The sequence below is a fragment of the Desmodus rotundus genome, chromosome X, assembly GCF_022682495.2.
Source record: "Desmodus rotundus isolate HL8 chromosome X, HLdesRot8A.1, whole genome shotgun sequence".
Taxonomy (NCBI): Eukaryota; Metazoa; Chordata; class Mammalia; order Chiroptera; family Phyllostomidae; genus Desmodus; species Desmodus rotundus.
Genome location: NC_071400.1, coordinates 29,935,938 through 29,998,672, shown reverse-complemented (window position 1 = coordinate 29,998,672; position 62,735 = coordinate 29,935,938). Strand labels below are relative to the sequence as shown.

The 62,735-nt window shown below is 40.8% G+C and overlaps 1 protein-coding gene and 1 non-coding gene across 2 annotated transcripts; one reads left to right on the top strand and one right to left on the bottom strand.

Moving 5' to 3' along the window:
* Positions 1-4,961: 4,961 nt before the first annotated feature.
* On the bottom strand, positions 4,962-58,649 carry LOC112310538 (eukaryotic peptide chain release factor subunit 1). Its single transcript, XM_053916903.1, is given in 12 exon segments — positions 4,962-5,070; positions 5,465-5,596; positions 5,598-5,661; positions 5,664-5,699; positions 5,702-5,882; positions 5,884-6,014; positions 6,017-6,078; positions 6,283-6,427; positions 6,430-6,468; positions 6,471-6,616; positions 6,618-6,805; positions 58,593-58,649. Coding segments are annotated over 12 exon segments (1,290 nt in total).
* On the top strand, positions 50,778-50,908 carry LOC128780041 (small Cajal body-specific RNA 20). The gene has a single exon (XR_008426040.1). It is a non-coding gene; the product is annotated as a small Cajal body-specific RNA 20 (non-coding RNA).
* Positions 58,650-62,735: the final 4,086 nt, after the last annotated feature.

Below are 62,735 nucleotides of genomic sequence, written 5' to 3'. Positions count from 1 at the left end.
AATAAATGTCATTTATCATGTTGAGGAACTTCCCCTCTACTCCTAGTTTGCAACAAGTTTTTCACGTGAATTAGTGTTGGATTTTGTCAAATTATTTTTCTACACCTGTTGATATGCTCGTATGATTTTTCTTCTTTAGCCTGTTGATGTGATAGATTACATTACTTGACTTTTGAGTGTGAACCAGCCTTGCACACTTGGGACAAATTCCAGTTGGTCATTATGTATAATTCTTTCATACACTGTTGGATTCGATCTGCTAGTATTTTGTTGAGGATTTTTGTATCTTTGGTCATGAGAGATATTGGTCTTTAGTTTTACTTTCTTGAAAGTGTTGTCTGGTTTTGGTGTGAGTTTAATGTTGACCTCATAGTATTAATTCGGAACTGTTCCCTCTGCTTCTATTTTCTAAAAGATTGTAAAGAATTGGTGTCATTTCTGCCCTGGCTGGTGTGGCTCAGTGGATTGAGCACCAGCCTGCAAACCAAAGGGCCGCCGGTTGGATTCCCAGTCAGGGCGCATGCCTGGGTTGTGGGCCAGGTCCCTGGTTGGGGGTACACAGGAGGCAACCACACGTTGATGTTTCTCTCCCTTTCTTTATTCCTCCTTTCCCCTGTCTAAAAATTAATTAATTAATTAATTAGAAAAAAGAATTGGTGCATTTGTTTTTTAAATGTTTGGTAGAATTCCCCAGTGAACCCATCTATGCCTTGTGCTTTCTGTTTTGGAAGATTATTAATTATTGACCCAATTTTAAATATAGACATAGGCTTATTCAGATAGTTCATTTCTCTTTGCATGAGTACTGGTAGATTATGTCTGTCAAGGAATTCCTTAGAAGGAATTGCTTCTAAGTTATCAAAATTGTGTCCATAGAGTTGTTCATGGTATTTTATTATTCTTTTAGTATCCATGGGATTAATAGTGATGGCTCCTATTTCATTTCTGATATTAGCAATTTATGTCTTCTCTATTTTTATCTTGGTTACTCTGGAGAGGGATTTCTCACTTTTACTGATATTTTCAAAGAACCAGCTTTTGGTTTCTTGTAGACAACATATAGTTGGGTATTATTTTTTAAAAATCCACACTGACCATCTGAGTCTTTTAATTGACATATTCAGACAATTCACATTTAAAATAATTACTGATATAGTTAGATTCATATCTAACATTTTTGTAACTGTTTTCTATTCAATGTCATTGTTCTTGGTTTCTATATTGTCTTCCATTACTTTTCTGTATTCCCTGGTTTTAATTGAGCTTTTTACAATGATTCAATTTTTCTCCTCTCTTAACATATCAGTTGTACTTAAAATTTTTTTACTCGTTGCCCTAGAGTTTGCAATATATATTTACAATAAATCTAAGTCCACTTTCAAATAACACTATCACTTTATTGGTAATGCAAATACCTTATACACAGTTTTCCCAATTCATCTCTCCTGTCCTTTATAATATTGCTGTCATTCATTCCACTTACCCATATGCTATAATCACTGGATACATTTTTGCTATTATGTTGAACAAACTGCTATCTGCAAGATCAATTAAGAATATTAAAAATAAAATATTTCATTTTACCTTCATTTGTTATTTCCCTAATGTCCTTCCTTTCTTTATGTAGATCTGAATTTCTGATCTATATCATTTTCCTTCTTCCCTAAAGCACATCTTTTAACATTTCTTGCAAGTCAGGTGTCCTGGTGATAAATTACCTCACTTTTTGTTTATCTGAGAAAGTCTTTATTTCTCCTCACTTTTGAAGGATAATTTTAATGGGTGCAGAATTCTAGGTTGGTGGTATTTTTTTCCAACACATTAAATATTTCACTCCAGTCTCTTGCATATTTTCTGAACAGAATTCCAATGTGATTCTTTTTTTAAATATATTTATTGATTATGCTATTACAGTTGTCCCATTTCCCTCTCCTCACTCCACTCCATCCTGCCCACCCCCTCCCTCCCACATTCCCCCCCTATAGTTCATGTCCATGGGTCATACTTATAAGTTCTTTGGCTTCTACATTTCCTACACTATTCTTACCCTCCCCCTGTCTATTTGCCACCTATCATCTATGCTACTTATTCTCTGTACCTTTCCCCCCCTCTCCCCCTCCCACTCCCCTATTGACAACCCTACATGTGATCTCCATCTCTATGGTTCTGTTCCTGTTCTAGTTGTTTGCCTAGTTTGCTCTTGTTTTTGTTTTAGGTGTGGTCGTTAATAACTGTGAGTTTGCTGTCATTTTTACTGTTCCTATTTTTGATCTTCTTTTTCTTAGGTAACTCCCTTTAACATTTCCTATAATAAGGGCTTGGTGATGATGAACTTCTTTAACTTGACCTTATCTGAGAAGCACTTTATCTTCCCTTCCATTCTAAATGATAGCTTTGCTGGATCCAGTAATCTTGGATGTAGGTCCTTGCGTTTAATCTTGGGTAATGTAATGATGATGTGCCTTGGTGTGTTCCTCCTTGGGTCCAGCTTCCTTGGGACTCTCTGAGCTTCCTGGACTTCCTGGAAGTCTATTTCCTTTGCCAGATGAGGGAAGTTCTCCTTCATTATTTGTTCAAATAAGTTTTCAATTTTTTGTTCTTCCTCTTCTCCTTCTGGCACCCCTATAATTCAGATGTTGGAACATTTCAAGATGTCCTGGAGGTTCCTAAGCCTCTCCTCATTTTTCCGAGTTCTTGTTTCTTCATTCTTTTCTGGTTGGATGTTTGTTTCTTCCTTCTGGTCCACACCGTTGATTTGAGTCCCAGTTTCCTTCGCATCACTATTGGTTTCCTGTACATTTTCCTTTGTTTCTCTTAGCATAGGCTTCATTTTTTCATCTGGTTTTCGAACAGATTCAACCAGTTCTGTGAGCGTCTTGATAACCAGTGTTTTGAACTGTGCATCCGATAGGTTGGCTATCTCTTCCTCACTTAGTTGTATTTTTTCTGGAGCTTTGAAGTGTTCTGTTTTTTTTTTTTTTTTTGGTCTTGGTGCGGCTGTTGCTTAAAGGGGCGGAGCCTTAGGTGTTCACCGGGGGCAGGGTAACACTGGTTCCTGTGCTGTGATGCTGTACGTGGGGGAGGGGCCGAGAGGGAGCAATGGCGCCCGCTTCATTCTCCGCTGGATTTCAATCTTTCACTCCGATACCCACAATCAAACTGGGCCCCTCTGGTGCTGGTTCCCGAGTGGGTGGGCCTGTGCATGCTCCAGGCCCCTGTAGGTCTCTCCAACGACCTCTCCCGTGAGGCTGGGAGTTTCTCCTGCTGCCGCCTCAACCCCCACGGGTGTTTTCACTCAGAGCTTTGAGGCTTTCTTTCGCCGCGCTGGACCCCTGGGTTGCGCGGTCTGTCTCACTCCCTGCCGTTCCTCCCGGTTTATCTATGCGCAAATGTGGGGCCGTGGGATCTGCTACCTGCCACATCGCCTGCCCCGTTCTCCGGCACTCTGAGTCCGGCCCTCTTGGTTTATCTGTGCGGGAATGTAGGACTGCAGGGTCTGCTAGTGGTCAGACTACCTGCCCCGTTCGTCCCACACTCCACCAGTCTCGGTCCCACCACGGCAACGAGAGTCCTCTCTGCCCCGGCTGCCCGTCTCCGCCCCTCATATCGGTCTGGATGAATGTTTATTTTTTATCTCCTTGGTGTCGGACTTCCTTGCCGTTCGATTTTCTGTCAGTTCTGGTTGTGCGAGGAGGCGCAGTGTGTCTACCTACGCCTCCATCTTGGTTCTCTCCTTGCCTTGGATTTTAAAGTGTGAGGGTTTGATATTTTCATAATATTGTGTGTTCACACACTGGTTACCATTCACACAGAGAAAATGATCTTGTATGTGGTTTTTTTTTTTTTTTTTTTTTTTTTTTTTTTTTTTTTTTAATAACAGCTTAGCCCTGGCTGGTATAGCTCAGTGGACTAAGCACAGGCTGCCAACCAAAGGGCCACAAGTTCGATTCCCAGTCAGGGCACATGCCTGGGTTGCGGGCCAGGTCCCCCAGGGGCCGCGTGAGAGGCAACCACACATTGATGTTTCTCTCCCTCTCTCCCTGCCTTATCCTCTGTCTAAAAATAAATAAACAAAATCTTAAAAAAATAACAGCTTAATCACATTTTAAATTTGTTATTATTATTGTTTTTGCTTCCACTTAAATTGCATGTTTTATTTCTCCCAATCCCAGCAGTAGCACAGAAGCCCCATCATATCCATCCCAAACTAGTTTTTAGTAGGCTAGGATTATGGGCTTGTCAAAGCAACTGATGCTAAGAGCTCATAAATCCCAGCTCAAATATGCCTGCAAAACAGATGGAAGGAAACAATGCACTGACCCAAATGCTTCATGTGTCAGCTTGACTTGACAATGCAATTTGCATCCTTAAAACTGACAGGCTGGAGGGGGTAAGGGTAGTGTGAGGGAGTGAAATTGAAATTGTCTGTTATTAGCTTACCCTTTCAATATTAAACAAGAGACCAAGAGAGAAGTGTTTCCAACATTTCACCACATACATTTCTTCTTATGCAATCTAAGCTGAGAGTGCCATGTAAATGGGTCGCTGTGAAATGCAGCAATTTAATTTTTTACCAATCAAGAAACAGACCAGTATGATCTCATTTCTATTAACTTTTAAAGGCTTACAGTGGTTAAAGTATTTTTGCTTCTATGTATGAAGGTATAAAAATCAGTTATTTCATAAAATACAAGAGCAACCATTTTCACCATTGAGTAAAAGTAAAAACTGGGATTCTTGTTTAAATTAGTCCAAAGTGGCATTTAGGAACTCAGTTGTAGGCTGCTGTGCTTACACCGTGACAAACAAAAGTGTATGGCTGGGCCAGGTTTTGTTTTGGTTTTCTTTTCAGTATCCACTGCTTATGGATTAATTTCTGGAAATGTTCCAATTATAAGGCAGGGATCTGTTTGGGTGTACTCCTTGGGTTGGATGCTGGAGGATGAGGCACATTTTGCTAACTACCTAGTAGTCAAATTTGAGGTCAAAAATTCATCATCTACTCCTTGGTATTCCATTCCCTGGAAATCTACTTGGTACCACAAGATACCTGTAATGCCGCCAAATCCTCTTGTTACTGTAAAACAGTCCATCTGGAAGTCTCTGCCCATCTGCTAAGATGGAAGCAGGGGGAGGTTCTTACAACGAGCACACAGAAATCTAGAAATATGAATGGATAGGGCCTGAGCATGCATGGAAAGCTAAAAAGATAAATGGATAGGGCCCGGGTGCACCAAAAGCTAGAAAAATAATTGGATTTTAAAAAAGCCCTCCCCTTCCTAATCCTATAAGAACTGCAAGCTTGAGCAGGAGGATTGTGATGGTCCTTGACACAAGAGTCCTCCATTCTCCCAGGTTGTGCGGCACCTGAATAAATATCTTTCCTTTTGCACCAGCACCTGCCTCAGAAGTTTGGTTTCTTGTGGCAACAGGCAGCTGAGCCTTCATTTGTTTGCTTGGCAACAATTTCACAACTTGGGATCCTTGTGTCTTATCTGAAACAATTTCCACTGTAGCTCCAAATTTTTAATAGTTGTTAGCAAACTATTCCAGCAGTGGCATGCTCTTAATTAGTTTATGTTCTTGTCCTGCCTCCGTCTGTGAAATGAGATTTATCTTTCTCTTGTTCTGGAGTTAGAGAAATTTCTCTTCTGTGTGTTAGCAATGAAGAACATATCTCATATCTAGATTTTCATAAATATTAGAATTTCTACAGCTCACATTTCTAAAGCTGTTAGTGTATCTTCAACTCCAAAACAGTGCTTGCCAGTGTCCTGACTGATTTCATCAAAGTATCATCCTATTATTTTCTTCTCTTGAATGAATTTCACATTGAAGAGGACTCCAAGAGATAACTCAATAGCTTGGTTGAATACATTTTTTGCCACCATAGGATATATCAACTAATTTTAAAACTTTTGATTGCAATATCTGAGCAAACATATCAGATTGACTTAGTTCAGTTTTAAAATCAGCTGATCCAGCTAAAATGAGACCAGCCGCATTCCCTTTTACCCGGAAATAAACAGCTGCACAGCAGTGTCAAATGCCCTCTGAACATAGTTATATCACTTTTCCGTTTTGTAAAGATTTTATTTATTCATTTATTTTAGACAGAGGGAAGGGGAGGGAGAAAGAGACAGAGAGAAACATCAATGTGTGGTTGCCTCTCATGTGGCTCCCCCACTGGGGACCTGGCCTGCAACCCAGGCAGGTGCCCTGACTGGGAATTGAACCAGCAACCCTTTGGTTTGCAGCCTGCACTCACTTTTCCATTTGTCCATTTTTAACTGGTCAAAACACAAGGCTGTCTGACCTCCTTTACCATGTTTTTTTTTGAGATCCACAGTAGATTTGTGCAGGACTTCTCTTGTGTTTCCTGGATGTGTGCCAAAAAGTGCACCACTACTATCTATTACAGTGAAGTCAACTTGTTATCATCTGAAAGTAGTGCTGTAAGGGCCTCGTATGGAATTTGTGTTCACATAAATATAATGATGTATTAATTGGTTTGAAAGCTTCAGAGTTACTGTTGACTATCTTTTCATGTCCTTCTTCTGTTACAATTGTACCATGGTAAACCACACCACTTGGAGGTACTTTGTTATAAAGTTTGCCTTTCTTGTACAGATGTAATGACTCCCAGGACTGGAAGGTGGTTTATTTGTAACTTAATGTTAGATTCAGTCCTAAGTTCATCTGCCAACATTTTTGCCACTTGTGAAATCTGGTCTTTGGGAAAAATGATCAGTGATATCATCCTTGTGCCATTGCCATGGGCTGCCTCCAAGCTCTTAATCAGCTTCTTTTTTTAACTTTATTTTTATTGTTTACACTATTACAGATGTCCCCATTCCCCTCCCCATTTGCCCACTTCCCCTCTGGCCATCACCACAGTGTTGTCTGTGCTTGTGGGTTATTCATATATATTCTTTGGCTAATCCCTTCACCTTATTTCATCCAGCTCCCTCCTTCCCTTTGACAACTGTCAGTCTGTTCCATGTATCCATGCCTTTGTTTCAATTTTGTTCATCAGTTTATTTTGTTCATTATATTCCATACGTAAGTGAGATCATGTGGTATTTGTCTTTCACTGACTGACTTATTTCACTTAGCATAATAATCTCCAGGTCCATCTATACTGTCACAAAGGCAAGAGTTCCTTCTTTTTTATGGCCTACTGGTATTCCATTGTGTAAATGTACCACAGCATTTTTATCTACTCATCTACTGAGGGGTGCTTGGGCTGTTTCCAGATCTTAGGTATTGTATATAACGCTGCTATTGTAACAGGGAATAAAAACGTTTCCCTGGCTACTGTGGCTCAGTGGATTGAGCACCAGTGTGTGAACCAAAGGATCGCAGATTTGATTCCCAGTCAGGGCACATGCCTGGGTTGCAGGCCAGGTCTCCAGTAGTGGGTGCGTGAGAAGCAACCACACATTGATGTTTCTCTCCCTCTCTTTCTCCTTCCCTTCCCCTCTCTCTGAAAATAAAATAAATAAAGTAAAATAAACTTTATACTACTCTGAGTTACCATAAAATGTAATTAGAATAGAATGTACTGACAAACTGATAAAAAGAATTCACATACTGACAGTTGCCTTAATAAAAGTATTGCAGGCATCAGAAGTTCCTGTTTCTGCTTATAGAAGAAATGGCCTTGGCCATGACTTCAGATGATACAGATCGCCCAACTACAGGTATTTGGCTGGCACTGACCAGTTCCAGGATGCTGACATTAAACATCCATGTCAGGACCAGCAAGGATGCTGCCTGCACATCCACAGCTTCTCCCCCTGATCTTTTTGTCCTGCTTTTCCTCTCCCTCCCTATAAAAACCCCTTCCTGCGCTGAGATGTTAAGATGAGCTTTGAGATGAGAGTTCCACATCTCCCAGGTTGCTGCACCTGAATAAAGCCTCTTTCCTTTTTCATCAGCACCTGTCTCACAACTTTGGCTTTTGTTGCAGTGGGCAGTCAAACCTTGGTTTCAGTTACACTATGAACATAAGGGTGCATATATTCTTTCCAATTGATGTTTCGGGATTCTTAGGATATATTCCCAGAAGCAGGATCACTGGATCAAAAGGTAGTTCCATTTTTAATTTTTTGAGGAAACTCCATACTGCTTTCCACAGTGGCTGCACCAGTCTGCATTCCCACTAACAGTGGATGAGGGTTCCCTTTTCTTCACATCCTTGTCAGCACTTGTTTGTTGACTTGTTTATGATGGCCACCCTGACCGGTGTGAAGTGGTATCTCATTGTTGTTTCAATTTGCATCTCTCTAATGGCTATAGATGTTGAGCATCTTTTCATATGTCTATGGGCTGCTGTATGTTCTCTTTGGAGAAGTGTCTATTCAGATCTTTTGCCAATTTTTTAATTGGATTGTCTCCCTGGTGTTGAGTTATATAAGTTGTTTATATATTTTGAAAATAACCCGTTATCAGATTACCACTGGTAAATATCTTCTTGTTCCTGTTGACAGTACTGGGTCATCTGCTATCTTGCTGTCTCCTCCTCCCTAAGGGCCCAATCCTGGACAACAATGGCTGTTCCTCACCAGTGGTGACTCCTCAGTGCAGCTCTGATGTAGGACACTGGCTCCTTATCTCCTGGCAGCTGCATGTGTTGTAATGCACTCATATAGGGCCTGTGACATCACTCAATCCACATTTATAAAATAACAATCACTTTTATTTTTTCTTTTCTTATTGTACTGTATCTTGTAAGTTTTATGTTGCCTTAAATCCCAAGATGGATGATAAAAGGATGAATGAATAACAAAAAAGATAGTTTAAAGCAGAGAAAAGGGAATCCATTTAATTGGTACAGGTACAAGAATAAATGAAAAAGACTTGGTTTATATCCAATGGTTTAATATACTTAATTTTTATCCAGAAATATTGAATGGAGATGTGTTAAAATGAATCCTTAGTTCAATAAATGTCCAAGATATGGGGTTATTTTGGTTAATGGAATATTATGAACTGAGAATGAACATACAACCTATGTTTTTGTTTATTTCCACCTTTTCTATTGAAAAGAAATATAAAAACATGCACTAGTATATATTTTCTCTCAAATACAAATAATTTATTTAAGTGAATTGAATATTTGATTCAATGAATTTCATTATAGCCACCTGTCAGCTGTGTGTCTTGGGTATATTATTTAACCTCTGTCTGTTTGAGTTTTCTCATCTACAAAAAGAATAATGGTAATATATGCATATTGCCTAGCATAGTACTTGTTACACAGTAAGTCCTCAGAAAATTTTAGCTGTTGTTATTGTCATTGATCATTGTTGTTACAAATGTAGAAATCCCAGCAGGAAACTGCAGGTACTTACTGTGAAGTAAGGGACACAAGAATTACATCACAAAACAGCTACGTTTCATTGGAAGGCCATAGTTTATGACCTTTTGTGACAAATAAGTGATCCACACTTCAGGCATATAGAATTTCAGGGTGGAGGGAGACAACAACTGAGCAGACTAAGTTGAAAAAAGAAGGAGGAGTGAAAGGAGGAAAAGGCAAGAGAGAAAGAGACCAGACCTTAATAAATTGGCTAGATGAAAAAGGCGGAACAAAAACAGAACAAGGAAAGATGTAGGGTCAGAGGTGAAGATTGAGGTTTTGGGAGTTTGCTGTGAAGTTGTAGTGTCTCAGAGTTATCATTCTGGAAATCAAATTTTATTGTTGGAAGAGTCTACTTAGAAAAGACAGACAATTTGAATGTGTGCTGACCCCCGGGACTTTCTCTAAATGGTTACAATGGAAACGCTAGGAAAATTTTAAAAAAAGATAAAAAGTTAACAAAAGAAGAGCTCTTTCTTGGCAATTTGCCCTTTCTTAGAATAAATCTGCAATCCCATGAGCCAAAATTCCTATATAGTGTGATTATATTTAACTGAGATGTGATGTAGAATATTATAAGACTACCAGTGGTGAGGGAGAATAGGTCATGCTTGTGCAAAGGGCCCTGAAATGTCAAAGGAATATTAAGAGTTTTTCAGAAACCATTTGGCTACTGCCTGTGAATTAAGGTCTTCTCATGGTTCTCAGGGTAAAGAATGGTGAGAAGAAGCAAGGTGAGTCTAATGGACCTCAATTTCTGGCCTTGGATTTGGTTGCTACTCTTGGATAGACACCTAATGACTAGTGAAGCTCTCTTTCCTTACCTCTTCACACTCCCATCATGAGCAGGATGGTGGTCAGCCTTTTTGTTTCTTGTTTGGAATGAATGGACAGAACATTCTTTTAAGCTGAAGGTTAAGTGGAATTTTGAAACTATAGAATGTATTCACTTAATGGAGGAACAGGTTTGGCCACAGAGACCCCTGAAGTCTAAGTCTCTGTGTTAAATAAATGGCAGAAGAACCAATTTGACACCTTGCAGTATTTCTGTATGACTCCCTGTTGGAAATGAGGTTTTGCTGTGGTGGGCAGGTTCATAGAATTTATTGGATATTTTTGGAATTTTTTTGTGATTAAAATGAAAAAATGGAACTATCTGGATGTTTATTGGGTGTCTTGGAAATGGGGACCTAGGCCAGGGCCAAACACATTGTGAGACCCTCCTCCCTGTTTTGGCTTTCCCTCCTTCCTTAGGAATATTTCAATCCTGGTACAATACCTTAAGGTGACCAGTTGAGTTAATTGGAGGGTATGCCAGAGAGAAAAGAGAGCTGTGTTGCTTGACTTTGTGATGTGAGCTATGGAAGGAGCTGTAAGGAACTCATTTGCAAATGGACCTGAGTTCTGATTTTCCTTTCTCTTATAAAGCCCAGCTGGCTACCACCCAGAGGAAGTGCTGAGCAACCAGCCCCAGCCACCACCCAGCTCACTAAACTTGATCAACAGCTCCGGGGCAAGCTGTTGGATTTCTTTCTCCCCTAGGTCTCCACAGCCTCTTTTTCCAATTCCTATTTAAAAACATCCTTTGGTTCCTCATTTGTCTCCCTTGTTCAAGGGAAAAGTGTGTGGAGACTCTTCCTTGTTCCCTACCTTGCCTCCATTTCCCCCCAAACCATGATCCTTGGGCCTGGAATAGGGGAAAGTTGTACTTCAAATCTACATTTCTCATAGCAGCTCACATTTTGTCTGGGGAATGTGGTTTGGATGGGTCTAGGTATATCAATTATGTACCCAAGCCTGAATGCCACCACTTCAATCTTGTGTCCTCTGATATTGAAAGTAAAATCATGTGTAGGAAACATCTTTTGTAGTTCTAGAGTCTAGAATATTGGGAATTCAGGCAGTCACCTTAAGACCCACCCTTTGTATGGCAGGGGTGGGGAGGATACAGCTCATTGCAGGTGAAAATTATATTTATATCATTGTACTCAGGGTCCTTCTCCCATAGTTCCATGCTGATATCTGAGGAGTGAGTATGACATTGATTAAGGCAAACCATAAATTATCAATTTCAAAGTCAATATTTATTGCTGAACAGTTCCTAAACAAATAATCTGCTTTCCTAAAAAAGCCAGTTCAACATGATCAGAGCTGGTTTTTGCTCATGGATCATACCACTGGTTGGCAGACTTAGCTTTGCAAGGAGATTAGGAGAAATGGGGGATATGGTAGTTGAAGCACAATTGACCTTTTGTGAGGAGGGTACAAATTGCATCACTTTCTCAAGGCCTGAACTTGTGGACACTAGGAGACTAAATGCCTTCAGGGGAGGTGGATTAATTTTCCTAAAGGTAAAATGACTCAGAAATGAGGCTTTCGTGGGAGCTTTGAGTTTTTTTCAGCCCTTTGAAGGAAAAAGTTTTGGCAGGATGCAGGTATAACTACTGAGGAGCTGAACCTTGGCTGATGTGCGCTACCCATAGCTGGAAGAACCAGGGCTCAGGGGAGGGCATGGCTGTCAAGAGTCTCTCTTCTCTAGGATGAACTTTATGTGCTTTCTTGGGCTGGCCACTCTGTCCTTTAAGCCTACATGCCAAATCCCTAAATTGAAGGGAGTGGACTACATGACCTCAAAAGCACCTTGCAGTATGGAGAGACTACTGTGGTCTCTTCCTGTAAGCTGGGTACAGAAGAGGAAGGCACTTTGCTTAGAAGAGCCACATGGCAAAATGGGACTGGTTCTCTTTGGTTGCCAGACTTTTACTGCAGAGCCCATGAATATTTGTATTACTTGCCACATGTGGATATATTGTCTGAGGGTTCCACAAAGGAAAATGAGAATATGCCTGTTAAGAAAGATGATCTGCCTGAGGCAAGGATTCACTCCAAATAGAATACCCTACTACCTTGGTTTAATGGGAGGAGGGAGAGTTAGGCAAGTCTTAAATGAGAAATAAAAGTTATGGCATGCAGCATTCTTAGGTTGTAGGTTATGTTACCACAGTAACTGATTCCAGAGGTGTCCACTAAAATTTTTCAAAGCCCCAGTCCATGCCCTGGAATATGGGAAGTCAAATGAGACCAAAGGAACATATCAATCAGTAAGTCCAGTGATAGGCTCTATTTTTAAATTTTACTTATTATATTTTATTGATTATGCTATTACAGTTGTCACAATTTCCCCACCTTTGTCCCCTTCCACCCAACACCCTCACTCCCTCAGGCCATCCCTATTCCATTGCTCATGTCCATGGCTCATGCATATAAGTTCTTTGGCTACTCCATTTTCTACACTATATTTTACATCCCCATGGCTATTCTGTACCTACCTATTTGTACTTCTTGTTTTTAAAGATTTTTATTTATTTATTTATAGAGAGAGGGGGAAGGGAGGGAGAGAGAGGGAGAGAAACATCACTGCATGGTTGCCTCTTGCACGCCCCCTACTGGGGACCAGGCCTGCAACCCAGACATGTGCCCTGACCAGGAATCGAACTGGCGACTCTTTGGTTCTCAGGCTGGCACTCAATCCACTGAACCACACCAGCCAGGGCTTTTTAAAAACAATATTTTTATTTATTTATATTCAATTCTTTTTAAAAAGATTTTATTTATTTTTAGAGAGAGGAGAAAGGAGGGAGAAAGAGAAGGAGAGAAACATCAATGTGTGGTTGCCTCTCGTGTGCCCCCCATGGGGACCTGGCTCATGTATGAATAACCCATGGACGTGGACAACAGTGTGGAAATTGACTGTGGGAGTGGAGGGTGGGCTGGGTGGAAGAGGGCAAAGGGCGAAAAATTGGGACAACTGTAATAGAATAACAATTTAAAAAAGAAGTATCTGAAACCAAATTATCTAATGGCAATATTTATGTGATTCTTTTCCCTTTTAGTGTATAAATACTTGGAATACTACAAATGAAATAAAGAAAAAATAGTGTTTAACAAAAAAATATTACAACATTGCTTCCGGCCAAGATGGAGGCGTAGGTAGACACACTGTACCTCCTCCCACAACCAAAAGGACAACAATTTAAAAACAAAAACCAACCAGAACTGACATAAAATTGAACTGTATGGAAGTCCAACAACCAAGGAGATAAAGAAGAAACATTCATCCAGACCGGTAGGAGAGGTGGAGATGGACAGCCAGGGTGGAGAGGTCGCCCGGCAAGGCGGCAGCTGGCGTACCCAGTGAGGTGGTGGATTGTGGATTGGGGCAGGCCAGGCTGCAGCTAGCAGACCCCTCAAGGTGGCCCCACATTCGCACATAGATAAACTGGGAGGAACGGCGGGGGAGCAAAGCAGACCACACAACCCAGGGCTCCAGTGTGGGGAAATAAAGCCTCAAACCTCTGATTGAAAATACCTGTGGGGGTTGAGGAGGCAGCAGGAGAAACTCCCAGCCTCACAGGAGAGTTCATTGGAGAGACCCATAGGGGCCTAGAGAGTGCACGGGCCCACCCACTCCGGAGTCAGCACCAGGGGGGCCCAATTTGGTTGTGGGTGGCAGAGGAAGTGACTGAGGTCCAGCAGAAAATGGAGCAAGTGCCATTGCTCCCTCTCGGCCCCTCCGCCATGTACAGCATCACAGCACAGCAACCAGCATTACCCCGCCCTGGTGAACACCTAAGGCTCTACCCCTTTATGTAACAGGCACACCAAGACCAAAAAAAAAAAAAAAAAGGCCCAAATGAAAGAACAGATCAAAGCTCCAGAAAAATACAACTAACCAATGAAGAGAGAGCCAACCTGTCAGATGCACAGTTCAAAACACTGGTAATCAGGAAGCTCACAGAATTGGTTGAATTCGGTCGCAAATTAGATGAAAAAATGAAGGCTATGCTAAGAGAAACAAAGGAGAATGTACAGGGAACCAATAGTGATGGGAAGGAAACTGGGACTCAAATCAATGGTGTGGACCAGAAGGAAGAAAGAAACATCCAACCAGAAAAGAATGAAGAAACAAGAACTCAGAAAAATGAGGAGAGGCTTAGGAACCTCCAGGACATCTTGAAACATTCCAACATCCGAATTATAGGGGTGCCAGAAGGAGAAGAGGAAGAACAAAAAATTGAAAACTTATTTGAACAAATAATGAAGGAGAACTTCCCTCATCTGGCAAAGGAAATAGACTTCCAGGAAGTCCAGGAAGCTCAGAGAGTCCCAAAGAAGCTGGACCCAAGGAGGAACACGCCAAGGCACATCATAATTACATTACCCAAGATTACACAGAAGAAGAGAATCTTAGAAGCAGCAAGAGAAAAGGAGACAGTTACCTACAAAGGAGTTCCCATAAGACTGTCAGCTGATTTCTCAAAAGAGACGTTACAGGCAAGAAGGGGCTGGAAAGAAGTATTCCACGTCATGAAAGGCAAGGACATGAAAGGCAATCCCAGATTACTGTATCCAGCAAAGCTATCATTTAGAATGGAAGGGCAGATAAAGTGCTTCTGAAATAAGGTCAAGTTAAAGAAGTTCATCATCACCAAGCCCTTATTATAGGAAATGCTAAAGGGAGTTACCTAAGAAAAAGAAGATAAAAAATAGGAACAGTAAAAATGACAGCAAACTCACAGTTATTAACAACCACACCTAAAACAAAAACAAGAGCAAAGTAGGCGAACAACTAGAACAGGAACAGAACCATAGAGATAGAGATCACATGTAGGGTTGTCAATAGGGGAGTGGGAGGGGGAGAGGGGGGGAAAGGCACAGAGAATAAGTAGCATAGATGATAGGTGGAAAATAGACAGGGGGAGGGTAAGAATAGTGTAGGAAATGGAGAAGCCAAAGAACTTATAAGTATGACCCATGGACATGAACTATAGGGGGGGAATGTGGGAGGGAGGGTGTGGCCAGGATGGAGTGGAGTGAAGGGGGGGGAAATGGGACAACTGTAATAGCATAATCAATAAATATATTAAAAATATTACAACACTAATTCTTATCTCTTGTGTGAATAGAAATTTAGTACTATGGATAACTACTGGTAATCGGGTAACTAGCTAACTACAGACAACTGCAGATCAGTAGTTGTACCCAGAGTGTGGATACCCCAATCTTCTCAACCCCAAATTTGTATTTTTCATTGAAATGATGCATTAGTAGTATAGGTAACTAGTAGTAATCAGGTAACTAGTTTACCAAATATCTAGAGCAGTTTGAATCTAAGATGCTGGAAAACACACTCTTCACATTTTTGAATATTCAATTAATAATGTGGGTAATGACATAGGTAAGATAACCATATAAAAACAATAAACATTTGAAGCCAAAATGCTGAAAACATATTCCTCTTAAATGTCAGTCTTAATTGAAACCACAATGAGATACCACTTCACACCCAGTAGGATGGTTATTAATAACAGAACAGAAAGTAAGTGTTGGTGAGAATTTGGAAGTAGTTGGAACCCTGTGCATTACTGGTGGGAATGTAAGTTGTGAAGTCACTGTGCAAAACAGTATGATGGTTCCTCAGCAAAATTAAACATAGGATTATCATATGATGCTGCAATTGCACTTCTGGATATATACCCCAAACAACTGAGAGCAGGGACTTGGACAGATATTTGTATGCAGATGCTCATAGCAACATTATTCACAATAGTCAAAAGCTGGAAGCAACCCAAGTGTCCATTGATGGATGGCTGGATAAACAAAATGTGATATGTTTATAAGTGGAATATTATTCAGCTTCAAAAAGAATGGAATTACAACATGTGTTACAATATAGATTAAACTTGAAGACATTAAGCTAAGTGAAATAAGCCAGACAAAAGGATACAAAAGGACACAAAAGGACAAATATTGTATGATTCCACTTATATGAGATACCTATAATAGTCAAATTTATAAAGAGAAAGCAGAATGGTAGCTCCCAGGGGCTGGGAGAAGTGTTATTGGGAAGTTACTGTTCAATGGGCATGGAGTTTCAGTTTGGGAAGTTGAAAAAGTGCTGGAGGTAGATGGTGGTGATGATTGCACAAAAATGTGAATGTACTTAATGCCACTAAACCATATACTTAAAAATGGTTAAGATGGTAAATTTTATGTTATGTGTATTTTACCACAATAAAATGATATTAGTTTGAATTCTTGTTGGAATGATTTTGTACTACAGATATTAGTACTAGATGTCTAGTTACTTAGAGATAGGTAGAGATATCTAGAGTAAGAAGTTGAAGTTAGAAGCTTAAATGTAGGTTCTTCTGGATTCTAAACTCTTTTCTCTTGGTAGATTAATGAGTTAATAATATAGATGAATAAGGGTACTTAACTAAATAATTGCCTGAAGAATATTAGTATAAGGACTTGAAGCCTTGAATTGGAGAACATATCCTTTTTAATCTAACTTTATATTTCATGTTGAAAGAACTCATAAATCTGGATGAATAGTGGTAACTAGTTTATAGACAATATCTAAAGATAACTACTAATACTCATTGATGTCAGGAAGCTGAAAAAGACATTCTTCTCAAATATAAATTCAATTCTTGTTTTCTTTTTGGAATAATGAGTTAGTACCATAGATATGTGGTGGACCTAGATGATTAGTTAACTATAGATAACTAGTGATAACTAGAATAATCAATTCAAGCCAGGAAGGTGAAGACCACACTCATCTCATGTCTATATTCTTATTCCTTCTTCTAATAACAAGTTAATTGTACAGTTTTCTAGTGGGATCTAGTAATTTGTTAACTAGAACTACGTAGAGTAAACCAGAAAAATGAGGTGTAGATGTTCAAGGGATTTCTGGGCTGACCAGGGGAAAATATATGCCCACAAGGTGTCAGTAGGACACAGCTTTTTTCCGGGGAGGGTTTGACAGGTTTGAGGCTGGGGAAGTCCTTTACAGCATGAGATTGTCAAGAGACTAAGGCTCCTGGGTACCACCATTTGAAATGGGAGGGAGACAAGTCAAGTCCTTGGGGAGAAGGGAGTCAGCAAAGTGCGTAAGTGTCTGAGAAATGTCATTTAGCACCATGTTGGAGAGTCTCTGGGTCAGAGAGCACCAAAGGGCTGCAGTGTCTTGTGCTCTCTATAGCCCAGAGTTTATCTTATGGTTAGCAGACATATTGGGCATACTTTCATGGGGGGCTATATAAAGTAGCAGGGCTCTAAATGGCTAAAAATATGGTTATTTCAGATATGTGTAAAACAATTGGATATGTAAACATTTGAGTTTGGATCTAGCAAGCTTTTGAAGTAATAGGTTTCAGCCTGCAGGAAAGAAATAAACAACTTAGGAGCCAACAGACAGAGGCCATTTCTGGCTCACTTATATAAGCTGAAGTAACCAAGCTGAAAAACACCATGTTTTCAATACTAAATTCATATTTCCTGTTGGAATAAAATATTAGTACTAGAGATAACTAGTAATACCTAGGCAACTACTTTACCGGAGTTAACTAGAGGTGACTAAGAAAATTGATGAACCCAGAGAGTTGTAAAATCACTCTTCTAAACACTTGCTCCTTATCTCTTGTTTGAATAATGAGAATACTAATGGTACCTAGGTGACAAGTGGTGATATAAGGTGATCATTACATGAGACCAGGAAATAGAAAACAAGTTATTCTGACATATAAATTCTTCTATGTTATTGAAGAATTAGTGGGTCAGTTTATTAGTCATACTTAGGTAACTATTTTATAAGAAGTGTCTACATATAAGAAAATACACTGGTGTATCAACGAGAGAGAAAACATTCGTCCTTTTCACATCTAAATTTTCATGTCTTTTTAGAATGTGGACATAGTATTGTAAATAACTAGATTTACCATGTTTAGACATCTAGAGATAACTAGATATTATCTAAATAACTAGGTGAACTCAGGGGAGCTTAAAAACATATTTCTTAATTCATCTTTTATTATTGAAAGAATGTGTTGGTAGTATAGGTCATTAATTAGTGGTGATTGGATAACTCTTTATCTAGAGACAACTGGAGAAAAGTAGAAGAGTAATTGAAACCAGGATGTTAAAAAGCAGATTTTTCTGAAATGCAACTTTTTTCTTGAAAAAGGGTATTGGAAATGTAGATAATTAGTAAGTCATAGAATGGTAGAGAAATAGTGGTATCTATGTAAATATTTAACCGGAGATAACTAGATATAACTGGAAAATTACCTGAAGCTAAAACACTGAAAAACATATCTCATCTCCAAAATCTTTTTAAAAGTGAGAATGAATTAGTGCTATAAATAATTAGTGGCATACAGTCAACTATGGCTATCTAGAGATGAGAATAGCTAGTTCAATGAATGGATGTGAAAAACACAACTTTACCAACTATAAATTCTAATTTCTTGCTGGGAAAATTAGTTACTGGTACAAATTTTCATTGTACTTTTGCAAGTACTTCACCAGAGACAACCAGAGATGGTAAGAATAACTAGCTGAAAGCAGGAAGCTAAAAGCCAAGTTCTTTTTAACTCTAAATTTTCTTTACATGCTAGCTCCATATATATCTAATGATGATTATTCTTTTATCATCTTCGAATAAATGATGATATTCAGAATAATGAGTTGAAACCAGGATGCTGAAGAAAAGTGGTTGAACACAAAAATTTGTAGTAATTCTTCTCAACACTACATTCTTATCCACTGTGTGAAAAATGAGTTAGTCCTACAGATAATTACTTGTACCCAGGGGACTAGTTAATTGGAGATAACTAGAGAGATATGTAGATGAAGCCAGGGAAGGAAAACATATTTTTTATCACTAAGTTCTTATTTCTTGTTAGCATAATCAGTTAGTTCTATATAAGTAGTTGCACCTAGGTAACTACTGAACTGGGGACAACTGAAAATGAAAGATTGAGACAACACCAGAAGCTGGAAAACACATCATTTTCAATTCTAAATCCCTATTTAAAAAGTGAATTTGTACTATAGATGTCCAGTGATAACTAGCTGGGTGGTAAAGTAGAATTAATTAGAAATAACCGGAGGAAATATTTAAAATCACAATGTAAAAAATCATGACTTGCCACTCTGATTTCTTATTTCTTATTATAATAATTAATTAATACTATAGATAGTCAGTGTACCTCTTTCATCAGTTAACTAGATGTAATGATATAATTAGAACAAGTAGTACTGGAAACCTGGAAGTTGAAAAACACAGTCTTATAATACTATGTTCTAATTCCTTGCTGGAACAGTGCCTTAGAGCTATATTGCTTAGGACTGAGACTCTAGACTAGCACCTAAAAAACCCGAATATCTAGGGATAACTAGAGATAATTAGAATGACTAGAGTAAGCCAGGAAACTGAAGAACATTCTGAATTTTAATAAGTCACATTTCTTGTTGGCATAATGTATTACTACTAGAACAAGACAACATGTCTGTCATCCTAGAGGTGGCCAGTGTTTTTATACCTCAAATAGTGGAGAGAGAGATGTAAGCCCTGAAAGGATTTACATTAGCTATAGACAAAAGGGATGGGAGAAGCTGATGTGGGGCAGTTCTAGGATAGATGCAGAGTCCAAGGAAGAAGTGTTTACTCCCTTGGATAGGTTGTGGGCAAGTTTGTAAATTCATGTGTAAACGAGAATTGAAAGTTCCTGGGATGTGGGGGGCACCTGATTATATTCTCTCTTTGAATAATCGCTGGAAATAGACACCTGGAAGTTAATCCGAAATTCCAATAGATATACAAGAACCTGAGAAGGCTTTTGTCAGAGCTGGTCCACAAGCTAACTGTCTCTTTCTCTCACTCTCAGGAACTGCTGTAATTTAATTTAGAACATCTTGGAATTTTTTCTTGTCATAAATATAGGAGAGGAAACAACATCAACATTTATGAAGTACTCTTGTCAAACTGTTTAACCCGAATTGATTTTATATGTTTCTAGATCTGCCCTGCAGTTGATTGGGAATACAGGGGATACAGGAACAAATTAAAAGACACCATAATGAAACAAAGAATAATCCAGAAGTTGGGGCAATCCACAAGACAATGTTTCAAAAAGCCAATGTCATGGGGGGAGAAGGGTGGGGAATAGATGTGTTATGGATTAAAAGAATTTGAAAAGATATAATATCTAAATGAAGCACAAATGTAGTGCGTGAATGAGAGTCCTATTTTTAAAATAGCTGCAAGGCCTGCAAGGCTAAAGAAAATAGCACCAAATTACAAAGAGAACCAACAGTATGGGAAAACATATTTGCCAATGATACCTCAGACAAGGGCATGATCTCCAAAATATATAAAGAACTCACACAACTCCACTCCAGGAAGACAAACAACCCAATTAAAAAATGGGCAAAGGACTTGAACAGACACTTCTCCAAGGAAGACATACAGAGGGCCCAGAGACATATGAAAAGATGCTCAGCATCACTAGCCATCAGAGAGATGCAAATCAAAACCACAATGAGGTATCATCTCACACCAGTCAGAGTGGCCAACATAAACAAATCCACAAACAAATGTTGGAGAGGATGCGGAGAAAAGGGAACCCTAGTGCACTGTTGGTGGGAATGCAGACTGGTGAGGCCACTGTGGAAAACAGTATGGAATTTCCTCAGAAAACTAAAAATGGAACTGCCCTTTGACCCAGCAATTCCACTGCTGGGATTATACCCTAAGAACCCTGAAACACCAATCCAAAAGAGCCTGTGCACCCCAATGTTCATAGCAGCACAATTTACAATAGCCAAGTGCTGGAAGCAACCGAAGTGCCCATCAGCAAATGAGTGGATCCAAAAACTATGGTATATTTACACAATGGAATTCTACGCAGCAGAGAGAAAGAAGGAGCTTATACCCTTTGCAACAGCATGGATGAAACTGGAGAGCATTATGCTAAGTGAAATAAGCCAGGCGGTGAGGGACAAATACCATATGATCTCACCTTTAACTGGAACATAATCAACAAAAGAAAAAAGCAAACAAAATACCACCAGAGACATTGAGGGGGGGAACTGTCTAGCAGTGGCCAGGGGGGAGTGAGGTGGGGACAGTGGGAAGACGGGATTGCAGGAACTATTATAAAGGACACATGGACAAAATCGGGGGGGATGGTGGCGGTGGGGGAGGGAGGTGGGTTCAGCCGGGGTGGGGGGAGGGAAGGGGAGAAAAGGCATACAACTGTAATTGAATAACAATAAAAAATAAATTAAAAAAAAATAGCTGCAAGGCGTTTGGGGCAATTGAAAAAAATTGAATACGAACTAGATATATGATGACATTGTTATATTACTGCTAATTTTTTAATAATTGTTAATAATATCATGGTTATGTAGGAACATTTCCTTTTTTAAGGAGATGGGTAATGAAAGTATTTAGAGATATAAGTGCCATGACAACTGTAACTTATTTTCATAAGGTTCAGGAGACAGAAACAGTAAATATGTCATTTTAACATGTTTGAAATACAGGTGAAGGTGTGCTAGGGGCATTATTTGTAGTATTCCTTCAACTTTCCCATGTGTTTGAATGATTTGACAAAAAAAATCAATTGGAGAAGAGAGGATATAATAAGTATTTCCAGACAGGGTATATGCTCCCATCATAAAATCTGTTTTCAAGAAAAGTATATAAACTGTCACTTGTAATACATTTAAGATGATTTTCTACATAAGTCTGAGTCGTTAGTGAAGCACTAGATTTGTGTTCTGTAAATTATGCATCAACAAAAGTTAGTGTTGTGCCTAGGGAAGTCTGTATATATACGGGTTAAAACAGGTAAAGGTAGGATCACTAAAATGCCTATTAAGGGTCTTGTCATGACAGTGAACCCCAGCAAATCCAGCAGAAACATTGCATACAGCTAGCACATGACCCTGAGCAGAGGACCCAGTTAAGCCACACCTAGACTCCTACATAGGGAAACTTTGATAAAATAAACTTGTGTTAGTTTCAGCAGTGAAGTTTGTGATGATTTGCTACACAGCTACAGAAAACTAACCCAGACTTTGCAATAGGTAGAGCAACATCCAGATATATGGATGTGAAAGGTATAAATTTCTCTATTGTTATCTAGATCAGGGATGGCAAACGAGTTTCTTCTCCTCTTCCTGTGTCAAGTGATAACCTTCTGGATTGTCATGTGGTAGATGAACACCAGAGATGTCCACACCCTAATCCCGGTGTCCTGGGAATATGTTACATTATGTGCCAAATGGGACTTTACAGGTATAATTAAGATCATAGACCTTGAAATAGGCAGATTATCCTGGATTAACTGAGTGGGACCAAACTAATCACATGATCTTTTAAAAAATTTATTGGTTTTATTTATTTATTAAAATATATTTTATTGATTATGCTATTACAGTTGTCCCAATTTTTCTCCCTTTGCCCCCCTCCATTCAGTACCCCCAAGTCCTTCCAGCAATACTCCCCCTTAGTTCATGTCCATGGGACATACATACAAGTTCTTTGGCTACTCCATTTCCTATACTGTTCTTAATAATCCCTGTCTATTCAGTACCTACCAATTTGTGCTTCATAATCCCTGTACCTTTCCCCGAGTCTCCTGCTTCCTCTTCCCAACTGATAACCTTCCATGTGATCTGCATAGCTATGATTCCCTCTCTGTTCTTGTTCTCTTAGTTTGTTATTTAGATTCAATTGTTGATAGTTGTGAATTTACTGCCATTTTAATCTTCATAGTTTCGAGCTTCTTTTTCTCAAATAAGTCCTTTTAACATTTCATGTACTAATGGCTGGTGATGATGAACTCCTTTAGTTTTACCTTATCTGGGAAGCACTTTATCTGCCCTTCAATTTTAAATGATAGCTTTGCTAGATAGAGTAATCTAGACTGTAGGTCCTTGCTTTTCATCACTTTGACTAATTCTTGCCAGTCCCTTCCAGCCTGCAAAGATTATTTTCAGAAATCAGCTGACAGTCTCATGAGAACTCTTTGTAGGTATCTATCTACTTTTCTTTTGTTGCTTTTAAGATTATTTATTTATCTATAACTTTTGGTGTTTTAATTGTGATGTGTGTTGATGTGGTCCTGTTTACATCCATCTTCTTTGGGACTCTTTGTGCTTCCTGGACTTGTATGTCTATTTTCTTCACCAAATTAGGGAAGTTTTCTTTAATTATTTTTTCAAATAGTTTTAAATTTTTTGCTCTTCTTCCTCTTTTCCATCTGGCACCCCTGTGATTCAAATGTTGGTATGTTTGAAGTTGTCCTAAAACTCATTAGCCTATCCTTGTTTTTTTTGGATTCTTTTTTCCTCTCGCTGTTCTGATTGAATGATTTCTTTTCTTCCTTATGTTCCAGGTTATTGATTTGATTCTTGGCTTCATCCACTCCACTGTTGGTTCCCTGTAAAGTTTTCTTTATTTCATTTACTGTAAACTTCATTTCTGCCTGGATCTTTTTTTTAGCATATTTTATTGATTATGCTGTATAATGTTCTAACAAACTGAGCTACCTGGTCAATGTGCATGTGAACTTTTAAAAGCAGAAAATTATCTCTGAGTAGAGGCAAGATTGATGAGGCAGAAGGAGCAGTCAGAGAGTTTGAAAATGTTAGCAGAATTCCACCAGCTGTTGCTGAAGGAAGGGCACATGCAAAGCATGAGAAAGACTAAATGCAGATTCTAAGAGTAAAAACTTACTTTCAGTTGAAAGACAACAAGGAGACAAGGTCCTCAGCTCCACAACTACAACTAACTGAATTTGACTAAAAACCTGGATGAGCTTTGTAGCATATTCATTTCCAAAGCCTCCAGTAAGGAACGAACACAGTTTTGCTGACACCTTGATTTCGCCCTGTGATGCTGTAAATGAGGATCCAGCTGAGCCACATTTTGTGTAGAGTGCCAACCTACAGAACTGGGAGATAATATATTTGTGTTGTTTTTAAGTGACTAAGTTTGTGTTAATTTGTTCTAGCCGCAATGGCATATTAATATATGAGTGTTCAAGAAGATTCTGAGGCTATATTTGGGACTTTGGGGAAGTGCTTAAGAATCAAAAGATACGTGTCATGGGAACAAGATAGAAGTGGCTTATATGGTCTCCATTTGTTGCCCATAATCTACATGCTATGCTCAGGAGTAGAAATGACCTGCCTGGAATGCACCCACCCATATGTGCGGTGGTTTGCTCTCTCACTTTCTTCAGGCTGTTACTCAAAAACAATTCACCAGGGAGCTTTTCTGCCCACAGTAAAACCTCATCTCCTACACCTCTCTTCCCTCTCCTGGAAACTTTTTATACCGTGTCCTTGCTCCATTTTTTTTTGTTAGCTCTTATCACCACATAATATGCTTATTTACTTTGTTTATTGCTTGTGTCCCCACCAATAGAATGTAAGTGCCATGCAAACACAGGTTTTTGTGTCTTTTGTTCACTACCATATTCCTCAGGACTAGAACAGTGCTTGGCACATAAATATTTTGCAACAAAATTATCATTAAAATGAAGGGGCTTTCTTTCTGGTTTGTTGGGTTCACACATCGCAACATACCTGCAGTCATCTTATAAGGAGAGACTATGGTAGGCTAGTTAGAACAGAATGTAGAAGTCATAACTGCAGCTGGTACACATTCCCATGATGGAGCTGGCTCTTCTATCACAGCTGGCAGCATGGCCGTTAGCAAGTCATCACATTTCCCATCAGGTCCAAGGAGGACTGGAGAAGAATGGTTATAACATGCAAATTGTTCCTTTTACTCTAGTTTTTTTCTTAAAAATATTTTTATTGATTTGAGACAGAGAGAGAGAGAGAGAGAGAGAGAGAGAGAGAGAGAGAGAGAGAGAGAGAAACATCAATGTGAGAGAGATACATTGATTGGTTGCCTCCCATAGGCACCCTGACCAAGGATCAAACTGCAACCTAGGTATGTGCCCTGACCAGGAATGGAACCCCCGACCATTTCGTGTACAGGATGACACTCCAATGAAATAAACAACCCAGCCAGGACTACACTAGCTATTTAATCTGGAAGGAAGCAGAAGGCATAACAAAGGTGGGTGTCTTCCCATTCAGTTTTGACCCTGATTCTACAACACAAGGAAATCCTTAGGATTCTGGGCCAATTCAGGTGCAAAGACATTTAAAACCCTCTCACTTCAAATTGCACCCAAGTGTGCATGTCCTTTGCTTAAATGCTGTAAATAAACAAGTTAATCCACCTAGGGCAGGGGTCTCCAACCCCCAGGTCATGGATTGAGACTGGTCCATGGCCTGTTAAGAACCAGGCTGCAGAGCAGGAGGTGAGCGGCAGGCAGGTGAGCTAGCAAAACTTCATCTGTGTTTACAACCACTCCTCATTGCTCACATTACTGCCTAAACTCCGCCTCCTGTCGTATCAGCGGCAGCATTAGATTCTCATAGGAGGGCGTACCCTACTGTGAACTGCACATGCGAGAGATCCAGGTTGCATTCTCTTTGTGAGAATCTAATACCTGATGATCTGAGGTGGAACTGAGGCTGTGATGATAGTGCTGGGGAGCGGCTGCAAATACAGATCATCAGTAGCAGAAAGGTTTCAGTGCACAGAGACCATAATAAATCAATTGTTCGCAGACTCATATCAAAACCCTATCAGTGAGTGTCAAGTGACAATTAGGCTGCATCTTGTGGCAGGCTTTACAGTGGCAATTGAGTTGATGTCCTTCCATTGTACAGCTGCATCTCATGGCAGGCTTTAAGTCAGAATCCGACACTTATTTTAGTCTGCACGTGGCCCACATATTATTTTATTTACCACTTCTGTCCACACCTATTTTCCACACTGCACACTTGTCTCGGTCAGTTTAGTTAAGCCCACAAGCTAACCCTAGCCAAATTGAGTAAAAAACAAACATCACTGGAGAGTTTGTTTGAAAACGGGGCAGACCAAATGACGAGATAGCAGAAGACTCTAAGACTGCCAACAAAATAAAGCTGCATTTAAAAGAAAGTACCAAGAGTCCTACTTAAATTATGGGTTCATTGCAATAGGTAATTCACATTCTTCAATCCTACTTTGTATATTATGTGGTGACCAGCTATCCAATGAAGCCATGAAACCTTCAAAACTGCTTCACCACATGGAGACCAAGTACTCTGCATTAAAAGACAAGCCTTTGCAGTTTTTCAAAAGGAAAAAAAAAAAACATGAACACAAAGAACAGAAGCAACTATTGAATGACACCACTTCATCAAATGTGTCTGCACTGAGAGCATCATTCTCAGTGGCTAACCACATTGCTAAAGCTGAAGAGCCCTTTACTGTTGGTGAAGAGTTGATCCTGCCTGCTGCTAAGGACATCTGTTGTGAACTTTTAGGAGAGGCTGCAGTTCAAAAGGTGGCATGTGTTCCTCTTTTGGCCAGCACCATAATTAGACTAATTGATGGAACAGCAGAGGATACTGAGGCACAATTGTTAGAGAGGATGAATGAATCACCATGGTACACAATCCAGGTTGACGAGTCTACTGATGTTGACAACAAGGCAACCATGCTTGTTTTTGTGTGATATATTTTTTAGGAGGCTGTGCATGAGGATATGTTATGTGCACTTTTTTTGCCAACCAATTCCACAGCTGCAGAACTATTTAAGTCTTTGAATGATTACATAGGAAAACTGAAATCAGTCATTTTGTGTCAGCACATGCACAGTTGGAGTGGCTGCCATGGCTGGATGGCTTTCTGGTTCACTACTGGGTCAAAGAGGTCACTTCTGAATGTGAGTCTATGCACTGTGTCATCCACAGAGAAATGCTGTCTAGCTGTAAAATGTCACCTGAACTTAACAACATTTTGCAGGATGTGCTTAAAATTACCAACCACATTAAAGTCCATGCCCTTAACTCACATCTGTTCGCACAGCTCTGTGAGGAGATGGATGCAGAGCACACATGTCTTCTCTTATACACATAAATGAGGTGGCTTTCTAAAGGTAGGTAACTGGCCAGAGTTTCTGAGTTATGTGAGCTGCTCCAGAGATTTCTTCTAGAAAAACATCACTACTAGAAGCACATTTTGGTGACACAGAATGGGTTGCAAAACTTGCTTATTTGTGAGACATATTCAACCTGCTCAGTGAACTCAATCTGTCACTTCAGGGGAGAACAACAACTGTGTTCAAGTTGGCAGATAAAGTGGCTGCATTCAGAGCCAAACTGGAGTTATGGGGGAGATAAGTGAACATTGGGATTTTTGACATGTGTCAAACATTAGCAGAGATTTTGAAAGAGCCAGAGCCTGAACCTGGGCCTTCCTTCTCCTAGCTGGTGCATGATCACCTGTCTCAGCTTTCAAAAGTGTTGAGTACTACCTCCCAACCACAAAAGACCCCTGAACTGGGAAGGAGAAGATCCACAACCCATTTGTGAACAAGCCAGGTGAATCAACTTTGTCCATGCTAGAAGAGAATCAACTGCTTGAGATTGCTAATGATGGTGGCCTTAAAAGTATGTTTGAGACAACTTCAAATCTCCATACATTCTGGGTTAAAGTCAAGGTGGAATATCCTGAGATTGCTGCAAAAGCACAGAAAGACCTGCTTCTGTTTCCAACATCTTATCTTTGCGAAGCAGGGTTTTCTGCAGTGACAGCAACCAAAATGATATTACGAAGTAGATTGTACATAAGCAACACACTTCAGGTGTCACTGTCTCCCATCATCCCCAGATGGGACTGTCTAGTTGCAGGAAAACAAGCTCAGGCCTCCCACCGATTCTGCATTATGGTGAGTAGTATAATGATTTCATTATATATTACAATGTAATAATGAAATAAAGTGCACAATAAATGTAATGTGCTTGAATCATCCTGAAACCATTACCTCCTTTTCCCTTGTCCATGGAAAAATTGTCTTTCATGAAACCAGTCCCTGATGCCAAAAAGGTTTGGGACCACTAATCTGGGCAATGTGGACCACAGACACCAAGCTCTTAGAAAGAAAGGTTAGTGTCCCCAAAGATAATGGGATTTTAGCAAGTTTACCAAGTGAATTACCAGCATTACAAAATACCATCTCTAACTGCTGAGGACTGCTGATTCTGGTGTCTGCAGACATTGTTTTAGAGTTACTTAACCCTAAAGTGAAATAAAAGCAGGATTCTTTCTTAAAAAATTACAGTTTACTTTCAATATTATTTTGTATTGGTTTCAGGTGTACAGCATAGTGATTAGACAATCATACACTTTACAAAGTGTTCACTCCAATATTTCCAGTACCTACCTGACACCATACATAGTTTTTACATTGTATTGACTATATTCCCTATGCAGCACTTTATATACCTGTGAATATTTTGTGACTACCAATTTGTACTTCTTAATCCCTTCACCTCTTTTACCCAGTCTCCCTAGTCCCCTCCCCTCTGGCGACCACCAGTCTGCTCTCTGTGTCTGAGTCTGTTTCAATTTTGTTTGTTCTTTTATTTTGTTCATTAGAGTCCACATATGAGTGAAATCATATGGTATTTGTCTTTCTCTGGCTGATTTACTTTACTGAGCATAATATAATACCCTTTAGGGTCATCCATGCTGTCACAAATGGTAAGATCTCATTTATTATGGCTGAGGAATGTTCCATTGTATATATATGTAGCACAACTTTTTAATTCATTCATCTCTTTTTAAAAAGATTTTCTTTATTTATTTTTATATTTTAAAAGATTTTATTTATTTATTTTTAGAGAGAGGGGAAGGGGAGGAGAAAGACAGGGAGAGGAACATCAGTGTGTGGTTGCCTCTTGCACGCCCCTCATTGGGAAACCTGGCCCGCAACCCAGGCATGTGCCCTGACTGGGAATTGAATCAGTGACCCTTTAGTTCGCAGGCCGGCATTCAATCCACTGAGCCACCCCAACCAGGGCTCTTTATTTCTTTTTAGAGAGAGGGGAAAGGAGGGAGAAAGAGAAGGAGAGAAACAACAGTGTGACAGAGAAACATTGATCAGTTGCCTCTTGTACACACACTGACCAAGGACCTAACCTGCAACCCAGGCATGTGCCCTGACTGGGAACTGAACTGACAACCTTTCTCTTTGGGGGACAATACCAAACCCACTGTGCCACACCAGTCAGGGCTCATTCATCTCTTGATGGGCACTTAGGTTGCTTTCATATCTTGGCTATTGTAAATAATGCTATAATGAACATAGGGGTGCATATAGTCTTTCAAATTAGTGTTTTGGGTTTTTTCAGAAGCAACTACCCTAGAGGTAGAATTGCTGGGTCATAAGGAAGTTCTATTTTTAAGTTTTTGAGGAACCTCAATACTGTTTTTCCATAGTGGCTACACCAATCTGCATTCCCACAAACAGGGCACAAGTGTTCCCTTTGTTCCACATCCTTTCCAACAATTGCAGTTTCTGGATTTATTGATGATAGTCATTCTGACACGTGTGAGATACCTCATTGTGGTCACTAATTTGATGATTAGTGACACTAGGCATCTTTTCATCTGTCTATTGGTCATCTGTAGGTCCTCTTGGAAGCAAGGTCTATTTAGGACCTAGGCCCATTTTAAAATTGGATTGTTTGGCTTTTGGTATTGACTTGTATGAGTTCTTTATAAATTTTTGATATTAGCCCTTTATTGGATGTGTCATTGCTGAATATCTTCTTTCATTCGGTAAGTTTTCTTTTCATTTTGTTGATGGTTTCCTTTGGTGTGCAAAAACTTTTTAGTTTGATGTAGTCCCATTTGTTTATATTTTCTTTTGTTTCCCTTGACTGAGAAGATATATCAGAAAAAATATTCCCAAGAGAAGTGTCTGAGAACTTACTGCCTATGTTTTCTTCTAGGAATTTATGGTTTCAAGTCTTACATTTAAGTCTTTAATCCATTTTGAGTTTTTTCTTGTATATGATGTAAGAAGGTTGTTTAGTTTCAGTTTTGCATATAGCTGTCCAATTTTCCCAGCACCATTTATTGAATAGACCATCTTCAATACATTGTATATTCTTTCTTTCTTTGTCAAATATTAATTGACCATATAAGCCTGGGTTTATTTCTGGGCTTTCTATTCTGTTGTATCTCTCTATGTGTCTGTTTTTATGCCAGTAACATGTTGTTTTGATTACTATGGCCTTGTAGTACAGTTTGATATCAGGTAGCATGATTCCTCCAACTTTGTTCTTCTTTCTCAAGATTGCTGAGGCTATTTGGAGTCTTTTGTGGTTCTATATACATTTTTGGATTATTGTTCTAGTTCTGTGAATATGCCATTGGTATCTAGATAGGAATTGTGTTGAATCCATAGATTGCTTTGGGTAGTATGGACATTTTAATGATGTTGATTCTTCCTGTACTTAAGTATGGCATATGCTTCCACTTATTTTCTGCATATGCTGCCACTTATCTTCTTCAGTTTCTTTCTTCAGCATCTTATAATTTTCTGAATACAGGTCTTTTACCTTGTTGGTTAAATTTATTCCAAGGTATTTTATTTTTTATTAATTATAAATGGGATTGTTTTCTAAGTTTCCCTTTCTGATTGTTCATTACTGGTGTATAAAAATGCAATCCATTTCTCAATATTTATTTTCACATTCTGCTACATTACTGAATTCCTTTATCATTTCTAGAAGTTTTTTAATGGAGTATTCAGGGTTCTATATATACAGTTGCATGTCATCTGCAAATAATGACACTTTTACTTTCTTTTTCATTTGGATTCTTTTTATTTCTTCTTCTTGTCTGATTGTTGTGGCTAGGACTTTCAGTACTATGTTGAATAACAGTTTTAGAAGTGGACTTCTGGACAAGATGGAGGCATAGGGAGAAACACTGTGCCTCCTCGCACAACCAAAAGAAGGAGAACAACAAATTTAATAACAACCAGAACTGCCAGAAAATCAAACTTATGGAAGTCCAACAACCAAGGAGTTAAAGAGGAAACATTCATCCAGACTGGTAGGAGGGGCGGAGATGGGTAGCTGGGTGGAGAGGACTCACAGCAAGGTAACTGCTGGAGGACCTGGGTGGACAAGGCAGTGGCTGGCAGAATGGGTGAGATGGTGGCTTGCAGACTGGGCAGTACCACATTCATGTGCAGATAAGCCAGGAGGAACAACTGGGGAGCAAGACAGACCATGCAACCCAGGGCTCCTGTGTGGGAAAATAAAGCCTCAAAACTTCCAATTGAAAACACCCATGGGGGTTGAGGCGGCAGTGGGAGAAACTCCCAGCCTCACAGGAGAGGTTGTTGGAGAGACCCATGGGGTCCCAGAATGTACACAAACTCACCCACCTGGGAATCAGCACCAGAAGGGCCCAATTTGATTGTGGGTAATGGGGGGAAGTGACTGAAAACTGGCAGAGAGTGGAGCAAGCACAACTGTTTCCTCTCTGATCCCTCCCCCACATATAGAGTTTCAACTTGTCAGTGAACATCTAAGGCTCCATCCCTTAGTACATAACAGGTGTGCCGAGACAAAAAAAAAAATGCCCCAAATGAAAGAACAGATCAAAGCTCCAGGAAAAATACAACTAAGCGATGAAGAGATAGCCAAACTATCAGATGCACAGTTCAAAACACTGGTTATCAGGATGCTCCAGGAACTCACTGGTACTTCAACAGCATAAAAAAGACCAAGGCAGCAATGAAGGTTGCATTATGTGAAATAAAGAAAAATTTACAGGGAATCAACAGTGACAGGAAGGAAACCAGGACTCAAATCAACAGTTTGGAGCAGAAGGAAAAAAGAAACATTCAACCAGAAGAGAATGAAGAAACAAGAATTCAAAAAAATGAGGAGAGGCTTAGGAACCTCCAGGACATCTTTCAATGTTCCAACATCTGAACCATAGGGGTGCCAGAAGGAGAAGAGGAAGAACAAAAAATTGAAAACTTATTTGAAAAAATAATGAAGAAGAACTTCTCCAATCTGGCAAAGGAAATAAGACTTCCAGGAAGTCCAGGGAACTCCCAAAGAAGAATGCCAAAGAAGTTGGAGAATCCCAAAGAAGCGGGACCCAAGGAGGAACACACCAAGGCACATCATAATTACATTATCCAAGATTAAAGAGAAGGAGAGAATCTTAAAAGCAGGAAGAGAAAAGGAGAGTTACCTACAAAGGAGTTCCCATTAGCTGATCAGCTGATTTCTCAAAAAAACCTTGCAGGCAAGAAGGGGCTGAAAAGAATTATTCCAAGTCATGAAAGGCAAGGACCTACATCCAAGATTACTGTATCCAGCAAAGCTATCATTTATAGGAGAAGGACAGAAAAGTGCTTCCCAGATGAGGTCATGTTAAAGGAGTTCATCATCACCAAGCCCTTATTATAGGAAATGTTAAAGGGATTTATCTAAGAAAAAGAAGATAAAAAATATGAACAGTAAAAATGACAGCAAACCCACAGTTATTAACAACCACACCTAAAACAAAAACAAAAGCAAACTAAGCAGACAACTAGAACAGGAACAGAATCACAGAAATGGAGATCACATGGAGGGTTATCAACAGGGGAGTGGGAGGGGGAGAGAGGGGGGAAAGGTACAAAGAATAAGTAGCATAAATGGTGGGTAGAAAATAGACAGGGGGAGGGTGAGAATAGTATAGGAAATGTAGAAGCCAAAGAACTTATATGTATGACCCATGGACATGAACTATGGGGGAGGAATGTGGGTGGGAGGGGGTGTGCAGGGTGGAGGGGAATAAAAGGGGTAAATTGGACAACTGTAATAGCAGAATAAATAAAATATATTAAAAAAAGAGTAGTAGAAGTGGAAATCCCTGTCTTTTTCCTGATGTTAAGGAAAATGCTTTCAGTTTTCCCCGCTTGAGTATGATGTTGGCTGTGGGCCTGACATATATGTCCTTTCTTATGCTGAGGTATGTTCCCTGTATTCCCATTGTGTCAAGAGTTTTTATCATAAATGGTTGCTGGAATTTTTGTCAAATGCTTTTCTACATCTATTGCTAGAATCCTATGATTTTTATCCTTCATTTTGTTTGTGGTGCATCACATTAATTGATTTGCAGCTATTGTACCAATCTTGCATCCCAGGAATAAATCCCACTTAATTCTGATACTTCATTGAATGTATTTTTAATGTATTGCTGGATTTGATTTGCTAATTTTTTGAGGATTTTTGGATCTGTGTTTATTAGATATTGGCATATAATTTTTTTCTTTGTAGTGTCTTTATCTGGTTTTAGAAGTAAAATGATGCTGGCCTTGCAAATTCAGCTTGGGAGTCTTCCGTCCTCTTGAATTTTTGGAATAGTTTGAGAAGAATAGGTGCTAATTCTTCTTTGAATGTTTGGTGAAATTCACCTGTGCAGCCATCCAGTCCAGGGATTTTGTTTGCTGGGAGTTTTTTGATTACTGCTTCGATTTCATTTGTTGTAACTAGTCTGTTCAGGTTTTCTGTTTCTTTTTGATTCAGTTTTGGAAGATTGTATGTTTCTAGGACTTTATTTCTTTTAGATTGTCCAGTTTGTTGGCACATAGTTATTCATAGTGTTTTCTTATAATCTTTTGTATTTCAGTGGTGTTAATTGTTACTTCTTTCATTTCTGATTTATTTGTATCCTCCTTCTTTTCTTTTTGATGAGTCTGGTAGTGTTTTCTCTAGGACTTTTATGGTGTTATGACTTATATATAAGTCTTTGGTACACCTTGAATTTATTTTTGTGTATGGTGTAAGTTGGTGATTCAGTTTCATTTTTTTGCACGTAGCTGTCCAGATCTCCCAACAATCGTTTGTTGAAGAGGATGTTTTTGCTCCATTTTATGTTCCTGCCTCCTTTGTCAAATATTAATTGACTGTAGAGACTTGGGTTTATTTCTGGGCTCTCTATTCTGTTCCATTGGTCTATGTGCCTGTTTTATGCCAGTACCAAGATGTTTTTATTACAGTGGCCTTGTAATACAGCTTGATATCAGGTATTGTGATCCCTCCTGCTTTGTTCTTCTTTCTCAAAATTGCTGCAGCTATTCTGGGTCATTATGGTTCTTTCTAGTATCATATGATTATGGTCAGAGAAGATGCTTGATTGATATGATTTTAGTCTTCTTAAATTTACTGAGACTTTTTTTGTGTCCAAACATGTGGCCCACCTATAAAATGTTTTGTATGCGCTTGAAAAGAATGTATGTTCTGCTGCTTTGGGGTGAAATGCTCTGAAAATATCAATTAAATCTACTGGTTTTGTTGGTTCTGGGTCCACTTGGGAGGGACTCTAGTGACAGGTGCTGCCTTTGACAGGTCCTACACCTCCTTTTTGGAGCTATAAAGCAATCCAAAGTTTGTGGCTGCATCTGCTGGGCCTGTATGAGTGTGGGAGGGACCAAGCTGTGCAAAGAACCAACCACTGATCCTAGGGCTAGGTCAGTAAAAGGCCCAAGGCTCCCTGAGATCTGCCTCTGTCTGCTAAATGCCTGTTAGGTTTAGTCACTGAAAGAACCTCTAGTGGTACATCAGTTGGGTGTGGTAGGTTCCCAGTGCCTGCAGACCTTTGTGGTGGAGCAGGGTCTCATGTAGTCATAAGTGTCAGGTCTTAGGGTCAGGTAGTCATCAGAGTGAGGCCAGCAGAGTTAATCTGGCCTAAATAAACCAAGATTTGGCTGTGTGAATGGAGGATTCTACACAGAAATGGTGGTCCCAGTCAGGCGTGTGAGGGAAAAATGGTCCCTGGCCAAGGGCCACATACCTCAGTTTTTTCCTGAGTCTCCCCAGACCCCATGAAAAGTCTTCTGCACTGTGGGACCAGGCTGGCCCCAGCCCACTGACAATACTGCAGAGCCCAAGCACGGTAGGGCAGGGCCACTGGAAGTCAGGAAAGGGGAGCTAGTGTTTCTCTCGTAGTGAAAGTAGTGGATCTACCCTGGGTAGATGGGGCACTGCTGCTCTTGCATGCAGGTCGATAGAAACAGGATTCTTGCCAGATGCAGGGATCCAATTGAGACCTAGCTTCTGGTATGGACATGTCCTGGTGAGCCCCTTATAGGAAGTTCTTGAAAAGCTGGTTTCCATGGGGAAAGAGAATTGGGAATTGAGCTTCCAGATGACCAAACACTTACTTGAGTAGGGGTGGATACTCAGGGGCACTTTGGATCTGAGCAGTTGAAGCAGTAAACCTGGCCATCCAAGATCTAGCTCCCAAAGTGTCTTTCAAACAGGCTCTGCAGTATACATGCTTACAGTTCAAGAAGTACTTACATTCATTGCCCAGCTGGACAGAAACAGGTACTTTTGTTAAAGCACTTTTTCTTATGATCTTGATCAAAGTCCAAGACTAACTTGAATCATACTCAACAACCATGCCACATCCTCCACAGCTCTATTACCCGTATCTTCTCATTTCTTCATATCCAGTTGCTCCTCCAAAACTTAGTTCTCTTTTAGCTGGGGTTGCCCTCTGCGTGTTTCCCTGAGAACCCATTTTGAGTGCAAAGGGAGAGTCAGTGTTCAGTTATGTAACAGTTTCTGCCTTAAAAGTTGCATCTGTGCACACATGAGTCCTACAGCATTCTTTCTACAGATTTCCTAAGTGCTGGCAGGGAGCAATTGGCTGCAAGAAATAAGGACACTGGTAAGTTTGGAAAATAAAGAATATGTTGCTTTCAATGCATGAATTACCTTAGAATGTTTAAAAAACTTTAATTAGTTATTCCTGAAACTTATACAAAATTTACTTTTTCATTTCTGTGACATAAAGTTAATGATACAAGAAAAAGCACCATAGCCCTGGCTGGTGTGGCTCAGTGAATTGAGTGTTGGCCTGTGAACCAAAGGGTCCCTGGTTCAATTCCCAGTCAGGGCACATGCCTGGGTTGTAGGCCAGGTCCCCAGTAGGAGGCATGCGAGAGGCAACCACACACAGATGTTTCTCTCCTTCTCTTTCTCCCTCCTTCTCCTCTCTAAAAATAAATAAATAAAATCTTAAAAAAAACACCATAAAAACAAGACATATTGCAAGACTCTGTAAGTGGATATTTAGGACAGTTTAGATAACAACTATAGCAATGAGTGATTTTTCTTCATTGCTTCATTTTAATTTGCATCTTAAGGAGGAGAAAGAGAACTAGATAAACAGAGTGTTTCTTGTTTGAAAGCTTGTCCATCTAGTTACTCTGGGTAATTACTGGAAATATAAAAGTACTAAAAATACTGGTGTTATTCTTAGATCCACAACAAGCCCCAACAAGAGTTTGACTATTATAGGGAAAGCTCACATTTGTCCAGTTAAGCAATCAAAACATAAAGCATTTGGCCTTTTCTTCCTTAAATGTGGTCTGATCAATCTGGAAGGAAAATATAAGAGGATTTTCCACTGCAGATGTAATTTTTCTTCTCAGCAGCATAGCTGTGATTAGAAAGTGTTTTGCCTTTTTTTTTTTTTTGACTAAACATACAGAAATATACCTACTGGAGGACAATTTTTTAAAAAACCGACGCTTTAAAATTAACAATGAGTAAAAAAGAACAAAGGACTTCTTTATGTCAAACTAAACCTTTTGCCAATAACAATGATAAATTCTGGAAAAAATAAAGAAAACTGTTTGCAGACATTAGAGAATAATCTCAAGGAGGTAGAAAGCGGAGGGCATGCATCATGCCACTGGAAGAAGAGCAACATAGGTTACAACAACATCTAGAAGGTTTGTTCTACTGAAATAAGCCCCAGTCTGCATGGCATGAACCAGTAGAAAGCTGCAGTCTTAATGTCCTTTGGAGTCAGAGAACAGCATATAGGGTTGCTGGATTGGCTGTAAAAGTAGGGAATAAACTAGGAAAGGAGGTTTCCACAAGGAGTGGGAGGAGGGAAGTTCTCAAAACTGCATATAAACTTTCCTCAAATTCTTGACAGACTCCTGAATTGATAGTTCATATGTGGTGTTGAAATCTAAGGGGAACAGAGGCAAAGCAACAACTGGAAGGCTGGAAGATCTGGGCCAGGATTTCAACTGTGCCCATCACAGTGCAGACAGAGATGAGAATTCAATTCAGCCTAAGTGGACTAGACAAGACATCAGGGTTCCCATTGAAACCATGGAAAGGTCACACTTTAGGAGGAAAAGGCATATTCTGAACTAAGAGATTCTTCCTGGGATGAAAGGTAAAACTAAATAGACCTGTCCTTAAAAAGGATAAAATCTGTCAGTAATTTAACTACTTGCTAGAACAAAACTCAACATGGTTTAGAGTAAACTAATAGAAAATCCAGATTCATAGTGTCCACAGTAGTCAGTGAATGGATGAATGAATGATTAAATAATGAAAGTAAAAAAAAAACCCCAAATTCTCCTAAAGTGATCTGTACGTTTAATGTAATTCCTATAAAAATCCCAGCAATGTTTATAGCAGACATGGTCAAGCATATTCTAATATTTATATGAAAAAGAAATTGACTCAGAAGAGCTAGAACAATTTTTAAAAAGAATGAGGAAGAATCATTTACCAGATATTAAGTTCTGTTATATACCTACTGCAATTTAAAAAGTGTAGTACTGGCAGAAGGATAGAAACATAGATCTATAGAAGAGAATAGAGAGGCCAGACATAGACCCACACAAATATGCTCAACTGATTTTTGTCAAAGCTGCTAAAGAAATTCAATGGAGGAAAGATAGACTTTTAAACATGTGATATTGGAGCAACTGGACATCCATAGGTAAAAATCTGAACTTTGAGCTAAACTCACATCTTGTAGAACAATCAACTCAAAATGGATCATGGCTTAAATGTAAAATTAAAATTCTAAAGCTTTAGAAAAACCACAGGAGAAAATATTTGGAACATAGGGCTATAAAAAATGAGACCAAAAATATGATACATAAAAGAAAAATTGATAATTTGAACTTCATAAAAATTAAAAACATCTGCTTTGTGAAACTCCTTTAAAGAGGGTGGAAAACAAGCTACAGTATGGAGAAATGTATTTTTTAGTATATTTTATTGATTATGCTGTTACAGTTGTCCCAATTTTTTTCCTTTGCCCCTCTCCACCCAGTACCCCCTTACCTCCAACAACCCCCCTCCTTAGTTCATGTCCATGGGTCATACATATAAGTTCTTTGGCTTCTCCATTTCCTATACTATTCTTAACCTCCCCCTGTCTGTTTTGAACCTACCAATTATGCTTCTTGATCCCTGTACCACTTCTCCCTTTCTGCTCCCTCCCAGCTGATAACCCTCTAAATGATCCCTATAACTGTGATTCTGTTCCTGTTCTGGTTGTTTGCTTAGTTTATTTTTGTTTTTATATTTTAGATTCAGTTGTTGATATTTGAGATTTTTTGTCATTTTACTGTTCATTGTTTTGATCTTCTTCTTTTTCTTAAATAAGTCCCTTTAACCTTTCATGTAATAATGGCTTGGTGATGATGAATTCCTTTAGCTTTACCTTGTCTGGGAAGCAATTTATCTGCCCTTCCATTCTAAATGACAGCTTTGCTGGATAGAGCAATCTATGTTGTATGTCCTTGCTTTTCATCACTTGGAATACTTCTTGTCAGCCCCGTCTTACATGCAAAGATTCTTTTGAGAAACCAACTGACAGTCTTATGGGGACTGCATTGCAGGTAACTCTCTCCTTTTCTTTTGCTGCTTGTAAGATTCTCTCTTTAGCTTTAACCCTTGGCATTTGTGTCTTGGTGTGACCCTCTTTGGGTCCAACTTGATGGGGACTTTCTGTGCTTCCTGGACTTGCATGTCTATTTCCTTCACCAAATTAGGGAAGTTTTCTTTCATTATTTTTTCAAATAGATTTCCAATTTCTTGCTCTTTTTCTTCTCCTTCTGGCTCTTCTATGATGCAAATATTGGACCTATTGAAGTTGTCCCAGAGGCTACTTATACTACCTTCATTTTTTTGGATTTTTTTCTTAAAGATTTTATGTATTTATTTTTAGAGAGAAGGGAAGGGAGAGAGAAAGAGAGGGAGAGAAACATCAATGTGTGGTTACCTCTTGCGTGCCCCCAACTGGGGAGCCGGCCCACAACCCAGGCACGTGCCCTGACTGGGAATCGAACTGGTGACCCTTTGGTTTGCAGGCCAGCACTCAATCCATTGAGCCACACTAGTCAGGGTTATTTTCCCGAAATATTTAATTCTGTAAAACTAAATTTTGAAATGTGGCTACCTTCTCCCTCATGTCATTTCCAGTATCATAAAGGAGTAAATACATTATTTTATATGTGTATTTATACCTATGATTGTTAGTATTTGCATGTGTAGTGGTGCATATGCATTAAGAGTTATCATTTTCAATCAATTCACTTTTATGTTTTCCACAATTTTATATTACTCATAGAATTGGCACATGACAGACACTTCAGTGTTTCTTTTACACATATACCACTTTAAATACTGATAGTAATAATTACATTAACAGCATTGGTTATTACTTGTGTAGTGGGGTGGGAGGGTTAGCTGATGAATTAAATTAAGACTATGCAGATGATGACCTGCTGAATGAGGAGGTACAGACCACCCACAAGGGGTCAGCAGGGAGCTCACATTTTGGGGAAGTAAAAACTCCAGGGTCATTTTGAATGATGGTGCAGTTTCAATACACTCACACAAAGGAAGTAAAGTCACAAGATTTCTTACTTACTGGTCACAGAAGTGGGGTAGGAATGAGCTGAGGCAAGGGCAGTCCTCAGTCCCAGGTCACCAGCCCGGGGGATAGAGAGCAAAGTAACAAGAATTTATTACTCATAAGGTGGTTGGGAGAAGGTCACTCATTTTTCTCAGCTGCAACTCTCTAAGCAGTTATTTTTAAAGGTGCCCTGGGAAAAGCAAGGCAGGAACTTGTGGGAATCCTAAGCTCAGGTTCTGAATTATATGACAAAACTCTTGGTGTGAACAGGGTTGTCATATTGTTAAAATGCCTAGGCAACAATTCAAAATAGTTCTTTTCCGCTCATGGTACTGAGCCCTGCTCTGTATCTGCAGGCCTGGTGTTAGACACTACGAGCATCCACTCTTTTACTCCTCACAGCAATAGTATGTAGTAGATGTTGGTCCTATTCTCACCTTTCTACCTTTTCTGACCATGAAGTACCATACATCTCAGCTGGCTTAAGGAGTTAAAATCAGGTAAAATCAAATCAAAGTATGAAATCAACAAATCTTTATAACACAATTATTTGATAAAGTGGAATGCTAAGTATGAAAGAGGGACATTTTAAAGGTTATGAAGCAATAACAAAATCAGGAAGAAAATAGGACCACAAAATTAAGAAAAAGAGGAAACAACAGAATAGGGGAAATATTTGCAATGAATGATAGCTAAGCCCTAGTTATTTAAAAATATTTTAGAAATTATTAAACTCTGGAAGAATATCACCAAATGTCCCAGTATCCAAAGGAGAAGAGGATAGACATCACAAGACAAAAAGCACACAGAAGACAGCACTCAGAAAAGTTGTAAACCTCATTATGTAACAACAAAGCACAAATCCAACAAATTCTGCTTTAAACCTATTTAACAAACAAAAGCAAATTTTAAATAATAAAACATAATGTTTGTGAGGCTGTGGGGAAATCTATATGTTGTACATGGCCATTATAATAATCAACATTTACTGTGCCCACCTTCCTCATAACATTTCTATGCAAGAGAACTATTGTTTCTCCCATTTCATAGATCAGACAACTGTGGCTCAGAAAAAGACAGGTACAGAGTCCACCATCACACAGCTAGTATGGGCAGAGCCAGCTGAGTAAAGCTTTGTGGAAATCAAAATCCCCATGTTCTTAACCAAAACCATGCACTGCCTCTCACAGCAATATGCAACAAAAACAATGAAAAGGTTTTACTCCTTCACTTATATATTTCAGGCCTGGAATGTTTTCCTAAGAATTTAAAAGAAAAAAGCCATATGTACAAATACGTTCATTCATTCAAATGACATCTATTGATCCCTCATTTTGTGGCAGGAAAACAACCTTATACAAATTATAAGATGTAAATGTAGATATTAAGATGAAAACTGTGGTAAAATGTTTGAAAGCATTTGTGAAATAATGTTAAATGGGAAAACTACACCACGCTATTGGGCATTGAAAACGTTTGTTCACTGAACAAGGTCCAAGAGCTGAATTGGGTCAGAAAAGTTATGTGATTGGGGAAAATTCCTTTCTTAAAAAAATTTAGGGTATATTTTATTTAACATAATATATCTAAAATATTATGTTAACATGTAATTGTTATACAAATATTTTTAAAAATCTTACTTTTTTGCACTAAGTTTTTGAAACCGCGTGTGTATTTCACAATTATGGTGCATCTTCTCACTGTGCCCAAAGTCCTGAGTTAGCAAGTGACAGATCTAGAATTTAAATCTAGGCCATTTGGCTCCAAAGCTGTGGCCTTAATCACATGCATGTTGCCTACTAATGAGGTACACTTTAGGGAAGATTTAAGAAACAATTGGATATTATTAGGCAACGTATGAAATCTTAATCAGTATCAAATTCAGTCAATGTAACCCTGTAATTACCTGACGCACAGATAGAAGATTTTTTCGAGTTCCCACTGAACTTTTTCTTGGAGTCAGTTTCCTCTGGGGCTTACCCCCTAATCTAGGACTCCAGGTCAGCTTTATGTTAAAGCCTTTCCAAGGGGATGCCTCAGGCATGATTTCTCTCTGTGATGGGTACAAATGGTACAGCTGATCTGTTCACTTTACTTAGACTGGTGGAAAAAAAGAAGCATGGCCTTCCTTACCAGACTGGCCTGGTCCTGCTCACCAAATCTTTGCTGGGTTCTCCTTGGCTGCCTGGCTATTTCCTGTATGTTATGATTGTTTGGAAGGGGAAGGAAACTATACAGTTGCCTGTGAGTAGCTTTTCCACCAGAAAAAAGGCTTTTCCTATCACTTTGAGTGTAGAGTTTTATCACTTCCATATTTAAACTGAATAATTCTTTGTCAACTATTACAACCCTGGATATGATACTGTAGTTTGGACAAAGACTGCTTTTGAAATGGGGAAGTCTTATTTTTTCTGTTACAAATTAGTGCTTATATTTTATAGATATAAAGTCATTACAATTTCTACCATTTAACACTTGGTCATTGCTTAGCTTTCTGTTGCTGCAAAACCACACCAAAATGTGGGGATTTAAAGTCATTTTATAGAGTTTATGATTTTGTGGGTTTAGGAATTTATACACTACTAACCCCACTTGGCACACAAAATCAGGAACACAGAGAATTCACATCTTTACTGAAAATACATAAACTTGCCCTAAAAAACATAATGCACTGACTTTCTTCATTTATTCAATTCATTCAGTAGGCAATGGGTAAACTTCTCTTGATGATATGCTTTGAAAAATTTGAATCTGGCAGAAAAACACTGTAGAAACTGTCGTAGAATGCACAGAGCTTGGAAGATAGGGAATACAAAATGAATGCTGATGACAGGGACTCGTAGCAGGTCAAAGCCAAGCCAAAGGAAAGCACAGGTGGAGGAGGCAAACATGGCATGGGCAACGTGGGTGTTCTGGGCTGCAGTGGCACCAGAGGATCCAACTCCAATGGGCTCCAGAACAAAAATGTCATTGTAAGATCCATCCAAGATTATAACAAGAGGGTGACCCATGGTAACAGGGGACACATTTGAGAATTAAAGCCCTCTGATGTGTCCAACACATGGACCTTCTATTCTTAAACCAAATTTTTAATTGGAGGAAAAACGGGGTTGGTTTAGTATATCGACCAGTTAGGGTCATACCAGAAAAACACAACATGCAAGAAAATCTATGTTATTGAGCATTTTTAAATTTTATTTTTTCTGTTTTTGGTTTTTAAATTTTGAGATTTTTAAAATGTATTTACTTTTAGAGAGAGGAGAAGTGAGGGAGAAAGCCAAAATATCAGTGTGTGAGAGATACATCAATCGGTTGCCTCTCGCACGCCCCCTCCTGGGGACTTGGCCCACAACCCAGGCATGTGCCCTAACTGGGAATTGAGCTGGCAACCTTTCAGGTCGCAGACGAGTGTTCAATCCACTGAGCCACACCAGCCAGGGCTAAATTTTATCTTTACTGTATTTTTCATTACCATTTATCCCCCTTATACCCCCCTCTTCCCCCTCCCCCCACACCCGCCTCCCCCCCCCCCCACAATCACTACACTTTTCGGTTTTGCTCTATGCCCCACTTCAGAGGGAGATTTTAAATCATAATGGGAGAAGCTATTTCCTTATTGCTAAAATATCTTAAGAAATAAATAAAGTAGAATGAAATATCTTAGGAAAGCTAATACTGTGCCCCCTAACTTCAGCTCACCCTTAGTGAGCATGGACTATGTGCCAAGCTATGGACTAGGCTTATTGGTCTGTTCCTATCCTCCCACCTTTAATATTCTTTAATTACTTTCCAGGTCTTGGATGCAAGTGAGCTGTACTGTGTCTTTGCTGTTAATGCTTTGCCTGGTAGTATCCGGACAGCTGTCCAGCTGCTCTGCTCCCTCCTCACTAGAGGTAGTATCACCCTGGTGAAGGGCAGGGAGCCGAGCATGGTAAAAATGCAACCCCTTCCAAAGTCATACTGAGGGAACCAGCCCCCTATTTCAAAGGCCCATCTTCATCCTGAAGGAACTAATCAAGAGGAGCACATTGAATTTTTAGACAGGTTTCCTTCAAGGATGACTATGAGGAAATATTCATCCTAGGAAACTTATTGGGAGCTAAAACAGTGGTCCAGCAATGGGGCCAAGTGGATTTATCACTTGTCTTGCTAGGAAATGAGAGTTGCCGAAGCCCTGGACACTGCTTTAATTTTTTATTTGGCATTTATTTATTTATTTATTTATTTATTTATTTACTTCCTTATTTAATCCTCACTCGAGGACATTTTTCATTGCTTTTAGATAGGGAAAGGGGAAAAGAGAGAGAAACACTGATTAGTTGCCTCCTGCACATGCCCCATCTGGGGACTGAGCCCACAACCTAGATATGTGCCCTGACCAGGAATCAAACCCACACCCTTTTGGTGTATGGAACGAGTCTCTGACCAACTGAGCCACACTGGCCAGGGTGATGTTTTAGTGTTTAATGCTAAGGAAAGTTTAGCCAAACCAGGTTCAAATTTATTAAAACTCCATTTATGCCTAGCCAGTAGTTTGGAGGGAAGGATGCAAACCATTGCCAGTTCTGCATGTGTCAACCTTTCCCCCACCCTCCAGCCATCCTGGATTCAGGGCAAAATCAGCCAACACTGATCTAGCTACAGGATCAGGATTCCGGATAGAAGGTGATGTTGCCTGGGGTGGAGGAGCACTCTAGGTCCCTGCCACCCTTACTCCTCAACTAGGAGATCCCAATTCTATCACCAATTCCTAAGGCAGGGGAGTGGAACTAGGCATTTTAGAACAAGGTTAACAAGTGGTATCCCTATGTTTACCGCAGCATTATTTGCAATAGCCAAGGTATGGAAACAACCTAAGTGTCCAACAGCGGATGAGTGGATAAAGAAAAAATATTTATATCATATATATGGTATATATATGGGGTGTGTGTGTGTGTGTGTGTGTGTGTACACCATATATCATGCGGTATATATATATGGTGTACTTCACACACACACACACACACACACACGATGGGATGGCATGCAGCCACAAAAAGGAATGAAATCTTGACATTTGTGACAACATGACAACATGGATGGACCTTGAGGGCCTTATGCTAAGTGAAGTAAGTCAGAGAAAGACAAATATTGTATGATCCGATATGTAGAATCTAAAACAACAAAAAATAACTAAGTGGATACATATGGAAAACAGATTTGTGGTTGCCAGCTTCTGGGAGAAATGGGTGAAGGACGTAAACATATACAAATGTTCGGTTACAAAATAAATGTCACGGGGAGGTAATGTACAGCATGGTGACTATAGTTAATTATAGTGTACTGAATATTTGAAAGTTGCTAGGACAATAAATTTTATTTTTTAGCTCTTCGTTTAAAAAATTTTTAAATCATTAAAAAAATTTTCAATTGGAGTTGACATACATTATTATATTAGTTTCACATGTACACCGCAGTGTTAGACATTATGTAGCTTGCTAAGTGATGGTCCTGATAAATCTTAAACCCATCTGACACCATTCACAGTTATTAGAATACTGTTGACTATATTCACTATGTTGTACTTTACATCCCTATGACTATTCTGTAACAACCGATTTGTACTTCTTAATCCCTCCACCTTTTTCACCCATCTCCCGAAACCCTCTACCATCTGGCAACAATCAAAATATTCTCAGCATCTATGAATTGGTGTCTGTTCTCCTTGTTTGTTTATTTTGTTTTCCAGATTCACTTGTTTTTTTTTTTTTTTTTATTCAGTTAAAATTGTCTGCATTTTCTTGTTGATAGATATCTATTTATTGCCATTTTATCATTCATATTTTTAAAATCTTTTTCCTGCTTAAAGAAGATCCTTTAACTTTTCATATCATACTGGTCTGGTGGTGATGAACTCCTTTAGCTTTTTCTTGTCTGGGAAGCTCTTTATTTGTCCTTTGATTCTAAATGATAGCTTTGCCGAGTAATCTTGGTTGTAGGTCCTTGCTTTTCATCACTTTGGATTCTTGCCAATCCCTTCCGGCTGCAAAGTTTCTGCTGGGAAATCAGCCGACAGTCTTACGGGAGCTCTCCTGTAGGTAACTGATTTTCTCTTGCTGCTTTTAAGATTCTCTCCTTGTCTTTAGCCTTTGGCATTGCAATTATGATGTGTCTTGGCGTGGGCCTCTTTGGGTTTATCTTGTTTGAGATTCTGTGTGCCTCCTGTACTTGTATGTCTATTTCCTTCACCATGTTAGGGAAGTTTTTTGTCACAGTTTCTTCAAATAGGTTTTCAATTCCTTGCGCTCTCTCTTCTCCTGGCACCCCCATGATGCGAATGTTGGTTGTCCCAGAAGCTCCTTGTACTATATTCATTTTCGGGGTTCTTTTTTTCCTTTTTACTGTTCTGATTGGGTGTTTTTTGCTTCCTTACAATCCAAATTGCTGATTTGATTCTCAACTTCATCTACTCTGTTGATTTCCTGTAAAATTCAGGGGTGCCCAACCTTTCGGCATCTCTGGGCCACACTGGAAGAGGAAGAGTTCTCTTAGGCCACACATTAAATACATTGCAACCTGTAATCACAAAAAAATCTCATAATGCTTTAAGTAAATTTACGATTTTGTGTTGGGCCGCATTCACAGCCGTCCTGACCTGCATGCAGCCTGCGGGCCACAGGTTGTACACCCTTGCAAATTACTCTTCATTTCAGTTAATGTACCTGTCGTTTCTGACTGGTCCTTTTTTATGCTGTTGAGGTTCTCACTGAGTTGATTGCGCACCCTATAACCAGTGTTTTAAACTCTACATCTAGTAGACTGCTTGCCTCCATTTTGTTTAGCTCTTTCCTGGCATTTTGTTCTGTCCTTTCATTTGGGCCATGTTTCCTTGTCTCCTCATTTTGGCAGCCTCTCTGTGTTTGTTTCTCTGTATTAGATAGAGCTGCTATGTCTCCCAGGCTTGGTAGAGTGGCCTAATATAGCATGTATCGTGCAGGGTCCAATGGCACAATCTCCCCTATCACCCAAGCTGGGCACGCCAGGTAGCACCTTCCATGTAGGCTGAGCACACCCTCCTCTTGTAGTCAAGCCTTGATTGTTGTTTGCAGGTCAATGGGAGGGGTTTGCCCTGAGGCTGGCAAGCTGCAAGGACTGGCTGTGACCACCAACCACTGTGGAGGCTCAGCTGTAACGGCCCACCCCCGGAGCAGTACTTAACTTACGTGGGGCTCTGGTGTCCGCTGAGTCTGCCATTTGACTGTGTCATCTGTGGAGGTGGCTGGGTGGTGGCGCTTCAACGTGGTCTGGAGCTGTCCACCAGATGCACTGGCTCTGGAGCCTCCCAGGAGGTACAGGCCAAGGTCAACTGCCACCTATGTTCTGCTCGAGGCGACCTGGTGTGAGTTACAGAGCGATCTGCAGATGGCTGCTACTTGTGCTGGGCTTGGAGGTGCCCAGGTGAAGCCAAGCTGCAAACCAAGGCTGACTGCTGTTAGTGCTGGGGCTGCGGCCACCTAGCAAGAGGTACAGAGCATGCTGAGGTCAGGTGCTGCTTGTTTGAGAGGTTTCAGGAAAATCCGAAGCATGAGCCAACACAGGCCATTCTCGTGGAAAAGCCACTGGAAACTGCTTGGCTGGGTCCGAAAGCTGGGTGAGATGGGACCTCAGGGAATGACTAGGGTATTGGCAAACAGTGTGAGCCAGGTTCATGGATGGAGTCTCAGATATGGCGCCCGCCTGCAGGCTTTGTGGGGGGAGGGCTCATCAAAGGAAAGATGACCTCGGTTGACACTTCTGGGAGAAAGCTGCCTCCTAGCTCTCGTCCCAATGTAGGACAATTCAATTCTTCCCCATATGTCTCTGGTGCCTTTCAAACTGCTGCTTCAGTGCTGGAGCTCCGAGGGAGTGAGTCCGGGTAAGTCAGTGTAGGGTCCCTTTAAGAGGAACTCCCTGGGACTCCAGAACATCCCTGTCTCCCTCAGCCTCAATCCCCACTGGCTTTTTATACCCAGAAGTTATGGGGACTTTTCTTCCTGGCTCTGGAGCCCTGGCCTAGGAGACCTGGTGTGGGGCCCGGACACCTGGCTCCTCAGGGGGTCCTCTGAAGCTGAGCTATCCCTCCTGATTTTTATCTGCCACATGTGGGTGTGGGACTGGCTGTTCCATGCTTCCACCCCTCCTACTAGTCTCAATGTGGCTCCTTCAGTTCCCTAGTTGTAGGACTTAAATTCAGCCAGATTTCAGGTGGTTCTGAGTGATGGTGGTTCTGTAGTTGTAGTTATGATGTGGTGGTGGGAGGAAGCATGTACCACATTTACCTATGTGGCCATCTTGTAAGAGAATAAACTTTAAAAGTTCTCATTGCAAGAAAAACTTCTGGAACTATATGGTGACTGTAACTAGACTTACTGTGGCGATCATTTATATATATATAAAAATAGTCTGTCCAGAAGGTATCCAGCCAAGTAATATGAGAAATAGAGACATTGCCCTGGCTGGTGCAGCTCAGTGGATTGAGCGTGGGCTGTGAACCAAAGGGTCACTGGTTCGATTCCCAGTCAGGTCACATGCCTGGGTTGTGGGCCAGGTCCCCAGTAGGGGGCGCGCGAGAGGGAACCTCACATTGATGTTTCTCTCCCTCTCTTTCTCCTTCCCTTCCCCTCTCTCTAAAAATAAATAAATAAAATCTTACAAAAAAAGTGTTCTGTTTATTAAAAAAAAAGAGACATTCATTGAAGAAGATACAAGAAACATTGTACATAGGACAGTGACGCCTCAGTCCCCTTCAACATGGGCACCTGGGGACCTCACACAGTTCTCCCAGTCGCCATCAGCTGCCCCATCATATTTTCCTGATTCTCACCAATGGTCTGAAATCTCTTCCCTTTCAAAGGTGATTTTAATTTTGGGAAAAGCCAGAAGTCACAGGGCACCCAATCTGAGCTGTATGGGGTTGGGTCACCTGGGTGATTTGATGTTTCGCCAAAAAACTCTGCACAAGACATGATGCATGTGCGGGCACATTGTTGTGATGAAGCTGCCAATCAGCAGTTGCCCATATATGTGGCCTTCTGAATCATCCGAATAGTTTCCATGCAGGAATGTTCAAGCTTAATGCAAAATTCGATGCAGATTTGTTGCTCTACTTGCTCCATCATTTTGAATGAGACAGCCACACAGTACACATGCTCACTCAATGGCGTCTATCACCCCCACTGACTAGTACAGTGAAGTTGTCATGGTTCACGCAGGCACATTCCAGTCTACTATCCTTGGCTGCCAGGTTATATCTAAGTTGCACAAACCATTCTCATATTAGCAATGGCTGGGCTTTATCTGTACAGACCTCATACACTCGCACACGTATAAATCATAAAGTACACCTGAAATTAATATGTTATATGTCAATTATACCTCAACAAAAGTTAATTAATTTAAAAAACCAAAAACAATGTGGAGGTGGGGCCATACAAAGGACTTTTCTCCAAGTGCCCAGCAACTATTAAAACAAAGTCAATTAAACCTCATATTCCATTCGGCCTCCTAGTCATGGGATTTACATTTTATTTAGTCCATTAGAAAGTTTCTAATCTACAAACTGACATTGTAGGCCTCCTCTCCCTGCCTGCCTCCTTATTTTTGCTCACTGATTTTAGGATTTAGAATCCTTCCTGCGCATGAGTGTACACAGGGTGGAGAAAAATAGGTTTACAGTTGCATTGTGACATCTTCTGAGTTAATAGAGCTATTGTAATCGTCGTAACCTGCATGTCTTTGATACCAACAACTGTAAACCTACTATTCCTTATCTTGTAGTCTGAAGAAGGCCAGTGTAATAGAGCTCATCTGGGGGAGATTCAAATGTACCAGTGTTCCAACCTCCCTAAACAGCCAGAAGCCACAGTGGGTTGTCATACGGACCAATATTAGACCCCTATTCACAATTCTGGTTTTAAAAGACAGGGTATTTGCAAAAGAGAGGGGGGAAAGCATATATTAAGACTTTCTTGGTGTAGCTCATTCTGTAGAATTTGGAAGTCTATGAGAACATTTTGTTTGTTTCTGTGGCTGATTTTTCCCTTTAGAACCCGATTGAGGCAGCACTATACAAACCCTTGGAAGGGGGGGAGCAAGTCACCAAAACTGAATTGTTCCTTTTCCTCTGAGCTGCATTTGCCCGAGGTTAGCAGAGCCCTGGTCCTCCCAAGCCCCGGTCAGCCATGACCGTGATCCCTGCCCTTGGCACTCAGTGGCCTGCCTGGTTGGGCTGCTTTCCAGGCAGCTCCCCAGCAGAAGGTCTGCAGCCAGATTCTGTCACTGCACTCACACACACTGTGGGCAGCAAAGCTAATAAGCCCATCCCGATTTTTCCTCCTTTACTTTTCTCCTCCATTTCACCCCAAATTATTCTTTGATGCAACTTAGGTTTGTGTATGGTCTCAGAAAGTCACCTCTTGATCCATTGACCCATAAGTCAGTCATCACTGCTGAGGAAATGAAGAAGTATTTCAAATTACCCCAGGTGAGCATCCAGCCTGAACTACGAGCCACCTCCCACTGCCAACAAGTTCCGCATGACCCATCTCTTCACAAAGAGGAAGAAAAGATCTCTTAGGGATCGGAAATTCCTCAACAGTATTCACTAATGCATTCGATAGTTTCTGAAATTTCGCTGTGTGTGGTATCCCCAGGGCACACAGTTGATTCTGTATTAATCTTGCCTAACACTTAACGCCTTTCTTAGGTTGGTAGAACTCTGAAATTGTCTTAGTTTATTTCCTTTTTTAGACACATGTCAAGAGTTGCACCTCTCCGTTGCACCCCACCATGCTGCACAACCAACCACGTTATCAATGTTTTCAGGCTGACGTCTCTGAGTATTCCACAAAATCAACATTTAGGGCTGCCACTCTACACTGGTTTACCAAACACTTAAAAACAACTGCAGGAGAGGGCCTCTCTGTCCTGGAGCTGTTGAGGGTTCCTTTTCTTCTGAGCCAGAGCTGGAGGCCAGAGTCAGCTTTAAGGATTATTATTGGGGCTGCCTTGAGCTGGGCAGCCTTCTTTTCCTACCTCAGATATTTGTAGTTGCCCGGAACCCCTGTTTGATTTATGCCAGGCTACAGCTGTAAGTGGTCACACTGGCCATAAGGCCTCTGGCTTTCCTTGGATACTTCCAGGCTCTTGTGAGCTGATCTGGTCTAGGTTGCTCCTAAAGTAACTTGGTCCTGTGTCTGCCCCATAGGCAGGATGTATGCCAATCCAAATAAGTGGTCACTTATCACAAAGATGCCTACGCTTGAAGGGGAGTGTCCAGAAGTGGGGACTTCTATTGTAAAAGGGGAGTCTGAGGCCAGCAAACTCAGAAGAACCTTACCATTTTTCCCTGCCTGCATTAGCTTGGGTGCCAACCAGACAGCTCCACCCACCAGCCCACAGTTGTGTCCTACACAGGGCTCCTTACAGGACTGCGAGGCACGGGGTGGTAAGGAAGACCCATGAGTGGGTGCTGGAGGAGTGTCACAGGTGTCAGGCAAGGAAGTCAGAACTGTCACCCAGTACACCTGCCACAAGTGCAAGCCCAGCTTCTAAGCAGTTAGCTCCATCCAGTGGGACAGCTCGGTGTCCACACAATGTGAGTTGTGCCATCTGACCAGGGCACTTTACCTCTGGAAAGTTTTCTATATTGACGTGGCTTCTTCCTTAGCTGATAAAACAGTCTTTTTACAAAAGTTCTAAAGTTCTCAGCCCTAAGTTCCCTATCTCTGTTGATAAGGATGACTTCCTGGTGCAGGGATGATGCCTTTCACATGGGAAATTTATTTTCTGCTTTCAGGGGTCAGAGGAGGGTCAGAGTGTCGTTCTTATACTGTAACTTAAGTATAGTAACTTAAATTCAAAATAGTCAATATGCCAAAGTAGCATAATTGGGGGTGGCAAATTTTGCTCCCCTTCAGTTAAAAAATCCATCCTCATCCATCCAGGCTGACCCCTCCCATTAGTTCTGACAGGCGTGACAAGGCATGCTTCAGAGAGCACTGCTGCACACTCCCAGTGACTCCAGAAGCTCCACCCCACCCTACTATGCCTCAGCCTAGAGCAGGCCCCCTCCTATCACTGGAGAACCCTTCTAGAGTTGGGAACATCATCAGATGTTTACAGCTGAACATATGTGGGACTTGGAATATACCAGGGGACATATCTTTTTAATTCTTAAACTTGTATTTAATCCTGCCTATGACTAACCATTCATACACCTTAGCTCATTGCTCTGATGACTCCTTAGGAGAACCCTGCTTCCATATCATTGCTATAGGAGGAATAATGCCCAGATCTTTCCTCTTCGGGTAAATAAGGACACAGCAAAAATGAATTAAGATCCTTATTTCCACCCCACCCTACCCTTCCTAAACACCACTACGCCAACGTCACCAAAAATATAAATAGAACTCTACTTCACTCGTTTCCAATTATTTTCACTAGAAATGAAAAAATAGTTCCATGTGTCCACCCAAGCATATGTGATGTCAGTTTCTCAAGAATAAATTTTTAACAGGTGCACAAGCATTTTGAATTCATCGTCTGGATGCTTTCTTCATATTAGTTTGCATCAACATTCACATAATTGTTGCCCAATGCTTGAGAAACCGGATTACAAAGCTCTCCCCCGCTGTGTACCAACAGCTAGCTATTGAGCTAAGTGGTGAGGATACTAAGTGGTGAGTTACTTCCTGCGAATTTTTTTGGTGTCCTAGAAATTGAACTTCCACCTGTGAGTGCCAAGAGCATTTAGCATTAGTTCAAATTATACAAAGAACAAGCTTCTGTATAATGTCTACAGTGCTTATCTCTCTTATAGCATCTAGAAGGCCCACTGGCTTCCCAAAGTCACAACATCCACGGTCAAAGTTATTCTTTGTGCCCGACACTTGAGCCTTCACATGTTCCTCTCAGTAAGTGGTGTTATCTTCTGTTTTAAGCCAGAACCCCTGGAATCATCCTTGACACTTTGCTCTTCATTAATTCTCATTCACTCCATCACAAGATAATTCTCGTTGTCACAATGGGGTACCCCACTACTATATAGTGAGCAGAGACCAAGGACACTAAAAAAAAAAAAAAAAAAAAAAAAAAAAAAATCCTACAATGCACAGCAGAGTCCCCTGCGATAAAGAATGATCCCTTCCAAAATGTCATCAGTGCCCAGGTTGAGAAACTCTAAGCTAATAGTATTGTACCAATGCCAAAGTTTTCTGGTTTTGACAATATACAATGGTTACATATGATGTTACCACTGGGGGAAGCTACATGAATGGCATGCAGGATCCCTATGTACTATTTACCAACTTCTTGTAAGTCATAAGCTACAGTCATACCTTGGTACTTGTCGGCTTCAGAATTCATCAAACCCTGTACTCATCATGTTTTGACAAGAAAAAAATGTTTCACCACTCAGTGCTTGCTCGGGACTCGTCACACTTGCTAGAATTTGTATGAGTCGTGACGCTGCCCTGCTACAGAAAATGCTTCATCATTCTGTACTCCTCGGTCTCGACACTCCTCACGAGTTCCAGAACAAATTAACGTCCTGACTACCGCTGTACTTCTAAATCAAAAGTTATAACAACAATAATAGCGAATTAGACCTTCTAATTACTATCCATTGTGCTCAATCTAACCCCCCAAATTTAAGCATATTATTCAAACCCAATTCCATAACCACTATTTACTGACTGTGTGTCCCTGGTCACTCGAACTCTGTGATTCACAGTATTCTCATCTGTAAAGTGCAGATGATGCCATTATAAAAATTATGTGACATGTGTCTGTTCTTATGCCAGTACCAGGCTGTTTTGATTACAGTGGCCTTATAATACAGTTTGATGTCAGGTATTGTGATCCCTCCTACTTTGTCCTTCTCTCTCAAAACTGCTGTGGCTATTCGGGGTCCTTTATGGTCCCATATGAATTTTTGAAATGTTCGTTCTATATCTGTGAAACCCATCACTGCTACTTTCATAGGGATTGCATTGAATCTATCAATTGCAATTTGGGTAGTATGGACAATGTTCACAGCAGCACAATTTACAATAGCCAAGTGCTGGAAGCAACCTAAGTGCCCACCAGTAAGTGAGTGGATCAAAAAACTATGGTACATTTACACGACGGAATACTATGCAGCAGAAAGAAAGGAGGGGCTCCTACCCTTTTGCGACAGTGTGGATGGAACTGGAGAGCATTACGCTAGGTGAAATAAGCCAGGCGGTGAAAGACAAATACCAATGATCTCACCTATAAGTGAGACCTAATCAACAAAACAAAGAAGTAAGCAAAATATAACCAGAGACATTGAAATTAAGAACAAAGTGACGGTAACCAGAGGGGAGGTGGGAGGGGATAATGGGGGAACAGGGGGAAGTGTTTCCAGGAACAGCTATAAAGGACACATGGACAAAACCAAGGGGGGTGGGATCAGGGGAGAGAGGTGGGGATGGCTGGGGTGGGGGGAGTTATGGGGAATAAATGCAGACAACTGTACTTGAACAGCAATAAAATAAAAATTAAAAAAAATTTTGTGACATGGAGTTCATGAAGGTACTCCATGATTTGTTAACTGGTGTACAAATTTGGGGAACTGTAACCATTAGCCCTGGCTAATCTTTATATAACTTATCCGCTACCTCATCTCTCGCCAAACTGATGTATTTGCTTTCCCATATTTTTTATCCTGCTGTGTCATCTTCGTTTTAAGTGATTTGCCTAAACTCTCTCTTCCACCTTCAACTCCGTCCAAATTCTTTCCACCGGGGATTTATGCACGAAGACAAACTGGTTATACAAATAGCGAAAAAATATTAAATGTTCAGCTTTGGAGAAAACGGCCAACTGAATTATGGTACCTGACTAGCAGTGTGGGCCATCAATTCATTCATTCAACAAATAGAATGCTTCCCAGATAGGGTCAAGTTAAAGGAGTGCATCATCACCAAGCCCTTATTATATGAAATGTTAGAGGGACTCATCTAAGAAAAAGAAGCAGACCCAAACTATGAACAGTAAAATGACAACAAACTCACAACTATCAACCACTGAACATAAAAATCAAGAACCAAAACAAACTAAGCAGACATCTGGAAAGGAACAGAATCACAGAAATGGAGATCACACGGAGGGCTATCAGTGGGGAGAGGGAGGGGGAGAGAGGGGGAAAAGGTACAGGGAATAAGAAGCATAAATGGCAGGTAGAAAATAGACAGGGGACGTTAAGAATAGTATAGGAAATGGAGAAGCCAAAGAACTTATATGTATGACCCACAGACATGAACTAAGGAGGGAAAATGCTGGTGGGAGGGGGGTGCAGGGCGGAGGGGGATAAAGGGGAGAAAAAAATGGGACAACTGTATTATCATAATCAATAAAATATCCTTAAAAAAAAGAGAAAACAACAAATATTTATTGAGTACCTAATAAATGCCAGGCACTGTGCTTGACCCTGAAATACAGTGATGGTTATGGTTGACAAAAAATATGGTTTGAATGAGGAAAAGAATGAAAAAATAACAGTCGTGGCATAATAAAAAGTAGATTTGTTCTTTGTCCCTGGTTCCTGGCACAAAGCTCTTCAAACCTTTACAGTTTCCTGAGTGATATTGTCACGGTGCAATGAGCAGCCAGAGGGGGGCGGGGGGAAAGGCAGGGCCCTCACCATTACAATCTAACCAAGGACTTAGTGCAGGAGGCTAAAAGCAAAAGCTCACACGTTGACCCAGAAATCCTGAGCCTGGTCCGATAAGGCTGCCAGGTGTCCCGAACAACAAGTAAACTATGGTAGTGCAGGAGGTGGGGGCCCTTGAACGTCTGTGTGTATCATCTCCACTAGCTGGAAACAGGAAAACCTTCAGACTGTGTCTTCGTCCCAAGGCCTGGGAGGGGGGGCGGGGAGGGGGTCCACAGTGCCCAAAGAAAAAGCCCCTAAAACAACTTTGGTCAACTGCCTGCCTCCTGTCACGTATGCAACGTGAACAAATAGAGTCTGGAGCAAGATAAAGATTCGGGCTAAGAGACCCCTCACCCATACCTACGTTTGGATAGTCACGTTTCCCCCAGAAAGGTGGCTCCGCCTTTACCCGCCACTCAAAATGTAACTTATTCACCCCCACCCCTCCCCACCAAATAAAGGACTCTGTCTCTCGGCCTCTTCTCTTGGCCCGGTGGCTCTCTCGTCACACGGGGGATCCCTGGCCAGCTGGCCTCAGCCTGGGGCAGGGTGGGGGGTGGGGCTCCTGGCCACTTCTCTGCTGGCCACCCGGCCTCTGGCCACCCTTGCTCTAGCCACCCTTGCTTGTGCTTTCCTATTAGAACTTAGCATTAATAAACTTTGCTTGCATGCTAGTAGGCTCGCTGGCCTGCAATTCTTTAATGCGCTGGCAAGAAGAACCTAGTTTCTGGGAGTTTCTCACATAACAATATGAGTGTCTTTTGTCATTCATTAGGAGCCCTTTTTGAGTTTATGCTATGGAGACAACTTGGGGTGGTACTCCTAGATGGCCTCAGGATTGGGCTGGTTACCAGAAAGACCAAGTGATTAGAGGGTTGGAACTTGCAGGCTCCCTGGGAAGGGGCAGTGGGGACACTGCAGATGAAGCTCTAAAGCGACCTGTTGGTGGATGGATGATTGAAGAAGACATGGAACATATATAATGGAATATTACTCAGCCATAAAAAGCTGAAACATGGCCATTTGCCACAACATGGATGGACCTTGAAGTATTATGCTAAGTGAAAGAAGTCAGATGGAACAGGACACAAACCGTATAATTTCACTCATATGTGGAATATAAAACAAAAAAAGTTGCAAACGAACTAACAAAACAAAAACAAACTCATAGGTATAGACAACAGAATGCGGTTGCCAGAGGAGAAGGGGGATGGGGAGGGTGATATGGGTAAGGGGAGGTCAAATATGTGGTAACAGATGGAAACAAGACTTTTGGTGGTGAGCACACAGTGGAGTGTACAGATATCGAATTCTGGTATACCTGAAATTTATATAATGTTATTAACCAATGTTACTGCAATAACAAATTAATTCATCAGTTTTAGAAACCCTCTTGAACAAGAAGACTTGTTGAGCTTCCAGGATGGCAAACACATGGAGGTGTGGGGAGATATGCACACCCAGAGACAGCAACAAAACCTACCCCTTCCCACATAATTTACCCTATGCATGTGTTGATTTTGTTGTTTATCCGTGCCCTTTACAATAAGTGGGTAAATGTAAGTAAATGTTCCTCTGAATTCTGTGAGCCCCTCTAGCAAATTAATCAAATTTGAAGAGGGCATTGTGGGAACTTCCATGTATAGCCAGTTGGTCAGAAGGACAGGTAATAATCTGGACTCGTGATTGGCATCTGAAGTGAGGGGGGCAGTCATGTGAAACTGATGCTCTAACCCGTGGGATCTGACACTTGATAGTGTCAGAATTTAGTCAAATGTTGGGACACTCAGTCAGTCAGCATGTTACAGTAGACAGCCAGTTGGGGTGCTGGGGAATCTCCCCCATTGGCCAAGATGGTGGCAGGGAGAAGTTCTTACAGTGAGTGGCACCAAAGGCTAGAAGGGTGAAGGGATTGGACCTGGAAGTGCCAAAAGCTAGCAAGATAATTGGATAGAAGAAAGCTCTCTCCTCCCTATCCCTACAAGAACTGCAAGCTTGAGCAGGAAGGAGGGGTGGTCTTTGAGACGAGAGTCCACCATTCTTCCAGGTCGCACGGCACTTGAATAAAACCTCTTTCCTATTGCACCATCACCTACCTCACGAGATGGGCTTTTGTTGAAGCAGGCAGCCAAACCGTCGTTTGTTCTGTTACAAGCAACCACTGAGAATTGGAGGATTGCCTGGTGGCATAGAACAAAACCTCACACATTGGTACAGTATCATACAACCATTTAATCAAGGCTTAAAAAAGATGTTTTAAAATGTAGGAAATGTTTGTGATGAAATGTTAGATCACATAGATATAGAATATCAGATGGTGCGTGGAATAAAGTACTTGTAAAAGAAATTACAGGATAACAAACAGAAAATAGTTTTCATTATCACCCTTGGATGTTAGTTAGACAAGGTTATAGCTGAGTATAATTCATTTTATTTTTGACTCCTTCATACTTTCTACAGGAGTCACGATGAGAATGTGTTAACTTTGTTATCTAGGGGGAAGTATTTATTTGGGGAAGGCCAGTAAGAACTCTCACCCCTACTTCAAGATTCCTCTTAACGTCCACCTCTTCCATGTATGTTTCCAGGCTTGTATTGAATGCAATTTCTACCATCTTTGAACTCTCATATTATTGCTGTGCTATTTGACTTGTTCCAGAATATACTCGCATGTCATTTTAACTCATGTGTTTTCTTTCTCTACATGACTTGGTTATACTTGGCCCTTGTTTACAGTGCATGAACACTGAATCATACAATTCGCCACACATACACATGCACACACACAAATGAGAGGGAGGAAAAGGATAACCGTAAAGGAGAAAGAAACAGGATCGAAGAGTTTTTGCAACTCAGGGAAGATTTCCAGAGAAACTCTACAGGCAGAGTTTCAGACAGAGAGGAGAGCATGTTGCTGATCTGTTTCTCAGCCCACATCTAAGACCACTAAGTAAATGCCAGACCCTTTCTGGGAAGATGTTTGCTACCTCAGAGTTTGTCACTCAGGACTGCCAGATGGGCTGGGATGAAAATAAGAGGACGGAGCCAACCCTGAACATGCTCAGCCAGTTAAAGTCCCCAGGCACATTGGCCTTGGTCAAGGCCATCGCCCTTCATCTATATTTGCTAACCAACCAGAAAGTCCTTATTGAATGCCTGTTGTGTACATTGCATTGCTTTGGGGGTGGGGGATAAGAAACATGTAAACTGCAAGGTGTTTGCAATCTAATTGAGAAACCACAAAATACTCATACATATTGAGGGAAGCCAGAGTTGGCCACTCCAATATATGCCTTTGGGGATATTGGTGACTTTAAGCTTTTTAAAAAAGAATCAAAAGACTCGATAGAAAACCCCACTTCAGCCCTGGCCGGCCAGGGCCCACGCCCAGGTTGAGGGTTCTATCCCCGGTTTGGGGCACGTACAAGAATGCAACCAATTGCTGTCTCTGTCTCTCTCTCTGTCTCTCTGTCTCTGTCTCTCTCTCCCTCCCTCCCACCCCCAATGAAAAAATGTCCTCGGTTGAGGATTAAATTTTTTTTTTTTTTTAAAGAAAGAAAACCCTGCTTCAGGAAGGGAGCCTTAGTATATTCACGTTAGCATGAGTGAATTAAGTGTGGCAGACAAGGAGGATCTGAGAAAGTCTCTTTGTTAGACTCCCTCCCTGTCCCAAGAATTTATTTTTGGCCCCAACAATATACATAGATACTAAATTCACCCATACACATGCATACACCTATACACTTGTGCTTCCATGCGTTTAAAAGTGACTCCCAACCATGCAATGTGATAAAAATCCAATTAATCATTTCTTAACAATAGATGAGGCTTGAACCAGAACATGAAACATGTGAAAATCAGTGGTAATTACCACATTGCATTTTCTTTTGCCATCAAGTGGAATAAAAGCAAGTAACTTTTTTCCAATGCTAGTGAGGATAAGGAATGTATGTAAGGTTTTCCTCTGAAAGATTCTTGCCCAGAGAATTTGGCTGCAGAGAGCAGCCCTTAGAGGCTTGAGGCCAGGGGGCCGCAAGTAAAGACACAGTTAAGGGTGGAATCCAGTTTACGCTTCACCATGCGGAGCCAGGGACGACAGTGATTCAAGTCTCCTAGACATAATGGTTAAATAGCTCAGGCACGATTTAAAGAAAAAATATGCAATTTTACCCTTGAGGGGGGTAAAAAATTTTAGTGCTTTTTATCCCAGCTTCTAAGTTCTTCTAGGCTGGGTCAGTAATCAAACAAATTAACAGGAGAAAATCAAACTTTTGATGCATGGGCATGGGGGATTCACATTAGCATGAAAATTGCAAAGACAGTAAGGCGATATTGGGTATATATGACATTTGGGGCGAAGGAGAAAAAGGGCAAAATGGTCTTAGATTTCGGCTTAGACGGGCAGCTTAAAAACTTTGGATTCCAACCTGCAGAAATTCTGACCGTATTTATGGTCTGCTCTTGTCTTGCTTTTTAAAGTGCAAGACTTCTAGATTCTGACAATACTGTGTTTACAGACTGCTTACCGTTCACCCAGGGAAAGGATCACTTTCTCTTTTAAAACCGGACAGCTTAATCCACAGTTAACTTTTTTTCTTATTGCACTGTATGCATATGACATGTTTATATATGGCCTCAAACTCTAAGAGAGAATAAACAGAAGCATAAATGAATCAAACAAAAAAGGACACAGTGTACCTGGCCGGTGGGGCTCAGTTGGGTGGAGAATCGTCCCCATAACCAGAAGGTTGTGGGTTTGATTCCCGGTCAGGTTGCGGGTTCGACCACCGGTCCAGATGCATATGATGCCAAGTAAGGTGCCGATCCCCGGTGTGGGCACATGTGGGAGGCAACCAATTGATGCTACGCTATCGTATCAATATTTATATCTCTCCCTTCCTCTCTCTCTAAAAGCAATGAAAAAAAGAAGTCCTCAGGTGAGGATAAAAACTAAATAAGAAAGGACACAATGAGGAGAAAGGGGAATTCATTTAAATGGTACAGGTAGAAGAAAACACACACAAAAATCCCTCATCAGTGCCCCAAATTTTAATCTGTTTAATTTTACCCAGAAACATTGCAAGGGGCTAAAGCGAATCCTCAGTTAAACAGAACATGCAAGGACTAATTTAGCACCCTGCGGTATTTCTCTCTGAACGCCTGCTGGAGTAGAGGTTTTGATCGGACTGGGTGGGTCTATGAAACTCATGTGGTGTCCTTGCAAATTTCTTCTGTTGAGAATGATGAGGTGAAATCCGGATATTTCTTGGGGTGTTGGGACTAGGGACTAGGCCAGAAACAATCACATTTTGAGACCCACTCCCTGTCTTAACATTCCCTCCTTCCTTGTGAGTATTTCGATCCTGGTGAAAACCCTTAAAGTGACCATTGGAGTTAAACGGAAGGCAGGCCAGAGAAAAAGACAGCTCTGTTGCTTGACCCTGTGATGGGATCTGTGGAAGATGTTAAGGACTTGTTTGCATATGAACCTCAATTTTTCCTTTCTCTGTATCTTGCTTTATAAAGCCCGCCTCCCACTGTCTACCTCCCAATCCAGTTTACCACCCATATCCCCATACCTATACCTAGTTTTGTGGGGACAAAAGCTGTGTGCGCAGCCATTGACATGGATTTCTTTCTTCTCCTAGGTCTCCGCAAGTTCTTTTTCCACTTCAGGTTTCAAGATATCTTTTGCTTCACTCCTTTTTCTACAATGTTCAAACGGAATGGGACAGAGACTCTTCCTTGGACTCTGCTTGCCTCCACCCCCACCCCCACCCCAAACCAAGATTCTTGGGCCTGAAAGAGAAAATCATGTTCCAGCTCTGCAGTGTTCATACAGGACCCCGTTTTGTCTGGGGGCTGAGATTTGCGGGGAGCCAGGTCTACCATTATGCTACCTGTGCCTGAATATCACCATGCCCCCTGTGCCTGGACGCCGCCTTTTAAATCACTTGTGCCCCTTCGTTTGTGAAAAACAAAAGGATGCGCTTCCAGACAGGCTTTTGCATTCCTACTGGCATAATGAAGGTTCCCAAGCCATCAGCCTGGTTTCCTACAAAAGTTAATTCGTCACATGTGCAGAGCAGGTTGTTGTTCCTGAGCTGTGCTGTCAGGTGGCAGGCTTGGCTTTGCAAGTAGATGGGAGGAAATGTAGCGAACTCACACTGAGCGTTTCGTGGGCTGAGTACAAACTGCATCACTCTCCCAAGGCTCTGATGTTTGCTGAGGAAGAGTGAACACCAGGATGCTGAATGCCTGGGGGATGGGGCAGGGCAGTGGCTTGGTGCTGAGGCTGAGTGAGAAAACTGGAGTTAACACCCCATTGAAAGAAAGAGTTCTCTGCAGGATGGAGGTGGTAAGTGTTGCAGAGCTGAACCTGGGTGCCCAGTGCCCATACCCAGGTGACTCTGGGCCAGAGGAGAACATGGCCACCTAGAGGCTGGCCTTCTTTGGAAAAAAATCTGCATGCTCTCTCTTGTAGGCCAACCCACTGCGGCCCCGGGCTTGTGTTCCCTCATCTGTGATATGAAGGGAATGAACTGGATACCCACAAAAGTCCCACAGTACAGAGAGACTTTTCCACTCGTTTCTTCCTTTAACCACAGCGTTCTCCAGAAGAAAAAGAGGAACTCCGCTAGGAAGAGCAGCATAAAATAGTGACACTGGTTCTCTGTGATTTTCACCCTTGTACTACCAGGCCACTCCACAGTTGCCTCACTTGCCAAAAGAAGGTGATCTTGTGTGAGAGTTCCACAAAAGAAAATAACGTGTGTGTCTGCTAAGAGGAGGTGGCCGCTGAGGCAAAGATTCGCTCTCACTTGAACACCCTACTGCCTTGGCTTACTGAGAGGAGGGAGCGTAAGGCAAGTCTTAAATGGGAAACAAAAGTTATGGTGTGCAGCATTCTTAGGTTGAAGGTTATGCTATCACAGCAACTGACTGCGAGGCGTCCACTCGAGTTTTTCAGAACCCCGGGCCTATGCCCTGGGCTATGGGAAGTAGCACGAGGCCAAGATGAATTTATCAATCAGGAAGTCCAGTGACGGGCTCTATTTTATCTTCATTATTTCACTTCCAGGACTCCAACATTTCCTGGAGGTGTCACACCAGCACCAAACGACCGACCGTGTGGCAAAACAGTACTTCCATATGTGTGCTCAGAGTGTGCCCAATGGTCAGCACCACACCCC